The sequence below is a fragment of the Volvox carteri genome, assembly GCF_000143455.1.
Source record: "Volvox carteri f. nagariensis unplaced genomic scaffold VOLCAscaffold_70, whole genome shotgun sequence".
Taxonomy (NCBI): domain Eukaryota; kingdom Viridiplantae; phylum Chlorophyta; class Chlorophyceae; order Chlamydomonadales; family Volvocaceae; genus Volvox; species Volvox carteri.
In genome coordinates this window covers 385566-436181 of record NW_003307613.1, presented here as the reverse complement: position 1 = coordinate 436181, position 50616 = coordinate 385566, and the positions used below count along the sequence as shown (strand labels likewise).

The window sequence follows — 50616 nt, the reverse complement described above, 5'->3', positions numbered from 1 at the left end:
CCGAACCTCCACCACCTTCCCCACCACCACCGTTCCCCACCACCACCTTCGCCCCCACCACCTTCGCCACCCCCACCACCCTTACGTCCTTTACCACTGCCTCCAGTACCGCCTCCGCCGCCGCCACCATCAGCTCCCTCACCACCCTTACCTCCACCGCCGCGCCTCTCCCCACCTCCATATTCCCCTCCGCCTCGACCTTCATTGCCGGCTCCGCGCCCGCCTCCGTCGCCCCTTCCATCGCCGCCGCCACCCGTCCCGCCACCCGCTTCCCCGGACTCGCCGTCGCCGCGTCCGCCGCGTCCGCCACGCCGCCGGCCAGACCTGCCGCCGCCACCGTCCCCTCGCCCAACTCGCCGGCCCCGCCTACCTCCTGGACAACCACCTTCCCCGGCGCCGTTGCTGCCCCTAATACCCGCAACGCCGCGTACCCCACGGTCGCCGCCGCCGCCGCCACCGCCGCGGCAACGCCCCGCACGGCCGCCGTCATTCGCAACCCCGCTGTCGCCGCCGCCGCCGCCGCCTCTGCCGCCGCCGCCGCGAGCAGAGCCCTTCATCCGTCCTAATCTGCCGTACATGCCGCCGCGGCCGGCCGGCAGCAGGAACCCCTTCCCCTTCGGCGCTTGCCGTTCGGATTGGCCGGCAATCGGCCGCGCCTTCCAGCTCAACTATGCAAATGCCAGCAGAGCGCCTGGCGGCGGCGACTGGTCGTACTGTTTCCGCGTGTCGTACTTTCAGTGCCGCCAGGCACTGTGCTGCGACATCCCGTTGGACGTTATCCAGTTCCTTATCAGTGGGTCTTTCTCGGGCGGGGAGTTGGGGGACGAGGGAAGGTCTGGGGCTTTCAAACCTGTACGGCACAGGGTTATTGAGGTTTTTGGGGCCGGGGCGGGCAGAGCCGTTGAATGCGGTCAACGAAAGTGTGTGGGAGGGTGTGGGTTTGGGAGCTGCTTGGTGCCGTACAGCCACACATGTTGATGATGTGATACACCACTTACAGATATAAGGCCCTCTCAATAAACTGTGCCCTGGTCGGGGCAGCATTCATCGTACCGTATACGGCAGTCCGGTGGTTCGATCGACTATAGGATGTTCGGCATTAGCAACCCGTGCTAATGCTGGCGGTGTACGATTCATGCCTCACGTGACGTCCTGCTGCACGCAGAGGACGAATGCTACGGTGCGGTATACGACTTGAAAATCAACGGCAACGCGCGCAGCCCGACGTATAAGGTGTACGACTACAACGGCTGGACGTACACCGTCATGAAGCTCTCCGCACTGGGCCTGTCGTACAGAGAAGCCCAGGTATGACCGTACGGCGACCCCTTGCCGATACACACACCGACACCCACCCACCCACCCACTTATCCGTCCCTCTTAACCCATGCCGCCATGCAGGGCGCCAGCGTGTGCTTCACCCTCAGCTCTCTGGTGTGCCCCTCCCTCAGCGCCCTCTGCGACTCGCCCCTATGTCAACTGGCTATGGGCAACCAGCCGAGTCCAGGGAGGGAGACCTGCTGCCCCACACAGCGTTACCTTGTGGTGGAACCCGGGCAGGAGCTGGTTTGACACGGTTATGTCTGTCTGTCTGTCTGTCTGTCTGACTGACTGTCTGTCTGACTGTAAGTGTTGCGTAAACCGCTGCTGCGTGCAAAAGCAAAACCAAACGTGCAGGGTAGGGAATCCTTCCTGGGGATGGGCGTGGGAATGGGACGACATGGTGGGGATTGCGACTTTTACCCTTAGTCGGTCGGTCGGTCGGTCGGTCGGTCGGCAGGAGCGGAGGGTAAAATGATGTGCGAGACGGCGAGACGGGTTTTCCCGCTTGGGATGTGGTTTCGGAGCCGCTACCCCGCGGTGGGACTGCTGCTAGGGGCCGCTGTGTATGAAAGCCGCTACCTCCTGTGGAGACACCTGCCCGGGGTTTTCAGCTGCCCTGAGGGGGGCAGGTGGGGCTGGGGATGTGGCTGACGGGGGGTAGGGAGAGGGAAGAGGAGGAACAGGTTCGGGGGGAAAAGACAAACCACGACAGGTTCGGGGGGGGACTGGGGTTGTGAAGCAGAAGGGTGGCCGGGTGGCGACGCGCACTCTGCTGGGGAGCTGTCCATGTTTGTGAGGGCGGCGAAGAAGTGCGGAGGAGGAGGAGTGGTTGGTTGGTTGGTTGGTTGGTGCGAATTGATGTGTGCAAGCTGCTGCAAGGGGATGATATTCGCCATTGCGGCTGCCGCATTGAAGCACAACTAGGAGCAGTTCATTGACAGCAGCCTCCTCAGCCTCGGTCTCCTCCCACGGCGGTGCGTTTCCTGTTCCTGGTGGTCTGCTAGGGTTCGATCCGGTGACTCGGCTACCTACCTGAGCCATACAGGTGCGCCTCTTCCCCTCAATTCAATGCGCTCAGAACTATACACCTTACGGGGTACACCTCCCTACGGGTTGGGGTCTTGTATCCGGTCCTCGGGGAGGGGGGCTATCCCGTGCCGAGGTCCCGTCGAAACGTGAAAGCGGAAGGCTGGGAAATGGGAAGCTTCCCCGAGCGCACTTCCGAGATCGGAATGTGGTGGTGGCGCTGTTCCCCTTTAGGAGAAGAACTTTAGTCCTCCTATGTGGTGGTGGTGGTGGTGGTGGTGGTGGTGATGTTGATGGTGGTAGCAGGATGATGTTGCGTTTGCAGTAGCAAACAAGGTTTTAAATGATGCGCCGCGGGTTTGGAGACTAAGGCCGTTGGGCGGCTACCGGCAGAGCCACTTTTTAAAACCGTCCCTTGGGACCCCCACCCTACCGACCGGTTGGGCCCTCTTACCGGTTGGTGGCCGGTCGAATGTATGCCCCAGGGAAGAAGAAAAAATAAAATTAAGTACGCAAAAGTAACTTCCTTGACCTGCAGGTGGGTTAGCCTGGGTAAGAGTCCTGCCAGCAAGCTTGTTATGACACGCGCAACAGTTTCTGGCCGTATGCCTTTGGGGTCGACGGCAAACGCTCCATGGTGATTTGTTATTCTGTTTAAAGAGGAAGCGATGTTTGCCGTACTACTTTGTCGGCTAGTAGAAAGTGGCAGTAAAATCAGGGCGCCTCGGAAGACGAACTCCTCCTGCAGATTACCATGGAACACAAACGGAGGCTGCACGCCAGGATGAGACGAGGCTGTTCTGCTGAAATGACAACGAAGCGAGGCCCAGTGGAAGCGGAGGAGCCCGCATTGACCCAGCTCCCTAAACAAAGCACGATTCGATTGTCGTGGTGCCATCTCTCGAAGTAGCAGGAAAGCCCACGCGCGTCAGGTGGTCGTTCAGGTTTTATAGGTATGGGGTCACGCACCCCCAACCATGTAACACACACACACAGATGGTCGTTCAGCGTGGATTGAGGACGACGAAGGCGATACCGTGCAGAAGTTTGTTGTTGGGTAACGACGACGCTTGGTGTGGAAACTCGGAGACATGTAACTGCCAGGATACATTGGTGCTTCACAGTAATAATTGATGGGAGGTCACCAATCTTGCGCCGGTGGAAAAAGCCCTTAGGCATGTTTTGTTATGTAGTTAGTTGACGACACGTGTGTGACCATGTCGTAATTTCGGAGCTAACACCAGATTGCTAGCATAGCACCAAAACTTTGCTGTACACCGTCGACACGCGGCAAATCAAGGCCAGCCAGCCCGCTACCGCGACCTCTTGAGGGGCTCATATAGCACGTACTGTTTTACAAATGTGGGGCCTAAGATATGACGGCGTTTATGATGCTCTTCTACGTCGGTGCTCCGCTAAAGATTGGTAGAATTTGGGGAACATTCGCCTTCACATCCATAGACGTCGAAACGCGTTGAACTCGATGCCCCCATCCCAAATGCCTATGCGCTCTGCCGTACAACATGTCCATTCAAGGAAACGGGCTAAAGACCGCATATACATCGCATAGGCTGCCGAACGGCCGAAGAGGGTACCAAGGGGAGCACCGAAACCCAGACGAGGACAGGACACCGAAGGACCTGGACCTGGTTCGCCGTCCTCGCCGCCTCCTGTCCAACACTTCAAAGGCGAGACCCTAAGCAACCCGACGGTCAGTGCAGGGGGGCAGAAGAACAAATGCCGCCGGGGGGGGGGAGAGTTAGGCAAGCAAATCCCCACAGCGCCCGCGAAGCATTGCAAAAACAATGCACTAAGCGCACGCGCTCTCCCTCCCCCTGCCAGCTCGACTGCCTCCCTGCCGCGTCTGCCTGCCCAGCACATCCGCCCGCTTCGTGTCAGCGCCCGATGCCTAGGGCTGCCCGATTCCCGCTAGATACGTAGGCGCCGCATAACGACCCTCCCTCCACAGGACGGTCTCCGTCGCCTTGGAAACCGAATGCAACAAACAACGGCCAGCGGTCAACAAACAACGGCCTCCAAGGTCCTGATAACTACTCCCTCCTCCTTTCGGTGGCATGCGGCAATGGAAGTCATTACATGTTGGCCTTCTTAACTTCTGTCCATCGATCCATCCATCCATCCATCCATCCATCCATCCATCCATCCATCCATCCATCCATCCATCCATCCATCCATCCGTCCGTCCGTCCGTCCGTCCGTCCGTCCGTCCGTCCGTCCGTCCGTCCGTCCGTCCGTCCGTCCGTCCGTCCGTCCGTCCGTCCGTCCGTCCGTCCGTCCGTCCGTCCGTCCGTCCGTCCGGTCCGGTCCATCCATCCGGTCCGGTCCGGTCCGGTCCATCCATCCATCCATCCATCCATCCATCCGTCTAGTGAGAAAGCAGCCTGCCAGGCATCTGGATTATGACGCGTGCAACTGCTACATCAGGCTGCCGCTACGGCCGCTACTGCCGACACTAATCAAGTGTTGGAGCTGCACGCGCGAGGACAGCCGCTGCAGCCGCAGCTCCCCTTGAATCCCACAGGGCGCGGCCTCACAGCCCACTTGTCCAGGCGGAATTGTCGTTCAGGTCGGCCGTACCTCGGATTCTGTCGAACTCAGAGATCAAATCAGCATCTGATACACCGCCGATAATAGGCATCTTGCGCTCCTGCGGGGGGTGTTTCTTAGGGTTTTAGATCTTCTGCTAACTGATAGCTTTCTACGCGAAGCGTCGAGAATACTATAAGGTTTCCTGTGAATTCGGAGTGCCGCTGTACGATTTGTACGGACTTGCGTGCGTGGTTGTGCTGGTTACTTCGGGTGTTGGGGTACACCCTGCTCTGCCCTGAAGCGGTTGGTGTGCAGGCCTAGTTGTCGCTTCGGGGGAGTGCACCCACACCCGGCCCTACCCTATCACGAAAACTGTTTTCATTTCTTGCCAGTTATTTTTCTTTTTGTAATGGAACATTCTCACGAAAACTGGGATAAGTATGGTTTTATTAAAGGGCGAGGGGCGCGGGCCACGCGCTGAAGGACGGGCAGGAACGAAAGCTGCGGGACGAGCGCCGCGTGATGGACGTTGGGGAGCTCTCGCACCTGCAGCTTACGGATCTGCACCGCAGACACACACACCCCGCAGACCGCACCTTGACAAACACGGACGGTTCGGGGGGCTGCACCACGTCGGGACGTCCAACACCGGGCTCGATGTTGGGCCAGGTGCCTGCGACCAGTGGGTTTCCGCCAGGGTTGGGTGGGCTGTGCGCGGGGCCGCGAGAGGAGGGGGCTCGTGCGTGAGATGGTAAGGGGAGGGGCAACGGGGTGTAGGTTTTGGAGCATCCTGGTGTTCGGATCTGTGCATTTGGACAGGAGAAGAGATTACCCTTGCTGTAGTTTGGTATCTGAGGTTGGTTTCATTTCCAGGGCCGCTCCGGGCTCCGGGCATGGATTTTGTGACCCGTGGGTCATTTCATTAGCTAAGCATGCCCCTCCTTCACAAAGCGTCTGCAGTGGATGTTTTCCGTTTGCGAGCCGCTCCGAAAGTTTCTTAAACTGTATGAATTGGATGGTAGGAAGTGTGATACGTTATTTTGATTGCTTCGTTACGCACCTAGCTTGGGTTGGGCTGTGTCCCAGGCGCTCGCGGTGCTGTGCTCGGAGGTCATGTATTGCATTTCGTGTTCGCGTCTCTCCTCAGGCCCGCTATTGCCGCTATTGCCACCAGCCGCCGCTGCCCGTAAGGCCGTTGACGTAGAAAGCTGCCGACACTGCTGGCGTTGATTGCCAGAGGAAGCCAGCGCACTACGTAGGCCGCGACGCAGTTGGCCGCCGCAGTCCCGGCGCAGCTGGCTGCCGATTACCGCGATCATTTCCTTTCGCAGGTTTTTCCCAGAAAACCAAGCCTTTGGCAGCAATTTGGAAGGGTCGGCTTAAAAGTTACAGCTGGGATGAAACGGTCAGCCAGGGTGCAGGCTTTGTGGCTTTGTCGTCCAACGACGATTTTCCGTTCGGAACGCTTTCATAATCGTGAATCTGTCTGTCATTACCCCTTATGTACTGAATATTTCTGGGTTTTGAACCCTCGCCCATGCCATGAATCCATGGAAACAAGCACATTGACTGGTTCACAAGGACGGAAAAGGGCACCGAAAGAAGACAGAACCCATAATTTGCTTTCCCCTAACTAGTTTCATTATGTGGTTCGCAGCACAATTACCGAGGCACAAGCATCAATATTATCCTACAGCAGCTGTGAGAAAGAGAAAGGCCGCCTTGTCCCACAACTTCTGAGCCTTGAACTGTCGGCTTGTTACGAAATGAAAACAGTCCATTAATTGAGCTCAGAAGACACTAATGAAAACATGGAATGACGTCGGAATGGTTGTTAAAAGGCTCACACCGCAAACACATACATACCCACACATACACTTCTGGACAGCATGGAAATGTATCAACAAACGCGTAAACGCACAGAGACATATCAGGCATTTCATATTCCATGCGCTTTCAATCGCCAATAGCGTCGTCCTGCACTGCCGCTTGGCTCAGGGATCCGGGACGAGCGGAGCGCGTCTGCGCTGCCGTCGCGTTAGCTAGCGCCTGCTGTAGTTCGATCTCCCGTATTCGGTTGTTGATGTAGCGCTGGCCGTAGCAGTTGACCGGTAGGCCCGAAGTGCGATACGTATACAGCTCATAGCACGTCTCAGACGGCATGATGGCGTTGTAGTACATGAACTTCCCTGCAGTACGAATACGACAACATGCAGGTAGGAAGGTCGGTAGTCGGCTCCGGGACGCTATTCGACCCCTAGGAAAAAATGCCCTTAGCCACCATGAAATCTCATCACGCATAACGTCTTTGGCTACGGCTGTAGCGCTCACCTGCGCATTGCTTGAGGTCGCAGCGTGTCGTCGTATCGTTGGCGCAAGGTGAGCGAGTGACCCGTGGGTCGCAGCGGTCCAGGGAACACGTGGCCGCTGCGTTTCCGGAGCACTGGCTGTTGATCTGCGGCACAGCACGGTTCATGGTCGCGCGGCAGGGTAAGAAACGGGGAGGTGAGGCCCGGGGACACACAGCCGACTGGCTGCAAGAAGAAAGAGGAGTCCGCGGTCCCCCGAAGCTTTGTAAGGAGAAACGAAAAACGCGCTGACGTGGAGCTGACGTGGAGCTGACGTGGAGCCGACGTGGAGCCGACGTGGAGCTGACAAGGGGATCGTCATTTCAGTGCGGAGCACGCGGTCCTGGACACCACAACGTCACCTACCTGGCACCCCACTACCACCAGCAGCCTGCACCACGCCACCGCACCAAGAACCGCACCCTTCCGTGCGCCGAGATTTATTCCCATCCCCCTCACGTGCGCCGAGGTTTAATACCGGTCCCTCTAATCGTTCACAGCTACCTTCATGATCCTACTGTAACCTGCCGTACCCAGCCATATACGGCCTTACACGGGTGACCATGTCGCTCGCTTCGGGAAAATCTGGGTAGAAGGTGCAGCCGGTGCCCCCAAGCGGCCTCCGAATACTGTGGTAGGCACGCTGGAACATGGCGTAGTAGTAACCGTCGCAGGGTCCCGGTTGGGCCTGAGGTGGGGGGGGGAAACCCGGGAAGGAGGTCGCGGGGGGTAACGCGGGGAAAAGTGACAAGCTGGCAGTCAGATGCTGGAATTGGGGGGGGGGAGGAAAGGAGGAAGGGCGGGAGGAGGCAGGGCGGATGGAGACTAAGGGACATGGCTATCTGAACGGGGTCGGGGGTCCGTTTTCTTCTGACGGGCAGAAAAATAAAACGCAGCCTGATGTGCGGCCTGAACGCGCAAAAAAACAAATTTCCACTTTTTCGCCAATCCAGCCCAGACCGCCTGGCCTAGATGCAGCCCAGCCACGCTGCTGCACAGCGGACCGCTGCCTCCCTCACGACGATCCTCACGACGTCCCTCACGTCCCTCACGACGACCCTCACCTGCAAGAAGAACATGTACCTCTGGCCGCCTGTCAGGGCGCAGGGCGCCGAGTCCGGCAGTACGGGTGCCTCCACCAGCAGTAAACAGTCCCCCAGATCGTCGGTGTTGTTGCGGCAGCGCACCAGGCCCTTGTGCACACACTGCAGCCCCACCAGGATGAAGCTGCTGTTGCTGTTACCGGCGGGCCCTCCGGGTGCGGATGGGTTGTCGGGCAGGGGTGTGAGGGTGCCGTTGGGGTAGCAGTTGCCGGCGCCTGCACCCGCTGCGAGGACTACACCTGCGGGGATGGGGATGGGGATGGGGATGGTGGTGGGGATGGGACGGGGATGGTAGCGTGTGGTGATGAGAGTTGGAGGGGTTGGTTGGATAGTAGGCGAGGGAGTAAGAGAGGTTGGGAAGGGATGCGGCAGAAAGGAAATGGGAGCGGGAGAGGGGAGGGGAGCGGGGGGAAGGGGAGGATTAGAGAGAACAACAAATATATGGGTCCGCTTTCCGTGATCAGACCACCACGATGCAGCAGCGACAGCATCATGGAAACATTCCATGTGCTTTTAGGGAGCGGGCAAGTGGCTGGAAGTGCCATCGGCCTCTCAACTCAGCACAAGTAGAACATATACACGTGGTCATCATCGCAGCTGACGGCCTTGCATTCGCCCACCAACTGCCCGGCAACCGCCCACCACTCACACTACTCACCAGTGACTATCAGCTCGGCCATGTTCGCCAGCCCCAGCTGGGAGGTGCTGATGGGGATGTCAGCGCACTCCTCGCGGAGCACCACCTGTGCTACCTGCCGCTGAGGGCGGGGTTGTACCTGCGGCTGCTGCTGCAGGGCATCTGTCCCGGCCGCCCTGACCGAGACTGCTTGCTGCTGTCCCTGCTGCTGCTGGGGCTGTAGCAGCTGTTGGGCATTCTGTTGTTGTTGTTGATACTGTTGCGGCAGCTGCCCCGGTTGGGCTTGTTGTTGGTCGATACCTGGCTGTGGCTGTAGCTGCTGGGGTTGTACTCCGAGCACATTGGATGCAGTCGCACCCAGCTGCGGGGCTGCAACTGCAGCTCCAACCCCACCCGCATCCGTACCTGCACCATCCATCACAACCGCATTGGCTGTGTCCTGAGCACTCGTGGGTATGGCCATCAGCCATGCTGCACATAGGAGCAGCAGCCACGGGAAGAGCAGAGGACGTGGGAGAGGGAGGTGCTGGCCGCCCTGTGAGCCGACGGCGGCGACTGCACCGCCGGGCGGCTGGTGGCGGCGGCTGCCGGCGGGCGGCAGTTGCCGGCGGGCGGCCGCGAGTGTTGCGGCTGACCCACTGGCCATAGCTAGGGCGGTTTATCGATGCAAGCGTAGGTTGTTCACTTGCTCGAATGGGGAGATCCCCAAGCTGGCGGCGCTGCGCTACTCTGTTTTTGCTGGGAGCGGGAACGCTGGGTGCGGTCTGGCGGCACCGGCGGCGGCGGCGTCTGGCGGCACAAGCTCTCGACTGAGCTGTGCAGGTCGGCGACCGGGTTTGTGGGTGGGTTTACCCTCGGTGTCCGGAATTCCGTGCAAGGCCCAACAGAGGTCTGCTAGGGTTCACTAGCCTAAAGCTGGTTTGTACAAATCCACTAATCAAGGACCAGGGAGGAGGATCACCGGGCCGTGCTCGCTAGGAGGGATGAACTTTTCAGTCAGGACGGGTACTCTGTACGCTAGTGCATTGTGAAGCAATTAGAGTTTCTGATACCTTTTCCGGGACGGAGGTTGATGAAGAGTGGATGTGAGGGAAAGCGCGGGAAGAAGCTCTTCGTCGTAGTCGCTTCCCAGGAAGACGGGAAGAAGCTTGGCGCGTCGGTTTCTTCCGAGAAACAGTGCGAGTTGCGTCCGGGGCGCAACGCGGCCGTGGACGTTGCGAGAAGCAGGGTTGCGGTTCAAACGGTGCACGGGGTTGAAATTTGATGTGCGAGTATTTGACAGATGACGCGTGTGTGATGTGACGTGGGAGCAGCCGACAGATTGCGGATCTCTCTGAACGCGTGTAGTCGGTGCAATGCGGAAGACAGGTCCCAATCATCTTACTGTGCCAGAAGTTCGCATCACTTTTCAGATTTCAGCTTGGATTGAGATGTAAAGTTGTTTTGGCCATAATGAGGCCTTGAGGGCTGTGGAATTTTGTTTTGGCTCTGATACGTGGCTCAGTCGCATGACAGCGCTGTCATGTCTGCAGATATAGCGGATGAGGACAGTTTGCTGCAAAGCCCTGCCTGCTGCCACTCTTGCCTGATTGCTTCCAAGCTGCCGTGCACAATCTGACCGATCGAACGCGGAGCTGATGCTGCAGCCAACTTCGGCAACCTTCAACCGGATCTTAAGTCGTGTTCGCATTTGAAGGAATTTCGCTGATTCCTTAGCTATTTGATGTTATGTCGCGTATTATGCAGTTTGGATCTAAGCTGACAGATTGGGTTTGCAGATGAAAAACCATCTTCAGGGCGTCATACTTCCGGCTCCCTGCAAGCAACTATCCATTGAAAGTTGAGCACCTTCCCGAAAACCCTGAAGCTGAGTATATGGTACTGTCGCCGGTATTCGGCCGATATTCGGGCGTCGAGGAGACGTCCTTGGCACTCAGCTACCTGCGTGACGCCTCCTGGGACGAGTGCTCCGAGCCTGAGTAGCCGTCTAGCTTGCGGCACAGAGCAGCTCACAAGTTTACAACAACACCTCCATCCGCAAATTTGAGAAAGGCATCGCCAAACGAATGTAGAAAGCGACAGCGCAAAACCGTTGCAATATTAAAATTGTAGCCAAGATGTTGCAATTTCAATTTTCCTGATGTTATGTTATGGCTTGTTGTACGCGGTACCGTTCACAGTTTATTATAGATGTCAGTCACGTCAGGCTCTTAAAGAGCGGGGCTGAGCGCAACTGGCGCGTATTACTAACGGTGGTTAAGTTTTGTAATCTTGGGTCGTACGTAATAATTTAGCCGTCAACCACTGACATACCATATGATAGCAAATATGTAATTGTGAGCGTAGTGCCGCGACGGCCCAGGACAAGGCACGCGCTAGGATGTCGATTTCCGTCAGAATACCGCTGGACGCGTAAAGCGGAGTAAGTTAGACCGCGAGTAAGAAGGAGACCCTAAACTCGTGCACTAAATCACAAATATATAAGAATATCAGGATAACGCAGCAAGATTTGTGGGGAGTTGCGAGGTACGCTAAGCAGATTTCGTTGCCCGTCGGTTGCACATGTTCCTTAGGCACATAAAGCCTTTTTACTTCATGACTAGGTAAAACAATAAGGATCCATGGTATATGAGGTCCACGACGTGCTAAGGAAAGCTTAGGTACGAAAGTTGTCGATGAACTACCTGATAATTAGAGGCCCTAGGCGCTACACCTTACAATCTATCATCGTGCATGTAATTAACCTACTGGCATTTTGCGTAATTTACTCACCTGTGGTGGGCAGATATCGAAGCCTATTTTAGTCAAGCATAAGGATAGCGGGTTGACAACCATTTCCTGATATTACACAATTGAACGACGCACTGCGATTTTAGTCCATTTACATAGAATGACACACCAAAAGCACACTTTGCTCGTGCCAAGCGAGTGGCTTCGGAGCTGGCCACACGCCAAGCACACGCCCCTTCAGCAAGCTTGCTTGCGGCACGTGGCTCTTGGACATAGAGCAGGAATGCATGTGCTGATGGCGACTTCGGCAACAATATCGTGCAGCGACGTCGTAAGCCCACGGCTGAATAAGGCCGTCGTCCGTCCCCCTCTAACATCGCCGTATTGGACAGCATACTTATGTTTAATTACAAAAATTAAACAATGATTGTAGCATACGGAGCTTGTGCAGCTTAACGGTGTTGTTGGCGGCTGCTTGCACGGGTTGCGAGCCTCCAGTTTGCTGCAACGTAGCTGTTAAATTTCGTTAAAAGAAGAACTCTCCTGAGAGAAAAGTCTATTGATATCCTTGTGGAAAAATGGCGTCCGTCGACACGTATTTTTCGGTCTTGTCTCTGTTCATCCTTTTCAGAGAGACCATTGAGGCGTCCATCATTTGCAGTATTCTGTTACAGTTCTTGAATCGCTCAAAGCCAGGATTGAAGAAAGCAGGTATGTAAGAGAGTGCTTAGTTCCCCGTCATGACCTAATTGCGACGACCAACTGCCAGCCGGCGCGGAAGCCCGATCGCATGATAGTTAGCCGTGCACCACCACCTCGGAATGCCTGACCTTCTCATGCCTGAATGCGCCGCTCAGTTAACTCTTCCGTTCTTCCTGCGCAGTTTGGTATGGGGTCGCCGCCGGCGTCGGTGTCAGCATAGTATTTGGCGTGATCTTCATCGCCATATATTACACGGCCCGAGATAACCTCTTTTCTGGGAAAAAACGTGCTATGTTTAAAGGTGTTATCTCGTGGATCGCCGCCTTTCTCATTACCATCTTGGGCTTTGCCATGCTCCGGTTCCTGGGCTGGGAGGCTAAGTGGAAACGGAAGCTGGAAGCAGCCATGGCAGCGAAGGTACGCGTCCAAAGCAAAGCTTCTAGGGACTCCCATGACCATTAGTATTTTGCACGCAGCAGTCGAGAGCGCGGGGAGGGGAAACGGGGATGACGGGAACGTCGGGACGGATGGGGGCCCGTTGCTGGTCAACGAGGCGCCGTACATTAATGACATCGTACTCTGCATGCGTGCTCCCCGGCATATGGGTATGCGATGGAAAGCCGAAAATAATTGGTAGCAGCTATTTTTGCTGCCGTGACTAGACGCGTCCGGCACGTCCGCAACACCTGTCGCATGACATGACATTTCTGTCGTTTGGGCTCATTCCTGATGTCTTCTGTTTGTGCCTAAAGAACCTGCACCTGTGTTTTTCCCTCAATCGCTCGCCAGGTGCCGGACGTTGTCGCCGAGCCCACGGATGGCGCTGCCGCTGCCACCAATGACACCAACTGCGTCACCTCTTCTGCCGCTGGTGCCGTACAGCTGCCCGTACGCAAATCCTCCTCGCCAGTGTTGTCGGCCTCACCCACGCTCGCCACGACCTCCTCCAGCTCCGCCTCCGCCACCACCTCCGATGTCAAACAAGTCGCTAAGGAGCCGGGCAACGCCGTCATCAGCGCCGATGACGTCGAGGCCGCGGTGCCGGGTGTCGTCGCTGTCTCTAAGCTGTCTTCCTCAGGCGTTTCGACACCGAACGCCCCAGGTGGAGATGAAGTGGCAGCAGCACCGCTTGATAACGTAGACCGCTCCCCGCCGACGCGCAAGGAAATCTTGAACATTTTTGTTTTGGTCTTCACGACCGTCGTTCGGGAGGGTATCGAGTCTGTTGTCTTCCTTGGCGGGTTGGCCAACGTCAAGGTGACGGCAATTCCGTTGCCTGCCTTCGTCGGGATTGCGTGCGGGTGCCTGGTAGGCATTTTTCTGTACTACTCAGGCCGCCAAGTCAAGGACATCAAGTGGCTCGTCATTATTATGGCCATCATCATTTTCTTCATCGCCGCCGGGCAGGTTAACTTGGGAACTGACGCGCTTATGAACGCCGACGCGTTCGGTTACTGCTCGCCCTGGCTTGACGAGCGGCCATGGTATATGGTGCCCATTTACAACTGGTCCAAGTGTTGCTCCGATATCGACCCAAAGGGCACCGAGCCCGTGGACCAACAAAACCGGCAGCGGTTCTTTGCTCTGGTGCGGGCGATCTTCGGTTACCAGGATAAGGGCACGCCGTTGGAGATCATCTCGTACTGCTGCTACTGGGGCCTTGTGCTGATCTTGATGGCATGGAAGGCTTGGAGAGGCACGCTGCTGGATGCGGATTACAAGTACAAGAGGCAGCAGCGGAAGTTGGCCAAGGAGGAGGCGGCGCGGGCGGCGGCGGAGGCTGAGAGTGCCGACGCGCTGGAGGGGGGTGCTGCCGCGGGCACAGGCGCGGTGCATGCTGGCGCAGGAGGCGAAGTGACAGCCGCACGCAGATGGTTACGATCGTGCAGTCAGTGCACCTGGACACCGGCTTGCTTTAGGCGGGACCAAAGGTGATAGAGCTCGAGGGGGGCGAGGGGTTTCTGGTAGGTGATTCACCATGGCGCTGAGGGGCAAGGACGGGACTCTTTGACCTTTGACAGGAGGGTGCAGGAGAGCAGGGGAGAAAGGGGAGATGTCGGGCTTTGGCCATTCGTAGTAATGCTGATCCTTCGGCGTTGGCCCTGCAGCGTCATTATTATTGTGCGTGTGCACGGCTGGATATGCTACGGAGGGTGCATGCGACGAGGAACAAATGGCTTAAGAGGGTCCCGAGTGAAGAGCTGGCTTGACGGTGGTGACGCGGGGCAATGGCAGGCAAATTGCAACGAGTGTGATTTATTTTTTCATCGTATTACAATGTACGCGCTATCTGTGTGGCAACGGTGTGGATAGGGTCTCTCCATGCTTCGGGTATCCTCGGTATCTGACTCATCATACAGAAAGTCTCCGCAAGCGTTCCCTACCCGGCAATGAACGATATGCATAAGTGCCAGAACGCACTCGGCATGTTGCAGGAATAGCTTGGTCAGCAAATGTATCATGGAAACGGAAGAGGGGACGCAAGGGGAGCACATGCAGAGATTTTACATAATTTGTGGCTGAAACGCACTTTGGCAATTTTGGTGAAAGCGCACCTCGCAAAGATTTGCGCGATGCGCTGTGATTATGTCGTCAGTCGATGTTTAAGTGGTGTTAGACGTGTATTCACGTGCTGGTCAGGTGATGATGTTATCCAGGCGACGTTAGCGAAAGAATGTGGTGGGCAATCCACTATCGCATTAGATGGAACCTGGGCGGAACAGGGCGGGACGAAGTGATGTGTTGTAGATAGTGATGGTACATCCTCTATTGAGGATGCCCATCGGCGTTAGAGGTTGAACTATGCAGGGCTCAAGTTCGTTGTCCTCTTGGATTTTGGCGAGCAGCTCGCTCTACCAGCAGGTTTGGCTAGGGCGCAGAACTTGTTCGCGTTGGTGAGGTCAGCCTGGACATGTCCGATATACCGTTTATTACCGACAACAAACACTCCAGACTGAATTCCTAAGACTGAATCCTAAACTGGAACGGCATGCCTCTTTGTAAGTGTCATGGATATGTCGATTTTATCGCCCACGATAAGGCCCAAGAAAAGCTGTATGCGATACGACAATTACGGCACAACGAAATATCTTGGAGTCCCTTGGAACAACCCTAACGGGGTCTTTCAGCATCCATACAGCAACGCAAAATTACTGGAAATATCTGCATTCTAGGATAAACCACAAAGTCAAGCACCAAAAGAGGTACGCTTTGACTGGCCAAGTCATCTCGATAGCGCGCAGCACATCTTGCCCAAGCAAATCCTCCGGACCGCGGCGATAGTTAAGGTAAAGGGATACAAGCACACCGTGTGGACTCGACCTTCCAGCATGTTTGCTGTGCAGACTGACCGAGCTCCCGCATCGCAGATGCAGTGCGTTGCGGAGGCTGCAGCGCACACCTCGCCATCCTCTGCGGCAGTTTCTGTGGAAGGTACGCCTTACTGCTCACTTCCCAGCAGCGGAAGTGGTGCAAATTCAAGCCTTTAAGTGGCTGGCCACGTCAGCATGTTCGGCCTGTCAAGAAAATAGAGCCTTATCGTCTGTCTACTGGAACTGCTAGCGCCGAAAGCCCAGGCTGCCAGGCGCTTCTTGCTCCTGAGCCGATGTGCCTAAACTGAGAATCTACCGGAATCTTTTGCGTGCATGCTTTTGTGCGGGCCTCCAAATGCCTGGTCAGCAAGTATGGCGGTCCCGCTGCTATGTTTTTCCTGCTGTATCAGGCTTTCAGATCAACGACCCGTGGGTCTCTGACGCCGCGCGGCAGCTGCCGACATTCTTAAGGGGTGATGGCGCGGAGAAATTTACATTGGAGGACGTCAGATCGAGCACAGCGGACGTAGGCGGCTTTGCCCAAGCAGGGGCAGGTGCGACACATGGCCGGAAGCTTAGGCTTCCGATATGATCTCGGTTTGCAGGTCGCGCCAGCTTTGCCGGCCACCCCGCTAGGGCAATTTTCATTGAAATCCGACCAATGGATGCAAGATTTATTCTGTAATTGTCCCTTTGGAATTATGCTGTTGGAGAGTCTCCAGGGCTTCTTTTTGGAAGTGACAGAATAATCGTTTACCAGCCGGAAGCACACAATTTTCGTTTCGCGACACCTCCGGGGCGTTAGCACAGGAAACCGAACATTAGAACACGTAAACGCGTCATGCAGTCTTGCATTTACCTCTTATGAACTTTTAATGCGAACAAGAGCAACACGAGCTGTGGTGTTCAGGAGTACACAAGGACATGAAGGAGGAGGAAAAGAAGTTTTATCTCACAGCTTTCTTTGTCGTGCAGTTCTTCACTAAGTGAGGTGCCTTTTTCGGCAGAAGGCAGCAATGGGAAGCCCGTTGCACCAATTAGGGCGAGGGTAGGCATCATGTGCTCATCTCGGCAAGGGAAGTCTTAGTGCTGGCCGTAGCAGTAGCAGTAGCAGTAGCAGTAGCAGTAGCAGTAGGTCTTAGCAGCACTATGCGGCAATGCCGATCTGGGTCGGCATGGATGGGTCTGAGGGGGTGTCCAAAGACGGAGTGAGGGGCTGTTCCCACTCATGTCCTGATCTATGGCACGGCAAGGCATAGTGCGCACGTACAAAAGCGGTACACACACAGACCGCTGAATTCTCTCGATACCGCCATGCACTTGCCTCGTAGGTGCAGATGATGCCAGATCTTCCGGACAGGTTCCGACAGAGCGGCCCGACGCTGACGGAGGCGGAATAACGGCGGCAGCAGCGCTGACGCCGCCGCCGCCGCCGCCGCCCCCGGTGATACAGCAGCCGGTCGAGACGGCGCTGGGTCCCGCGACGGAAGTGGACATGTTGTACGGCATGCACGATGCAGCGGCCGCGGCCGCGGCCGCCGCTGGTGCGCTAGTGCACGCGCTGGGTGAGAGCGTCCCGCGGGCCGCCAACATCGCCGAGGCGGCGCTGGACCCCCGCGGTGCGTGTGTTGGCACTGTCCATGGTCGAAACGTGTTTCCGAAGCGGGCATGCCGGGCGGCGGGCGCAGCCGTGTTATGCTGCTGGGTAGCGGAGCCGCGGGCCTACCTTGGCCGGGCTATCTGAAGGGGCCGCCGTTGGCTTGGGGACCTAGGACCGTCTAGGCTTCCGTCTAGGCTACCGTATGGTAACTTGCGATCCCTTAACTCCATATTTCTTATCGGCATTTGCGCTTTGTTCTTCCTATTTATTAGGACCAGTAGGACCTGTAGTATATGGCTTTATATAAGAAAATTGGAAGAAAGCTTACCGTTAATTATTAGTACATTGCTAATGTCTTAATGTATTGGTACACGTTAAGTAGTAAATGCAACAATGGAGTATCTCCTCCCGTGTTGTTGTAAACACATCAGCACAGCACGCACGCGACGACACAACCGTACGGCAGTGTGATTGTTCCTGCAATCGATCCTGATGTTTAATAATATCGTACACTCCGGCTTGTTGGGTCAGCCATGAGCTTTAAGGATTTGCGATTTGTCAACCAACCACCTTTCTCGACTTACAAAGGAACCGCGACGACAGGCACCGTCGATTTCGACTCGACTCGCTGCGGCATTGGCAGCGGTGGCGTTCACCCCGAGACTGTACGGCAGCGGCGGCACATCGGCTCCCCAGCCGCCGCTATGGCCGCTGGTACGGCTGCGGTCGCAACCCCCGGTGCCGGTGTTGCTGCTCCACCCCCCCTGGAGCTGTCTGAGGCTGCAGCAGGTTTGACGGCGCCCGCGGAGCTGCTACTGCCGCCACCCGCTTCGGCGGCGGATGTCGGGGCCGCTGCGGTGCCATCATCTGCCGCTGGGGGAGTCGGCGGCGGCGGCGGCGGCGGCGGCGATGGTGGCACGTGGGGTCCAATCATCGAGGACCTTCAGCGGCGCCGCAGCTACCCGCATCCAGGTCAGGAGGGTGCGGAGGGGGTGTCTGGTCGTCTGGTCGTCTGTTCGTTGGGATGTTGGGATGTTTTAGGGTATTTGCACACAGGTGAGGTTGAAAGGATGTGGAAAGATGTATCAGATCTGCGGTCCCCGATTTCCTTCCTTCGCCGCCACCTTCCCTCTTACCCTTTTTCCCGGCCCTTTCTCTCTACCCCCCCTCCTTCCAACGATAAAGTATCCGAGTCCGCCATGTCTCTGGCGGCTTCCTCCCTGGAGGTGGACCGCGCCTCGGACTTCGGAACACCCGCTCAGGCAGCAGCATTGGCTGGTGGCGGCGGCAGGGAGGTGGTGGCCAGGGTCGGGGGCGCCGGACCCACCATCGAACCCACCATCGAGCAGCAGCAGCAGCAGCAGCAGTACCAGTCTGTTGCCACGACCACAGGCACCACAAGCAATGGCACAGACACAGTCTCAGGTCCGCCCACACTGCCGGTGAAGGAGGAGTTGGTGATGGGCGGAGAGAAGGAGGCGCGCCGTCGCATGGTGACCCATGGGTCACCATGGGCTCAGCAGGCGGGGACGCGAGGTGCCGCGATGATGGCGGTGGCAGCGGATGCTGCTTGGCATTCACGTGAAGGTGGTGCAGGCAGTGGATCTGAGCCGGAGGGGGTTGAGCGCGGTGGCTGTGTGAGAGGTGGTGGTGGTGGTGGTGGTGGTGGTGGTGGTGGTCATCGTCATGATGGCGGCGAGGAGCTAGCTGCTCTGAGGGGTCAAGTACTGCCCAGGGCGCTGGTGGCAGCACAACATCAGGTGGGATGGGGGTTTCGGTGGTTACTACATCCTCCCCCCGGCCCTTTCCTCCCACCTCTTTCCTTTGCTTCTTGCTCCGCCGTATGATTTCGCCTTGGACTTGCAGTTCGTGTGGCGTAGTACAGTGTGGTAATGGGGGATGGTGACTGTATGGTGTGATAAATTGTAGATATGATCATTGAAATCTGATCAATGGGCCCAGAAGCTTCCCACTCTGTAAGAACAACAACAACAAAGCAACACAATATGGTTTTCCCTCAGGCTGAGGTTCACGCGGAGGCAGCTCGCGCCGCGGCGGTGGCCGGGGCGCTGGTGCACTGCGGGGAGGGGGTGGGGCGGGCGGCGGAGCTGGCCAGGGTGGTGGTACATCCCGGTAGGTGCGTGGGAGGGAGGGGGGGGGGGAGGGGGGGAGGGGTCCACGGTTGGGCTTTCGAGGGGCTCGCACGGGCAGGTAGGGCCATGCTAGTGCGTGTGGCACCGTTGCCCTAGCTCCCCTTCCAGCTTTTCCCCGTGGCCCCCCCCCTCGCCTACTGGTCAGTTCTGCTTCTTGTACACACTTTCCTTTGCAGCAGCTTCAGTCGTTCACGTGGGTTGTCTGTCCCCCCCCCCCTTGTCCACCCCCCACTGTCATGAAGGTCATATTCTCCAGTCTGTAGCCTGAAACAACGGGCAGTTGTGTAGTGGATTCGAATGTAGGCAATTGATCTGTAGCACTGCGCGCACAATCAACCCAGCTGTGCCAATCCTCCTCCTTCGTTACCCCTCTCGTGCCTCTCCCCCCCACACACAATACACACACACGCTCAACACACTCTCCGTGTTGTTCCACAGACGTTGCAGTGGACCGGGATTCTGCTCTGCGGGGTTTGGCTCCGGAGCGCAGCGGAGCGCCGCTCCTGGAGCCGGATGACGGAGCCCCCTCCCTGGAGGTCCTGGCGGGGGAGCAGGCGGAGGAGGTGGCGGCGGAGGCGGGGGCCGAGGCGGCGGCGCAACTCCTGGCGGCAGAGGGCGGTGAGTCTGTGGGAGGACAGGCAGTGTGGGCTCTGTACGGGTGAGGGCCTTGCTGACCTGGTGGGGGTGGGGGTGGGGTGGGGTGGGGGGAGGGCTGAAGGGGGTGGGGGTAGGGTTGAAGGGGGTGGGGGTAGGGTTGACAACGTACCCGGGGGAGGGGGGAAAGGCGGGAGGGGGACGGGTGGATGAGAGGTAACCTTCAGGGGTATGGTTTGTGTGGAAAGTCGCCCGCGAGCTTTGCGAGGGCGACGAACGGGTGTGTGGTGAAGAGGTCGTCTGTCGGTTCCCATGATCTAAACTGCTGCTCCCCCTGACCCCGCCGTACCGGTAGCCCCTGCGTACCCTGGCGTACGGGCGCCCGCAGCACCAGTAAGATTGCAAAGAATGCAAATAGCTCTCGTCCTATTACAGCAGCTGGCTCGCCTAAACGTTTCCCCCACACTGCGGCGGCGTACCTCACGGCCCCTGTGCATCCAGGTGGTGTGGGCGATGGTAGCGACCCCCTGGTACGGCATGACCGAGCGGCTGCGGCGGCCGCGGCTGCAGGTGCGGGTGACGGAAAGGCGCCGGTATCCAAAACTGTTAGCTACTGGCTCCTTGCTTCTTTAGGCAATATGTCGAATAGTTTTGGCTCTTGATAGTACCTCCACGCCACGCCACGCCACGTCTCGTCTCGTCTCGCCGTCTCGCGTGGTGTGGTGCGGTGCGGTGCGGCGTGGGGGGTACTTTGTAACGGCATTAGGAACGTGACGTGACGCGAGGAGGGAGCTCCCCTATTTGCATCGTTGTATAGGACGTCGCTCAGCATTTCTTGAGTAGCCCGCCTATCGTTTGACTACCTGTGGTAGTGGAAGCGCCGGAATCCGTCGGAAGTCGGAGCCCGTTAACCTACCAGCCGGATACACCATTCGGAGCTCTGGGGGGGGGAGGGAACGGAACTGTTGACGCGGTGCTGAACTTGTTTGTGTACACGTCTGTACCATGTATGTACCATGTATGTATGTGTGCAATGGTGAAGAAAGGGAAGGACAGCTATCTCATTGAGGGGATTGGGGGGAAAAGCAACCAGGACCAGTAACCCACTTGGCCAACACCGCGGCGGCGGCGGCATCCTTTGTTTGCTCCTTCAGAATTTCTCCCCCTTCCCCTCCCCGCTTTTCGCTTTTTGTTTCCCTCTTGCCGCGTGAAGCGGCTGCTGTAAACTGTCCTCACCGTAAGTTACTCAACCTCCCCAGATCGGATCCACCGTCACCCATCAGCAAAATTAAACTTTGTGGCATCCGTTACCTTCTCCTCGCTCGCAGCGGGCTTACTGGCGGCAGGCCTGAACGGCGGCAGCTTCGACACCGCCGCCATCGCGGGCGCTCACGTGCGGCGTGCGGCGCTGCTGGCGGAGGTTGCTCTGGAGTCCGCGGCCGCTGTGGATAGCAGCTCCGCCCACCGCCCCGCCGACCTGCTGCTACAGCCTGAGGTGGCGGAGGTGTGGGACCTGCCGCCACATCGCGCTAGCGGCGCCGCGGCTGCGTCGACGCCGTGGAGTGCCGCGGCGGGGGCACCCAGCGGCCCCGGCGGCTATACCGGAGCCGCACGTACGGCGGCATCGGCGGTGATTGCGGCAGCGGTAGGCATGGAAGGTACACTGCAGTCGGTGGCGCTGGCGACGGGGTTGCCGCCGCCGCCAACTTACGATGTGCTGCCGCTGGTCGCTCTGTCGCCACATCCCGAGCAGCCGCAGCAGCCAGAGCTGAGCGCAAAGATGGCGGTAGCGGGTCCCGTCGTCACTGACGCGGCGGCAGCGACAATGCTGGCCGTACTACCGCCGCCGGTGGCCCACAGTGTGGTGGAGGCGATGGTGGCGGAGCAGGCTGCGGCGGAGCGCATCGTGACACACGCGGCCGCTGCCACCGGCGTGTCGCTGCCCGTCACAGCAGCCACGGCGGCGCTGCCGTTGGCGGCGCCGCCGACGGGCCTCACCCGCGCCACCGCCGCTGCCCACGAGGAGTTGGCCACCACGGCCGCCGCCGCTGGCGGCCTGCACTACGCCGGATTGAGCATCCCGGAGGCGGCGCGTACGGCAGAGAGTGTATGGCACGCGGCAGAGCGCGTTGAGGCGCATTCCGTCGCCGGCGACGCCGCCACTGCCGCCGGCAGATACAGTCAGTCCGTTACGTCAAGCCCCTGCCCCATCGGCAGACGGACGTCGTGTATGCGACGAGCGACGTCTCTTACCACGGAGGGGTCTCAAAGCCTGGGCGGCAGGTCGGTCCGTTGGGCGGACCAGGAAGCATCGTTACCGGCGTCACCAGGCGGCGGCATCGCCGCCGCCTCTGCCGGGGGCCTGCAGATGCCGCCGCTGCAGATAGACCCGGCAGCGGCAGCGGACCGTCAGGAGCGCAGGGAGGCGCTGCAAGTGCCACAGCTTCAGCGGACCGCCATTGAGGACGCTGAAGGCCAAGCTCTGGGCTCAGTTACGACGGACCTCAGCAATGCTGCCGCTGCCGTTCTGGAAGGCAGGCGCCCACCGCCACAGCTGGCGGCAACAGCGCAGCAGCATGATGGCAACGCGGAGGGCGGATGTGACAGTGGAGGTTCGAGTTTCGCCGCGGCCGCAGCGGATACGGCATCAGCCTTCGGTGGCAACAGCGGCGACCAGCAATCGCCACGTGCCGCTGGTGCCGCAGCGCCGAGAGGGTGGGAGCTGCCTACCTTTCCCAGCCTGTCTGATATGGTGGCGGCGGCGATGCCCCCGGCGGGAGCACTGTACGACAGGTCTGGCCGTGCGGGTCCTACGCCGGTGGCGGAGGAGCCGCCGCCACCGCAGTCGGAGCCAGCGGTGATTGGCGGCAGTAGCAGCGCGAGAGATGCAAGTGTGAACAGCCTGGGTGGTGACGCCATCGGCGGCAGGGCCGGAGGCGGCGGCGGTAGCAGTTCTGGCGGCTCCAGCGCTGCGAGCCCGGGACGCGTACACTCTCATCCGCTAGAAATGGAAGATAACATGTTCGAGGAAGACGGCGGCGGCAATGATGTTGGCAATGGCGTCGACGCCAGGGACGGCGGCGATACGGAGCGCGGTGCCGCGGAGGCGGAGGGCCGCCGCAGCGCGGGTGTGCAGGGCCTCGGTGCCGACGGTGACAACGATGATGACGCCGACGACGGGGCGGAGTTCCACACGCCGCCAGACGTGACGGAGGATGAATGTACGATCAGCGTCGGCGACCCTGGGATATCGCCGCAGGCATCTTTTCACAGCCACGATGATACGATGCCGGAGCTGGATACAGCGGCGGCTACAGCACCGCTGCTGCCGGCGGCTACCGGCGAGAAGCCGGCGCCGGCGCGGGCGCCAGCGCCGCCGTCGTCGTCGGAGCGTGAGCTGGAGGGTGCCGTGTCGGACGAGTCGGAGGCGCGGTCGAGGAACCAGGAGGACGTCAGAGGCGAGCTTGCGCGGGAGAGTGGCGGGTACGAGAGCGACGACGATACGGAAGAATGGGGCCCATCTTTGGTTGAGCAGCCGGAAGAAGAGAACAAGCGTACAGCAGTAACGGAAGCTGCGCCGACTTCGTCGCAGCAGCCGCAGCCACCGCCGCTGCTGCAGCTGCAGCAGCAGCCATCCGGGGGCGGGATCGAGGCTCCGCCAGTAGGTGGCGCCGAAGGCGGCAGGGGCGACGAGCGGGGGGGGGATGTCAGGCTGCAGTGGCCGTCCGACGGATCATCAGGCGTGTTCAAAGATGTACTGCTGTACGACGACGGCGACGGCGGGGTGGTTGCAACGGAAGGGGTCCGAGAGCAGCCGGTAGCGGCGCTGGCAACGGAGGCAAGGATGGAGGGCGTGTTCGCCGCCGCGGCGGCGCCGGAGGCTCCGGCCACAGCGCCCCCGCTGTCGCCGACGGATTCGGCCGCCCCCGCTGCAGTTGCAGCGCCTGGGGATGATCTCTCATGGAGTCCGTTCTCCGGACGCGGACTCATGCGGGCGGCGCTGGAGGCGGGAAGAGCAGCGCCGCCGCCGCCGCCGCCGCCGCCGCCACCTCCTGAAACAGCGGCGCCCCGGGCCATTCCGGAAAGCCATCCCAGTCGGCGAGTGACGGTTCCGAGCACTCGCAGCTACGGCGGCCAAGCAGTGGTCAGTCGCCGCCGTACTGACGGCGCCGCCAGCTTTGCACCGTCATCGGCGCCGCTGCAGGTGCACGCGGCGTGGGGCTACAGTTTGAGCTCTACGGCCTCCGCCTCGTCAGTGCCGCGAGGTATGTACCGCCGTTTGTCCAGCTCGATGTCCAGCGGCGCGGGCTCCGGAACCGGCAAGCATGTTCGCATCGCGGTTCCGGAGCGGGGTGAGGTAGTGGACCCGGGTGTCAGCAGCGGCACCGGCAGTGATGCGGAGGATGAACGTCACGGAGGCGGACTCAGCGTCGGCGCCGCCAATTCCGTGTTATTCCCGGATCTGGATCTGGATCTGACGTCTATGGGCGCAGGACTGGCGGCGGGTCTGGCCGCCCTTGGAAGCCGGGGATCGTACGGCAGTAGCGGCCGCGGCACGCCGTCACGGCATCGCGCGTCTTCGGTAACGGAGCGAGGTGCTGATTCCGAGGGAACACCTCGCGTAAGCGATAGCGGCGCCAGCAGCAGCGGCGGCGGCGGCGCCGCAGCGGCGGCCGGTGCGATCAACCCCGATGACTTTCCAATCGGAATGTACGACGAGGGGAACGACGAGATAAGCATGCCGGCTGCCATTCATGGCGGTACGGCGACGGGGCCACCCAACGGCGACGGCGCCGTCACCACAAGCGCCGGCACCGACATCGTCAGCACCGCCAGCACTTGGGGTGGCAGTACAATATCCGGCCTCCTTCGGGATGAAACCGGCAATAGCTGGCCGGCCGACAACACAACGTCGCCGCCGGCCCCACTTGGCAGCGGCGTCAGCAGTGTACGGGACTTTCTGCGCCATCCCAGCTTCGGCGCCGCCAGCAGCGTCAGCGGCCGTAGCGGCTACGCCACGCCTCAGGGGCCCGGCGGCGGCGGCGGCGGCGGCGGCAGCGGCAGCGGCAGTGGCCGTAGTCGCCGTGGCAGTAGTGGCGTGCAGCGAGCGGTTCCCAGCAGCCCGGCTCGACAGCAACTGCTGCATCTGGACAGCCTGCTTCACGGTGAGTTGTTTGAACTCGGAATGGAATAAGGATAACCATTGGGTTGGGCGTCAAGGAGTTGGATTGGGGGAACCTTCGTTATGTCTTGCCGTACGGACTTGACGGGTCCATTGCCGGCGGGTGTGGGGCTGAGGCGGTGGCTGCGGTCGGCGGCTGTCAGCAAACAAACGGGGTATCCGGTATTTCCCCCTCGGGCATCATCTAGCTAAGGCTGATACAGGCAGTCGACCGGGACCCGCTTTTGGGTCTCCTCCCTTCCCCTTCGCCCTTCTGGAGGAGTTTGGAAAGCTCCTTTCCAGAGATTAACGCCGCAGTCATGATGCTGCCTGCAATTTCACTAGGTTGTTTGTCTTCTTGGCGCAAATCGCTCTTCCCCACCTGAAGATCCAGTTGTCCACTGCGCTGTAAATTATCCCCTCTATCGCACGGAACCCACACACCCACACACACCCACACACACCCACACACACCCACACCCACACACCCACACCCACACCCACACCCACCCACACACACACACACACATCCCACCGCCGCTGTGAAACACCTCCTCAGGTGGCGTGAGTGAGCACACGGTGGACCCCACCCCGCCCGTGATGCCCATGGGGGTCCCGGCTGAGCTGATGGCGGCTCACGACCGGGCGGCTGCTGAGGTGGCGACTGCAGCCAGTTTGGTGGCACTGGGGGAGCCGGTGGCGGAGGCGGTGGAGCAGGTGCGATGTGCGCGGGTGTGGGACTGCATGCGGTGTGGAGTAAGGCAGATGTTCAGGAACGAGGTTCAGGAGGGAGCAAGGAAAGGATATGGCCAACGGAGTTTAGGCAGCAAGAAGTGCTGCTGCTACTGTTGAGGTTGTTACTGTTCGTGTGACTGTTGTTCCGCTGGGCCGCCTGCAGTCGGCACTCCTCGCCCTCCCCTCCCCCCCCCCACCCTAATGGTGGGTCGGACGAGTTTGCCTCCCGCTACAGACTGGTTCGCAGGCAACACACAGGAGGTGTCCGTCTTCTTGTGCGTTTTGGTGGCAAGAGAGAGCCGCTACACCTGAAGGGCTCGTAAGATACCAGTCCCACATCGTGACCGTTCACCCACCTCCGCCATCGCCACCTGCAGGGGTTTTACCAGCTGCCCTTAGTGTCCGCCATTAACCTGCAAATCGCTGTATGTATGTCCGCCAGGTTGAGGCGATGGCAGCCCGTGTGGAGTCCCAGCAGGGGGTGGAGCCGGAGACCGTCATGCCGGCGCTGCTGACACCGGCGGTAGCTGCGGCCGTAGCGGCAGGCAGCGATGTCTCCGTCGTGAGGCCGCCCAGCCTGGGCCCTGGCGGCCCAGCCGAGGCGCACATCGCGACGGAGCTAGCGGCGGTGGCGGCGGCGGCGGCGGTGGCGCGGCCGTTGCCAACGCCGGAGGTGGCGGCGCCGTCGGCGATGGAGATTGCGGTGGAGAGCGCGCTGCTGGCGGAGGCGCGGGACCTGGGGGCGGAAGCGATGCTGGCGGCGCCGGAGGCGGCGGAGGCGTCGTTGCAGCTTGTTCGGCAGTCTCAGGCGTCCGCAGTGGCCGACTCGGGGGCTCCCTTCCACACGGCCTTTGCCATGGCCGCCCTGTCTGGGGCGCCTCCGCCGTCGCCCGCCCTCCCTGCGTCACCGCACCCCTCCGCCAGAGCCCGTCGGCTAAGTCACACGCTGCTGGGTAAGAGTCTGGGCAGCCAGCTGCCGACGCTGGCGGAGGGCCTGGAGTTGACGCCGGAGGCGACGGAGCAGGGTGGAGGCGGTGGCCGCCGCCGCCGCCGCAGCGGTAGTGACGTCAGTGGCGATGTGTCAGTTCCGCTGCCGCCACCGCTACTGAATGAGGCGGCAGTGGTGGTTAGCAAGGTCGCAAACCTCGGTTCGGTATGGTGTGAAGTGGGGCGGCGGGCGGCAGAGGCGGCAGCGCTCGTGGCGCTTGGGGAACCAGTGGAGGCGGCGATAGGTGTCGTGGAGGAGAGCGGTACCGGCGGCGGCGGTGGTCAGGGGCCGGGGGCCGAGCAGGTAGCACAGGATGAAGAGAGGTGATTGCAGGAGGGGGGTTAAGACTCTGTGGGCGAAGGTAGGCATGTGACGTGTGACGATTTGAAGCGAGGGAGTAGAGGAGGGCGGTTGATTGCTGGTTTTAGCGATGATGCGTCAGATGGAGGCTGCTTGAGCAAGGGTTGGGCGTAGGTGGGGTCTGGAGGGGATGGCAAGCAGTTGCGCAGCGCACTTCTCTGCTCCGTGTTTTTGTGGTATGTATTGAGCTGTATTGGCGGCCATTGTAGCACTTCCGAGTTTGGTTGGATTGGAGTTTTCCGGGTGAATTTGTGTAGGCGGAGTCGGAGGATCGAGAGGAGGAGAGTCCGCCTCCCGACTGTGCGAGAAAACTTTCCGAAAACATTGTTCTGCACTCTGCCAGCGGAGCTATCTTCTCTTTCCTATCTCAATATGTGCAGCTCGCTTTCTGGTGCCTTGGGGTAAGGTATTAGCAGTTCAATTTGATAAGCGAGGCTGGTAAAGCAGATAGACCGTCGAAACTTCGATCCCCAGTTGCGCAGCGTGCCGTTGCTCCCTGAAAGCCAAGCATAGCGTTGTTCGGCCATGGATGGTTTCGGAGATCCCAAGAACGGGTTCCATTTTAGAGAGAACTATGGAGAAGATTGTGCGTGTGTGGTGTCCTTTTTTGCTGAATTGCCGGTGTTGGCCCGAGGTCGACCCGCGCCCTACTTTGGTCTTGTTTTCATTTCTTCGTCTTGGCAGCCTGCCGGTTGGTGCCATCGTGTGCCACCCACCTACCCGGGCTTGCTGCTGTGGGACTTTTGCCGACAGTCGCAAATTGAGAAGAGTATTTAGGCACCGCCAATAAAGCAGGTTCTTGCGAAGCGGTCAATAGGGAGAGATGCGCCGCTCCCACACTATCTGGCCAGTACGAAGTAACGTTGCAATGATGTTGCTGCGGCGACGAGTCCTATCGTATGGACAGGCGACACCAGGCGACGTACTGTTGCCTCGCGGCCACCGTTGATGTGTCAGTACATTGGGTCTGGCTGGTGGCTTGTTTTCCAAGTCTTTGTTGTGGCCCATGTTCGGACCCTCGCATTTGGCGCCCCGCTCGGCGCTGCACGAGAGAGTTGGTGGTAGAAGAGTTGACTCGTTTAATCCACTGTCAGGGTGCGCGTGAATGAAGGAATGCGCGCGTGCATGGCAGAACCATGCTGCGCTAATTGCTTAATACCTAAATTGATGGTTATGTTGCAAGGTTTTGCCTGCTGAAGAACGTTGCCAATGGCTGAGTGCTATGGCGACATGTTTCCGCGCGGTGGGGTTTCCGCGCGGTGGGGTAGTAGTGGATTTGGTATCGAAGCGTGGTACAATGCACATGCGTGTGCACACACATAGCTAGACTGCACCGTCTCGTTGCACACATAAATACGGTGCATTGCAGACACATGCATTCATGTAAAATGCTCAAATCATCTTCACGAACCTTGAAGGAAAAGAATTATATGTACCACCGTCCTCAGGTCCTGTCCAGTTGTTATGTGGCATGGCCGCTCTGGGGGCCGCCAATTGGAGAATTGTCTCGGTGAACTGTCCCAGGCACCCTAAACCGAGCCACGGCCTTGCGAGCGGAAAACAACGAACTTGCCAGACTACCGGCCGTGGCTGTATATACCTCCCCGTTGCAGTACCGCTTTCGCCGAACTTTGCTCCATCACTTAATATCAGCGACCTTGCCAAGAAGTTACCAAGCCATTCCCGTATAGAGCAAGCGGTACAGCAGCGGGTACAGCAACGGGCTACAATACTGGAATCCGTTCGCACACCTCCAGCAACATGCAAACACCGCAACGCAACTCAGCAAACCTGTAAATATCAATATGATATTTATGCACTCCACAATTACACTTGCCGCAGGGAGCGCGGCCACCACGGGAGCACCCACGAGCACACCGTAACTGAGTGTGTGCTTCCACGACTTGCCTGACGCAACTGGGAACAGCCACAATGGCCCTGGGAACACATCCCAATACAACATCCCACAGGCTGGCGGCCCACCGCTTGGCGGTCCACTGCATGGGGGCCCACTGCTTTGCATGCAGCATCCCACTGCTTGGCGGCCTGGCGCAGTGGATAACGCATCAGACATCAGATCTGAGGGTTGCGGATTCGAGTCCCATCGCCTTCATTTTTTTGGATGACGAGTCGCAAGCGTAATAATATGAGATTGCGATGCGTAGTAATATACCTTAACGTAGTAAGATAAACTTGGATGTATGTAATACAGTCATTCGCAGGCATATACAACCACAAGCTGTCACTGCTTGGCGGCCCACTACTTGGCGGCCCGCTGCCTCCCTGCCTGCCTACCCGCCCGTTTCCCCTCCCCCCCCTTCAGGGACAGGACCGCCCACCTCAGTCCCGCAGCGCCTCCGGGGTGACCAGCGTGTGCTGCGTGGCGGGGTCCTTGGTGACGCGCCACAACGTGTCCACGTGCTCTCGGGTGCCGATTAGCTGCGCGAAGTTCTCGTCGTGTGTAATGACAATAAGTTGGAAGTTCTCCTGACCGGACCGTGACTCCATCAGGGACTTCAGCGCGCGAGCTAAACTGGCGCTGTTCTCTGTCGTTGCAGAAAAAAGGGTTTGGGCAAGGAAAGGGTCAAAGGAAAGTGAGGAACAAGACCAGGGAGCGTCACGACAGGCCTTTACTGTGTTCGTAAACCCGGACCCCTCCACCTAACATCGCCCACGTCCGCAACACCAGCCCGTGCCCCCTTCCTTTCCTCGCCTTAAATTACTTGCATCCATTACTGGTTCTCTGCCTTTTTCCTCGCCTTTCACCATTCCGCAGCAACTCATATCTAAACCCTTCCTCTGGGGTCCCCACACACGCCCTCAGGCAGTGTGTCGACTTCCCAGCCCCCTCTCCCCACACCGCACCCGCGTCCAGGTTGGTGGTGGGCTCATCCAGCGCCAGGATGCCACAGTTGAGGCAGAACGTCTCCGCCAGCGCCAGTCGGATGATGAGGCAGGCCAGCACCTTCTGACCCGCACTGCACCGACCCCGCATCTCCAGCTCGGCGGAGCCGCTGTACATCACCACTCTAGGGTGTGCGGGTTCAGGATTAGGGAGTAATACAGCAGGTGGGCTGGAGTCGTTCAAATAAATGGACAGCGGATTCAAAAATACAAAGGGAAACTGTGTGCGTGCCCATAGCGATTGTTTTCTGGGGGCCCGAAGGAAAGGAATGTTGTTCTTGCTGTTAAACGGGAACAACACTGGCGATAAATGGTATGGAGGAGCTCTCCTCGGGCAGGACCGTACATACGCCGGGCGCCTTCTTCCCTGCAATCTGCGCCTTCCCGCACGGATTTTTGCATACACACAAGAAGAGGCCTAAAAGCGGAGTGTACGACTGTAGGACCCGATACGACGCCGTGCGGCATTTGCATTACCTGTAGTTGTAGGACCTCGCCCCAGCGCCCTCCGTGTCGGCCTTGATCTGTATGTAGTCGATGTCCTGGCCGCGGTAGGTCTTCTGCCACAGCTCCTTGATGATTTTGTTGATGTCGGCCATCTTGGTGGTGTGGAACACGAGCAGCGCCTTCTCCAGGGCCTTGGGGTGTGTGACCCGAGGCCAGGGTGGTCAAGGAGGGTGATGGAGAAATGTGGTGTGGATGGACCAATTGATTGGCGAAGGGCGATGATGGGGCAGGACGTGTCTTTTTACTGCTGTGTTTCAGGTCCAGAGGCTATTGGATTGAGGTGACCTCCTCCTGCGCGCGTGTTGCGGTGGTGGCCTCCGCCACGCGCCCCTCGATGTTTCCAACACAACGGAGTAGTCATGGTGCCGAACAGGTGCCGGACCGCCAGCCTCCTATTACAAAGATCCCCAGGCCACACACCATACCCTGGCCCCCATCAACCCACCTTGTAGTACTTATCAAGGTCCGACATGGCCATCTCGGTGGTCTTGACGGTCACCTGTTGAGAATAGAAGCGCTGCTGGATGTCCCGGTACCTGCGGGGCACATGGAGCAGAGGGGCAGGGACACAGGGAGACGGGTACAGCGGTCTAGGAAGTGAAAGCACCCATGTAGACATAGACTGGCAGACGCGCAGGAGGACAGACTGATAAGACTGATAAGACTGATAGACGGAGGAAAATGCCAACCAGGCAGATGGGGAGCAATGTCGTGACCCACTTTGGGTCGTTCAGCTCCGCCTGCGCCCGGGCAGCCGCCTGCTGCGCAGCGGCGATGTGGCCCCGCAGTACGTCCTGTTGCGACCTCAGCGCATCACGCTGCTCAGCCAGGGAGGTGGCCTGGCGGTGAAGGGAGCCCGGGTCGCCAACCTGGCAGGTGGTGGACAGGGTTGGGCCGCGTGCGGGGTTCGAGGGGGGGGAGGGGTCGAAACGGGTTTGGGAAGATAGCCTGCAATTGGGTGCGGCGGTGTGAAATGAAAGGCCTGCCGCCAGATCGCGTCCAAAGCGGGGTGTAAAGATACCACGAGGGAATGGGTGCTAAAACACCCATGAAATGTTCACCATGCGCCAGGTTCTACGCAGCCCGCCTATGCGCAACGCTTACTCCTCCCATGCACACATGCGCGTAAGCAGACGCACGTAAACATGAACATACAGTACATATACGCATATACGCACACACACACACCCCTGCCCGTGGCTCAGGTCAGATTCCAAACACACCTGTGCTACGCGGGCCTCCATGGCCGCCAACTCAGTCGCGAGATCCTCCTCAGCCTTCCGACTCGACCGCATGTCCAACACGTCCACCACGTCCCGCCGGAGGGCTGCATCCGCAACCAGCTCCTGGCGCCTGCAGGAGCGTAGACCGGGGGGAAGCGAGGGAAGGCCGGGCAGCGGGGCCGAAGTCGAGGGAGAGGGACATGAGGAATACAGTGAAAACCCCAATCCGCATGAGTTGCGTTGGCCTGGATTGAATTGACAGTTTCAATGGCACAGTTTAACTAGCTAAGCGGCGGCTCGCAGGTCACATGGCAATTAGGGTTACGTGGCGGACGGCAGTACGCGCCAGCAGCTGCAGCCGCATCTCCCAACTTCCCTCCTGCCCTTCACCCTACCAGATCACCGGCACCAAATTACTCCCCTACCCAACCCACCTTCCGGCATCCTTGCATCCATTTGGGGTCGAGTATTACGCCCTCAACACACACACACACACACACACAGTTCACCCAGCTTTGCGCCAACCCCTACCCGCAGCCCCAACCCCTTACAGCGCCGTGAGCTCCTCCTCCTTGGCTGCTAGCACCCGGCCCTGCTCCTCGATACGACCCTGAGCTGCCTCCAGCTCCGAACCCATGCGAGCCAGCTCGGCACCCCTGCCTCGGGCTTCGTACTCCGAGACCACCCGGGCCTTATCCAGCAGCTGGGACAGGTGCAACTGAGCGCCGCGGAGCTGGCGCAAGCAAATTAATCAAGCAGAAGCAGGACGGGGACAGCAAGAATGATATGAGTCATATGCTGGATTAGGATGCACTAGTTGTAGCTGCTGGGCGGCCTGCCCGCCTGTAAGAGGCGGGGAGAGACAAGAGCGCCGGGTGGTGCAGAATAACATTCCAACAGCCAGCCCACCATCACCTCTCCCTGGACGTCTCGTTCTGCTCGCTTTTCTGAGCTCGGATCCCTTCCGGCCCCAGGCCCATCCCTCGTGCCCGCACCTGCTCCTCCGCCTCCGTCACCTCCCGCTGCGCCCGCTGCCTGGCCTCGTCCCGCTGACGCAACAGGCTGTCCCGCTCCGTCTCCAGGGGGCCCAGGTTGCCGGCGGCCGCCCGCAGCTCCTGCTCCAGAACCGTATTGGCGGCCTCCAGCTCTTGAATCTGATAACACAGGGGTAGGCGAAAACAGCAGCAGCAGCAGCAGCGATATCGAGATGTGCTTTCTCAACGGGGTCTGCAGTGGCAACCACCAGTCGGTGCTGGTCTCTGTCTTGCCTCAACGGTTGCGCAGTGTACGGGGCAGGAACACTCGCCCCACGCCTTCCTTTTCCACTGCCTTTCTCGCACTCACAAATACATGCGCGATGTCAAAAATACACACGTGCTCCGCGTATATAGTTCGGCAAGCGCGGCAGGTGAGGAGCTTCTTCCAGCACACACACACATACACACACGCGCGCGCGCACACATATCTACACGAACGCGCAGGAGTGCACTCACCTTGCTCTGCAACTCATTGACCCGGTTGACCGCCGCCGCCGCCTCCAGCGCACGCTGCTGGGCCGTCATGGTGCACCGCTGGGCCGTCAGCACCTCATCACGATACCGGTTCACACGCGCCATCGCCCCATCGCGCGCCAGCTCCGCGCGCTGCCGGGCCGCCTCCACCGCCTCCAGCTCGGTGTCGATCTCGCTCACGCTGCAGCCGGCTGGGGCAGTCGCAGCCGCCGGGTCCAGGACAGCAATCTGGAGATGCAGAGGAGGTTGTCCCAGGAGGTTGGTTGGCGACCAGAGAGGAAGGAGTGGTCGGGACTACGGTGTGTTTGGAACTTGGGGTTATCGTAACACGCACATCGGTAACTAGGCCATGCAGGGGACACGTAACTAGGGCATGTTGAATTCGTATTGGTACCTTAGGCTGGTGCAAACTCAACCTCGCACAGCACCTCCCAGCCGAGCCCTCCTCCGACCACACTCAGCTCCCCTCCACGGATTCCGCACGCACCTCCTTCCTCAGCACCTCAGCCTCCCCCGCCAGCCTGTCTACATGCCACACCACCTCGCTGTTGATGCGAGTCAGCTCCTTCACCCGCTCATGTACCTCCGCGTAGTCCATCTGGGCCGCCATGGCCTTTTCAGGGTGCGAAAGGGAGCGGGGTCGTGGTTGCGGTTAGGGTGGTCAGGGTGGTGGCGGGATAATGAAGGGGGCCTTGCAAGGTAAGCAAAGGGGGAAGGCGCCGGAGGCTAGTGTGCGATAGTCCCTTCAGACCACAGTCCCGACAAGGTGTAGAGGTATTCCGATACTGGATCCACCTGATCCGGTCCCAATTGTTTCCCGTGTTGAAGCCGGCGCTGCAGTCCCCGTGCATACTGAAATCCTGCCCAAGGTGTCGTGGGTCCGAGGACCAAGGAGCAGAGAAGTGCGTGGTGATGAGAGGTGCGAGGACTACGCCAGGAAGGTTGGGCTGTAAATAATTTGTTGAATATCAAACGAGTTGCGCGCGTGCGCAACACCAACAACCACCCTCACACTCCTGCCAATTTATCCTTATCTCCCACTTCCGCCCCCCTTGTCCTTGCCAGCTTCCTATGTACTCACAACCCCTGATACCACTTCGCCTGCCGCCTTCGTACCTTCTCCGAGAGCTCCTCCACCTGCTCTTGCAGCTGCTGCTCCGCCTGCTGCAGCTGCGGCAGCTTAGCGCGCAGGTCATTGTAACGTACCCAGGCGGGCTGGAGCGCCCGCAGTGCCTCTAGCTGCCGCTGCAGCTGCTGCAGGGCGAATTGACAATCTTCGATGCTCTTGGGCAGGATCTGGGGACACAGAAGCAGATTTGGACAGCGCAGCACGAGGACGACGTGACGGCGCAAATAGACAAGAAGAGGGAGAGGGATGGAGATTACCAGCCGGATGGATAAATCTATCGCTAAATGACGGATGGATAAGGCGCACACATGAGTCGCGTCAGGGCAAGTGCTACCTCCTGGCCTCCGTGACACATGCGAATATCTGCCAGCCCGCTCACCCACCCACGCCGCAACCCACCTTCATCTCCTCGTCGATATGCCGTAGACACACCCGGCGCTCCGGTTCGGAAAAGCCCCGGCAGCACAGCGGGCAGTCCCCCCCATTGTTCACCGTCTCCCGGTACTCCTTGAACAACGTCTCCATGGCGCTGCACTTGCCCAGCCGGTTGCGCCGCCTGTCCTCAACCTGCAGGAGGCAAAATCATGCAGGCAGGAGGGGAAGGGGGCGTAGGGAAAAGGGTGCGCGGTGGTGATTGAGTGACTTCGTGTGTGTCTAAGTGTGTGATTGTCAAGACCACTAAGTACCACACGGGGACTGAGAGCCCCAGGCAAGGCAACGAATGGATGTAGAGGGAATGTTTCCAAGGGAGGGATAAAGAGAGTTGGAGTGGGGGTTAGAGAGAGAGAGGGGAGTGGGGGATAGAGAGAGAGAGAGGGAGTGGGGGATAGAGAGAGAGAGGGAGTGGGGGATAGAGAGAGAGGGAGTGGGGGATAGAGAGAGAGAGAGGGAGTGGGGGATAGAGAGAGAGAGGGGGAGTGGGGGATAGAGAGAGAGAGGGGGAGTGGGGGATAGAGAGAGAGAGAGGGAGTGGGGGATAGAGAGAGAGAGGAAATCCCTGTGTTCCGTGTATGTGTGATCTTTGGGCATTTCCTCATCCAGCCGACCAGCCGCAGTCAGCCAGTCCGAGACTACCTGTTGCATCGTCACAATCTTGTTGTTGTACTCCTCCTCGCTGACCCCGACTTCCCCCACGGCGGCGGCCATCCCGTGCCGCAGCTCCCCCCGCAGCCGCTCCATGTCCGCCTGGCAGCGGGACACCTCGCCGCGCCGGGCTGTCAGGGCGCTCTGGGAAGGGAGGGAAAAAAAGGGAGTGAGGTATATGTGTCTGTGTGTGTGTGTCTCTACATGTCTGGGCGCCCCCTAGAAGTAGGTAAATGGCAAGCGTCACTATCACTATGCAACCGTGCAAGACGTTGCAAACACACACCACACGTATACGCACAGAGGCCTCGTGAGAGATTTCATGCACACCTCAACCACACGCACACACACATACATACACATACATACACATACATACACATACATACACATACATACACATACATATACATACATACACCAAAAGCATCATACCTTGGTCAGACACAATTCTTAAAAGCACGCACACACACACACACACCAAGCGCACGCGCACATACATGCACACACAATTTACTTCCACGTCGCTGGACAAGGTGCTTGCTTCGGTATCGCTACCCACGTGCCAACCTCGCTGGTTCCTGACCGCATGTCAGGTCATGAAAACACGCACCTTGGCAGTCTCCGCCGCCCGGTGTGCCTCTTGTGAGGCCCTTAGGTGGTCCGCCTCCTCCCCCCGCAGCCGACCGAGAACTCCCTCAGCACGAGCCCGCAACGCCCCAGGCGCAGGAAGCGCCTCCCCGGCTGGCAGCGCCAGGGCCTTCGTCAGATCCAGGCGCCGGGCGGCAACCACCTTGGACAACTGCGCGTTGGAAAAAGGGCGGGGTGAGTGATCACGAGGTTGACTGGATCGGAACAATTTATCGACATGTATCGGACGAACCCCCCCCCTCCAGATGTCCAGTGGCTGGTAGCTCCAAGGTAAAGGAGCTGCAGCAGCAGCAGCAGCTGGAGGACATCGAAGCCTTGTGAACCTTGGTAAATGGACATGTAAGGTCAGTGAATGGTTAAGGTTGGGTGGATGGAAAGGGGACAACTTTGCAGCGAAAAAGCATCCCCCAGCTCCCTCTTAGAGAATCCTGTATTCCAGCAATTAAACTGCAATTAAACTGCATCAGCAATTAAACTGCAAAAAATCATCGCCAAGTACTACTATTGAGATCTTAATTCCTGATTTCTTAATCCCAGGTGGCGGTGCTCCTCCCTCCCAACTCCCACCCGCTGGCCATGTGATGTCATTAGATTCTTTCTACAGTTGAAGTGGTGTACGTTCTGTTTCCTTACCCCCCCACACACACACTAACACACCTGCTCCTCCTTGGACTCTAGGTCGGTGCGCTTGAGACGCAGCCTGGCGGAGCCCTCCGCTGCCGCCGCCGCGCGCTGTCGCTCCGCCCGCAGCTCCGACATGCGGCGAGTGGCGGCCTCCACCTCCTGGCGGGCCGCCTCCACCTGGCGAGCTGCATCGCTGGAGGACTCCTCCATCTGGTGCGATAGGGACGGGAGAAGTAGAGGAAGGGGGTGGGAGGGTTGCGAAGGAGACGGGGATGGGCAAGATGGCGGAGCGGAACGAGGGGGCCAACGGGGCCCGGAGCATATGGGATGGCATGCATGCATATGGGTGTCTTATTACATTGTATGTGGGTCGCCGTTGTGAGTGGAAGAGCGTGCGTGGGTTCGTGCATATAAAGGATAACTAACAAGGGATAACAAGGATATGGGGCTTGTGGAGTGACGAGGCGCAGGGACAACGTAAAGGGAAATGCGGGCCAAGGGGGGGAAAGACGAACGGATCTAGGGGGAAGGGAGGAGGAGGAGGAGGAGAAGCAATGTGAGCCGGGACTGCGCAAGAAGCAGGAGGCGGGAATGGAGCTAGAGTTTTCATGAGAACCAAACAGGCTGGCACACAAATACCTTACCGCAGCCCTGGCCACGCACCTGCTTCCGGCGATACAGCTCCTCGGCCCGCTCCGCGTCCTCCCGGAGCGCCCGGGCGCTGACCTCCGTGAACTGGCTGCCTTGAATCTGCGGGGATGGATGGGTGGGTGGAGCAGTGGGGGCAGGGTGAGTGGATTGGGGGTTAGTTGAGAAACAGAACACAACATAACACCGAAGGAGCAGATGTGGGCGGGATGTATGGTATACACCTACATATGTACAAAAGGAAAAACGTGAGTGGCTAACCAAAGGCCATTTTCCCGACTGCGACGTGTAATTGCCAGGACGGCTGACGAGTTGTCTCGTCGGAGCCGCAACATGGTCAATACCGATACTGCCTTGTTGAGCCTGCAACGGTGACGAAGCCGACAACCCTAGCCGCCTCCCTAGCCAGGCCGTTCGCACTCCATTGGTTGCCGGATGTCGCTTGCTTTCCCAAACTCATCCCCAACCCCTACCCATTGGCCATCCCCGACCAAGGCACATATACGAAAGCACATGCATCGCCGCATACACATATGGACTAACACGCCGTTAGTCCATATTCCCATGACCCCACACCTGCGCGCCGCAGTTGCTGATGGCGTTGCGGTTGTCCTCCAGCTGCACCCGCTTCAGCCGCAGGCCCTCCTGCGCCCGAGCCAGCTGCGCCGTGGCGGCATCCACTGCAGAGCTCAGCCGGCCCTCGTTGGTCCTGAGGGTATGCGGGTAGACGGTTACAAAAGCCAACAAGCACATGTCGAAGTGGGCGTACGAGAGGGCTAGGTGGCAAGGAGGCACTGCAGGCGAAAAACAAGTGGTGGTAATAATGGTGGTTATGACGGCGGTGGCGGCGAGTTAAGGCCGCCACGCGCCCTCCCTCTCCCAGAGTGTGACTAGGGCGCTGGACAGCGTCACGGGGGCCCTCCACACTCCGTTTGCACCCCCTCCACACCCACCTGGCGTCCGCCCTCAGCGCCCGCACTCGACCCTCCAGCTCCTGCACCCTGGTCGCCACCTCCCTGCAAAAGCCCTCCGCGGCGGCAGAGGAAAAGCTTCCGTCCGCCGTCTGCTCCCCTTGCATCGGCAGCGGCAGAGCCAGTGCCACCGCAGTCGCCCGTATGGCCCTATCCCGCTCCGCCACGTTGGACGCATGGTTGGCGGCCTCACCCGCCAGCTGGCCGTGACGGAGACAGTCCTGAAGGGAGAGAGGGTTGCGTTGCGATGGGCTGATGGGTGATAGATGATGGTTGGCTGATGGCGAGGTGTCTGGGCAAGACGGGTATGATATCGGAAGAGATATCGGAACAGTACCCAACGTGACCCAAAGGTAGCAGGGAGATAGAGAGGGTGCGTGGAAGGAGTGAAGCACGTTAAGGAACGTGGAATGCGTACATATCGGGAAAAGGAAACGCCTTGGCACTATTGTATCTGTTATATCATGATCCGCCCAGCCACGACCACATTCCTCTTCCCTACTCCTTTCCATGTCCCGCGCTCTGCCCGCAGCCCCGCCCTCGGTCCCCAGTCTCTAACTGACCCGCTGGTGCTGTGCCGCCATGGCCTCCTTCCTGCTCCTGGCCGCCTCCACCTCCCGTTCCAGTGCGGTGCACCGCTGCTGCTTCCCTGCCGCCACCCGGTCGCTGTCCACCAGATGCGCTTGCAGCTCCTCACTGCTCTCCTCGAAATCCTCGCGCCCCTCGTTCTGCAGAGCCAGGAGGAGGGTGAGGGTAAAGATAAGGTTCGTTTCTATTGAATGGGAAAACCCCAAGTTACATGTAATAGGACACAAGCTGCTAGAATGGCTTTATAACAACCAACAGTGGGAAAAAGGTGTCCATGGGATCGGGACACGGGATGGGCGGGGAATGCGCGCAACTTGGGTGGGATGAAGGCGTGGGTTAGGTGTAACACGCCTTCCTCCCTCCCTCGCAGCACTCAGCTTCATTACTACGATCTTACCCTGAACCTGTCCTCCCGCTCCCGGTTGGTGGCCCTCAGCTGCTCTAGCTGCCCCCGGCGGCTGCTCATGTCGCGGGCCAATGAGTCGATCTCCCCAAGCTTGGAGGCCAGGGCTGAGCGCTGCTGCTCCAGATCCTGGGCATGCGGGAGGAGGTAGGGACCTTATGCAAGAAGCAAAGCGGGAGACCGTGAGCGCGCGCGAAATGGCACGGGGTTGGGGTGAAGGTAGACAGGCGGAGGTGCTCGTCCCGGCAGCATACATGCACCTAACTTCATCTTCATCTCCTAACACCGTCCCATAACCATTTTCATTCTCGCGCTCCGCACCCGTATCTTAGTTTCGAAGCTGGCCATCTGCGCCTGGCAGTCCGCTACCCGGGACTTTGCCTCCTCCCGCTGACCCATGTGGTGGGTAGCCATGTCCTTGACCTGGAAAGGGGAGTAGGTTAGATGGAGAGGATTCACTGGGCCTGGTTAGGAAAGAGAAGATCAGATCAAAGAGCCTCGGCCATGAACAATAGCTACAATTGGTGCGGGCCGGAGAAAACCCTCTTCCGAGGCCAAGCCCTGCAGAGGCTGGCTAGGATGACAACCAGCTCGAAGGTATTGGTCCGCCACGTCATGTTGCAATACTCAAGGCGGCCATCAGAAGAGGAGTGCGGTGGGAGGACACGGACACTAGTCCAGACATTACCAATAGCACCACACAAACAAGCGGCCCCATCGAGCCAGTGAGCAGTAAACGTGCACCGCTGATTCCTATTCCAGCTTCCAGCTCTCTGTCCAGCACCCACCCTCCCACTCCCACTGCACGCACCTGTTTGAGCGTCTCCATGCTCAACCTGTATTCCTTAAGCGACTGGGCTTTCTCAGTACGCAGCTTGCGAAGCGCCTCCAAAGCCTAGAGGGAACAGGGGTGGCGAGTTTCGTTCGGACTCAGAACTGTTTTCCTTTTGTCCCGCGCTCTCCACCCGCTTCCGCTTCCGCTCACCATCAGCAGCTACGACTGGCGCCCTCCGTCCTCCACACTGCCTTCCATTTTCAACTTCTGGTCCCTCCCCCCTCTGGTCCCTTCTCTCCCTCACGTCCCTCAAGCCCCGGAAGTTCTCCAATCGCTTGCCGCCCCTTCCGTCCACTGCCACCTTCGCCCATCCGCTCGCCTGTTACGCCCTCGTTTGCCCGTCCCCATGCCATTCCCACCGACCTTGGTATACTTGGTGGCTGCGAAGATGTCGTCAAACTTCTCCTTGAGCACCTTGCCCTCCGCCAGCGGCCAGTTGGATTCCTCCTGGTGCACGAAAATGACGTTCTCCAGCACCGCCTGTGGAGGCCGGGCCCGCCGGGAACGGGTTGACGAAGCTGGACTCAAAATCACTTGAGGAAACAACATGGGAACAACGGAGCCGGCCACGAGCACAGTAAGTAGGCTTCATCGCGCCCTACTTCATCGCCCTCGCACCTCGCCCTTCCTAGCAATTTACAGCCCCTCCCTTTCCCAATCCCCACTACGTCTGTGTCATTTCGATTCCTCGCCTTGCTTACCGTACTGACCCACCAGCACGAGGGCAAAGCAGTGGTAAGAGACTCCACTCCCAAAAGACTGCACCCCCACCTGCAGATCACACAGCAGCCTAATCCACGCGCCTCACCCCACCTCATCCCAAAGACCGCACCCAACCCATACGCAACACCACGTGCCCCCCTCCCCACACCTTGGATACGCCCATGAGCGTGGGCACCATCCGGTCCAGGTCGGCACAGCGGTACGTGACCGACTCACGCTGACCAGTGTTGCGATTGCGGCAGGACAGCACCGCATCCAGGCTCTTGAACTGCAGAGCCGTCTTCTTCTGGGTCAACTGCGGAGCCAGGGCAGGGGGTACACGAGGAGAAAGAGGCCGCGAAGGCAACCAGCTGGGAATCGGGAGCACGAGGCCGTAGGAAGGCCAGCATGCGGGCGGAAAGGTGCAGGAATACCGCCCTTACTGTTCGTCCCTGTCTTGATAGCTCCGCGCCGTCAGGTCATGAACCCGCATACTGAAAGGGTAAAAAAATCACCCTCCTACTTTTCATTCCGCCAGACTATAGCTCCCTAAAGGTCTCTTTCTTTCCCCTTGCTCCGGTGACCTGTGACATGGCGGCCAGCTGAAATGCAAGCTGCTCACGGCTGCGGTGCGGTACCTGCACTGGTTTTTGCTTCACCTCGTGCGTGACTGCCGTCCCAGCCTCTATCGCCCTCCCCGCTTCACATCCGTTACTTTCAGCCCCTTTCCCCCTCTTCGGCCATGCCTCCCCTGCACGCAATCCGTTCTACTCCACTCCGCCCCACCTGGAAGGACCTGGTGACGTAAATGGGCTGCCCAGTGGCGGTCTTAAAGGACAGCTTGATCTGTGCCTTGACCTCCGTCTCACCCGCCACCTGGCAGCACCAACAACACCGCCACCGTCATCAAGGCAATTGGGAGGTTAGTGACGTGATGCTGCGGCAAATCATCGAGCAGATGGAGGAACGGACGAGAAATCTAAAAGCGATACACCGGTATCGGAAGGAAGCGCCACAAAGGCAAGGGAGCGGTTAGTGAGTAGGCGGGAGGGGTAATGGGTGCAGCGCGCAACGGGGACTCAATGAAAACGTGTGTGAGTCAGTGGGTGAGGGAAATCGGCAAGACGCCATTGGCCGTGGCGGAGATTCCGCCAAATATAAGAAGGCAAGTCATTACAGTATGGGACCAAGACAAAAGGTAAATTTAATCATGGGCCTTTAAAAGGAAAATAAAAAAACACAAGGAAGTGTCGGTCTGGGTGTATTCATCTCCATCCATGTGCACCTGTATTGCCTGTACTTCCCATGACGTCCCTAAGCATGCATGCCCCCAAGCAAGCATGCCCCTATCTCTTCTCCTGGTGCAGGACCAAGTACACGCACAGGTACACGCGCCCAGATGTCGCGGCGATCTCTGCAAGGTGAGAATTTTTTGCTTATCCTTCTTAACACACCTTTGGATCGTGCACGAAGCCCTGCCCCTGCCGAGTGTTAGGCGGCAGCTCGCCGGTGGTGGCATTGCGGAGGCACTCGATGATGGTCTGCCAGCCGTGACCAGATGGGATTTCACAAAGGATGAAATGGCGAAAGGCGAAAATGGGGTCGGAGGGGTTAAAAGGCCTGAGGCAGGCGTTTGTGGCGCAGCCATCGAGGGGTCGGGGAGACGAATGAGGCTACGCTATCACCGTGCAATAGTGTTTATTGATTGATTGGAAGTAGGGGCAAAGGGAGGTTATGTGGTTGAAAGCATAGGAAAGCACAATTATGCGCAATTATGGCGACGCCACAACCCTGAGGAGAGGGAATCGGATAGTGACATATCTGATCAGGCAGCCATACATAAGCATGGAGGTCTGAGTATGGAGGATATTCGGTGAACCCTGGAATATACAGGGCGTGATGCAGCTGACAGGTCCTGGAGGCACCTGGCAAGCTAAACCCCGACATACACCCCCATGACCCCGCACCGTCTTCCCCGCTCCATTCGAACCGACGACGATGGTCAGAGGCTTGTAGAACTCGATGATATATTCATTATCTGGGCTAAAACTCCGGATGCCCTTAATGAGAATCTGCATGGCGGACAGCTAAGTGTTTCCCTAGGCTTTATGGAATACTAAAAATTCGGCCAAAACGACAGTTGACGCAATTTATGGAAGCAGCGAGCAGCGTGCAAAGGCATTCGAAAAGACTTCGTCAGTCGCAAAGCTTTCGCGCGAGAAGGGTGCCAACTCCTTCGCTGGCTGCCTTCTACTGGCGAGGTTCTCACCTTTTCTATCGTGCACATCCTTCCAAATCACGCAAGCTCATCGATCAGCAAGTCTGTTATTCAGGCAAAAGTGCATCCCGCTCCATCAACGGAAGTCCGTCCTCTGATTAAACAGCACGTTTCAAATGTATACAATTTGCTAAAGTAATAATGGAGTCACGTCAGAACCTATGAAAGTGCTTTGCTCTACGCTGCAGCCTTGTACATGCTGTGCATGCTGTGCATGGTTTGGGGCTTAGCGGAGGGGAACGTGCTCAAAAGGCACATTACTACTGCCAGTTACGCGTTATAGCGCTAAATTAGGAAAAGAACTATTGCCAGTGCCAACTGCAGGCGCTTACACGTCCAATCCTAACGGAAATTTGCAACGGGAACATGGCAAAGGGGAAGTGGCATTTATGGAGACTAGTACATCACATTTACGGAGCGTGGAGCTGTATGGTGGCCTTCTCGCTACAACACTTGTCGTTGGATTAGGAAACTGGGAACTGGTGTGACTGCGCACGCATCCTTAAAAGTGGTGCCAACCACAATAGGTTTGCTGCATGAGACCGACCATAGCTTCCGACATGACTCCCTTTCCAGTGTACTTTACACTGCGAGAGCGTAGCACGCCACGACTCCTGCCTCTCTTTTGCCCCTCCTCCACACCCACTGTAATTCATCCCCGCGGTAGGTACTACGCTTAAATGTTCCCGAGTTACACGGATGACGCATTTTCGAAACGACCAAGCAACCAACGTAGACGTCCCCGATCACATTACCGACGACGTCACTGGCGCCGATACCGCAGCCTTCGGCTTCCACGCCAGCCGGAAAGATTTTACTGCCGACACATTCAATCCTTCCAACCGCAACAGGTGCCCTGCCAGATCCAACCGCACCCCATCCTCCAGCCGTACTGGAGCCAACCCTTCCACCTCAACCTCAACCTCCAACCCAACACTACCCGGCGGTAGCGCCACACCCACCACTACCACACCCCACACACGCAGCTGCCGTACGTCGACGTCAGCGCCAGCGGGCCCCTCCGCCGCCGCTAACATCTCATCGCCAGTGCTGCCAAACCCATCCACAGCCCCAAGACCATGACGCGGCTTCGGAACACGCCACGGTTGTGGCGGAGTTGTTGCTGCCTCGACATGAAACTCCATCCAGCCCGACCCCGCCGCCAGGCTGGCACCCGCCGCCATCCGCACTCTTAAAGACCCGGACCCGCCCACATCCGGGGCCGTGCCATTGTCCGCGTATAGAAATCCGTTCGCCACCAGGTCGTCCCTGATATCCCGCCGCTCCGCCGCCGCCACATCCATGGATCCAGATCCAAATCCTGATCTTGTGGCGGGCGGATGCCCCTGTGCGCTTGACCCGGCGGCAGAGAGCAGTACGAGGAGTGTGAGGGGCGAGGCGGCGACGCTGGAGGTCGTGATGGCGGTGGGGGCGGTGGGGCTGGCGAGCGGCTGTGTGGGTACGATAGACCCTGCTCGGAGGAAGAGGGGCGGCGCGGCGCCCAGTGGAGATTTGACTTGGCGCCAAGAAGGACCTGGACGCGGGGGAGGGGGGAATGGTACATACGTGCATGCGACAGTCAAGGTACTTTATAAGGAGGGAGATGAGTTAGCAGGTTGGCGGGAAACGGGGGGGGGGAGGGAAAGAAGGGGCTTAGGAGAGGAGAAGCTGCGGGGGATGATGGGTTCCGGTGTTCGGGACCAGGCGGCGCCAGGGGCCTGGCGGGTGTGGGGTTGGCGGGTACCAGGTGGGAGCCTGGAAGGGGGAAAAGACGAATGACGAGCGAGTGAAGCTGCAGCCACGGAAAGAGTGCTGCGGCGGATGTACAGGACGGTAGCAGAACTGACCAGTCGACGGTTGTGAAGAAGCAGTCCTCGGGATGATGTGGTGACGACGACAGCGGAAAACTACCTACCTAGCCGCCAAAACTAAAACAAGAGCGGAAAAGGAGCAGTAGAGCCAAGCCGTAAAATATTAAAGGTAGGTGTAGAGGCGGCGAAGAAGTAATAGAAACTGGAAAGGGGGGGAAAGACGGCCCCTCACGAAGGCCCGACGGCAAAACGAATGCGGCACCATGAAGCCAGGAGGGTAGGTGCGCTTAGAGTGCAGAGCAGCGCCGACATCGGGCCCAGAAGGTAACGCAGACCGCGCAAAGCCGGGAGTACCGGCGTGGCGCGTGGGAGGTAGAGTGCGTTCAAGGAGATATGTCAAGACAGACCACACCATGTCGAGACAGGAAAAACCGTTTGTTACAGATCTGTGCGCTTCCCTCCCCCCACACACTCACACACAAAGACACGCACGCACGTCGTCCCCTCTCTTCAATGCGGCACACAGGTACGAGAAAGACGAGAAATTACCCCTTCACCCCCCCCCGGCCCTCCCAACCCCCAACCCCCCCCCCGGGCCTACCCGTGTAGCAGTCGCTCAAGTCGCTGTAGCGACACCACGTTCCACTGCTGATACTGCTGCCGCCTACGCCGCTGCTGCTAGTGCCGCTCCAAATGCTGCTGCTGCTACTGCTGTTAAATGCCTTGCTGCGGCCTCCGCTGCTCCCGGGGGTGCCGTGGTCGGGGTACTCAGAGGAGAGGTCGGCGGGGCCGGGGCCGGAGAAATACACATTCACCGTGTCCATGTCGGGCGCCAGGACGGGCGCCACCATCAACGCATCCCCCAGTAGCCACTGGCTGGACAGATCAGTGACCCGTGGGTCACCTGGGACCGCCCAGACCAGCGGCCGTGCTACCGTGCCGCCGCGGGTGTGCGCCAGGTAAAAGGCAGTGTACAGGTACGGCAACAGAGAGTACCTGTAAGACCAGTACGACGTTTTCGAGACACGGCGAGCCGGGCCAACTCTTTAGCAACAAAAGAGGTCTTCCTCGCGTGCTGGTCAGCAGAGGGCCGCGCACGTCACAAACAGGGAAAGGTCCGCACATGCACGTGACAGCACACATGTTGCGCACATGCGGCACAACGCGCCTACCTAGCGCCCAGCGCATTACGCGCCGCCTCCGCCACCAGCGGCCAGCGGTAGGGCTCCTGAGGGGGTGAGCCTCGGTCGCTGTGGTCGCGAGCGAAGGTGTAGAAGGCGCCCGCTGCCAACCACCTGCCAGGTCGAGATCGAGGTCGAGCGAGTGGGAAGGGGGAGGGGTGAGAGGCGGGGAAAGACGAACCACGAACGAGTGACGCTGATGCCAAGGATAGGCTCATACGCCAGGAGTATGTAAGAGGGGAGGGGGGGGAAAGCTACACTCCCGGGCTGGTTATTAAGGAACGCAAAAGCGACAGCGAACACAAAACATTCGTAGGTTGTATGATGAGGACACGCTCGCTATACTCGGGTTCCTCTCCATGGCCCCCCGTACGGTACGAGCCCCTAGAGAAAAAATCCCAACCTTCAGGAAACCCAACCCGGATTTCTCCCCCCCACACACCACCCGGCCTCCCGCCCCCCATGTTTGCCCCCTCTACATTCCGAGTATCAACCCCCATTTCCTCTACCCTCCTCCCAACACACATACATACACACATACACGCAATTCCGTACCTCCCTCACCTGGCACACAGCTGCTCATTGGTGGCCCCCATGAAGCCGCAAACATCCGCCCCCGCAAGGGCCATACCCGCCAGAGATGCCGCCATAAGGCCCCCCGGAGACCTCCGCAAGTCATCCCAGCTGGCGGTGTTGTCCCCAGTCCAGTGAGCCGAGTAGCGACCCTGACCAGCCCAGGAAGACCTGCAAGGTGTATTTGCGGGGGGGTGTTATGTATGTATGTATGGTGATCAAAAAATAAAAGAAACAGCTGCCCACAACGTGATGCTTTTCCAAAGGACCAATGTTTGTGAGGGGAGAGGTTGGGGGATGGGGGAGGCTTCACAGGATGCGTAGGATGGGGGTGGGACTCGTTTATCATTAGCCAGATCGAGGATAAGGTTTGGGAAAAGACTTAGTGCTGAGTTGACTTTACTAATGTTCTAGCCATCTCTCCATCAGGAATTTTTAAAATTCCAGTACATGTCGTACAGACCGTGCAACGCCGTACAAGCAGTCTGTCCACCTGGTGAGGATGAAGGGCCTTGCGCCGGGGTTGACCGACCGCAGCGCTGCGTGAGTCACACGGCTCTCCGCCAGCGCGTACAGGTTATGCGCGTCGTACTGCCGTACACCACCGTACCCCACGGCCGTCATCGGCAGGGTGTTGCCGTACAAGGGCGCATGGCGGTTACCGTTATTGACGCGGTACGGCGGGTTGGACAGCGCGTCGTCTGGACTGCGGAATGGGAGGAGAGGGTGCCCAGGGGGGCCGGGGGGAGGAAACAGAACATACGATGATGATGAATGGGCGCAATGCAGGGAAAAAACAACTACTGCCGACTTTTTCATTAAGTGTAAACCCGGTGTGTGGGGAACCTCGGACAGAAGAGGTACGTTGTCCTCAAAACCCCAAGTTAAACTCTAGGTGGTGAGGAAGCGATCAAGTACTCCTCCCAAGTAAACCTACCCTTGCCGGAGGCCGTCCCCCTCGGTACCCTGTCACGTCCGGCAGCGCCCTTTGGTCTTCTTCTTCTTCTTGCTCATCTTCTAAATTGTCTCTATCTTGTTATTGTATACTGTGGACCGTCAAAACGGACAACACACCCACCCGGGCTGTCTGCACTGCAGTACACAAGCGATGCCCAAGGGCCCCGCCGGACGGCCAGAAGCAGCGGCGGCGGCGGCGACGGCAGCGGCGGCGCCAACCTCTGTCGCTGCCGCCGCCGCCGCTGCAGACGGTGACCGCCGCGCCGGCAGCTCACACTCGCCCGTGCAAAAGTTCGACGGCTCGTTCATATCCAGCCAGATGCCGTCATACGGCAGTTTGTCGTACATCTCCGCCATGAGGCTCGTCCAGTACGGCGTGGCGTTGGGGTGCATGAAATCCGGCCAATGGGTAGGCCCTGACCATACCTGGGCAGCGAAACACGACCCGCGAGTCACCCTGGAGCGCAGAAACACCCCCCGGGGGCTTCAGCGTCCCTTTTCTCATTTCCTCTACCACCCATACATACATTTAAAGACGCACATCCATACAGACGCACAGACACGCAGCTATGAACTGACTAATACACACACACACGCACCAGCTTCCGCACCCACCTGTCCCACCAGCGGTTGCCCACCGCTGTCCTTGATAAAGACATCGTACGACAAGCCCCTCTCGTACGGCTCGTACCCAGCTCCAGGCAGCGCCGTGATGCCGCAGTCCAGTATAGGCACCCAGCGCCGCCCACTGGCATGTAGGCTGAGTGGGAATTCAGAGAGGTTTGAGAAAAGGGGATTTCAGGGCCTGGATGGATTCTGGAAGCGCTAGTGTGTATGCATGTATGTGTGTGTATGTGTGTATGCTGAAGACAGGGCCAAAAACAGGGCCAAGCTAGCACATGGGAGGTCCGTTGGTACGGAGAACGTTTTTGTGTATTTGTGTGCGCCCATGTGCGCATGTGTGCGCGGACGTCTCTCTGTGCGTCTGTCTGTCGCGCATCCGGATCAACCCCCGGCCAGCTCCGCCCTCAACACCCGGCATGGCAGATTCCCGATTTCCGATTCCAAACGGAGCGCCTCCGAAACCCCCCCCCGAGTAGCATAAAGAGAACCTCCCCCCCCTCGCAGGACGCGCGACGACGAACCTGTCCACTAAAGCCCTCAGTCGCTGTTGGGGGTAGTGCTCGGGGTCCACTGTGAACATCCGCGCTCGGTCCGTGTAGTCAATGTCGCTCCAGACCACGTCAAGCGGGATGCGTGCCTGGTTGTACGACGCAACTACGTCCTCCAGCTCGTCCACACTGCCGTACCCGTACCTGTGCGCGCTTGAGGCGGCGTGCGTGGTTATGGACAGGCGGGTTTCAGCGCTTCACACCACCACCCTCAGCTCACAGCACATATGTGTCCGTATGTCCGTATGTATGTATGTACTTATGCTGCACGGAAGAAAGATGTATGCTTTGTGCGCGTGCGACGCTGCACATACCCGCCATGTCGTCATGTCACACATCTGTCACTGCCTATCCCGTCTCCTCGCCGTTAATCGGCCGTAACGGCTGTCAAGTGGCTGCCACGAACACAATCATGCAAACACACACGCACACAACACATACATACATACACACATAGGCAGGCGGCTGGCAGAGGTTAAGGCCTGACTTCTGCTCCCGGCCGACCCGGTTCAAATCCGCCTGCCGACTCCTCGGGTGTTTGAGGAGTGTTGAAATGGGAGGTGGCCCCCCATCATATGGACGATGTAGGACGTGATAAAATCAACTTGCAAACTAACCAGTAACTAAGTTGTTGCGCCGTTGATCCGCTAGATTTGGATGGATGCTGGTGGTGAGTTGCCGAACCCAACGAATACACTCTGAAGTCGGATGGGGTGACGGATTAGGGTGCCCCTCTAGCAGGGGAGAGCAGGGACTGCCCCGGGAAAGGGGGCCGCTGGCGAAGTTAACCACCCTGTAACAACATACATACATACACACGGACACACGCACACATACATACACGCACATAACACACACATAGATACACACACACGCACGCGCACCTGGACTGGTGGAATCCCAGCGCCCAACGCGGCGGCATGGCGGGCCGTCCCACCACCTCCTGGTACTGCGCCGTCACCTGCTCCGGACCGGGGCCACAAAACACCCACAGCTCCAGAATCCCGCCCACCATTCGGAAGGTCACGTCCCCACCGGCCCCCGCAGCGAAATCCATCGCGTTGCTGTTGGCAAGAAACCAACCAAAGCTAGTGCCTCCGGGCGCGATGCCGTATAGTACGGGATGAGAGCCGTACAGGTTGACGCCGACGGCAGAGGCGGGTGTGTCGCTGTTCCATAGGGCCCGATAGGAGCCGTCGCGGGGGAGCTTTAGGCCGCCAGCTTGCGTCGTCTCGCCTGGTCAGGTGACGTAGAGGATGACGGTAGGAGGCTGATTACGATGATGAAGTGGGTGGTCACTTTGGGCGCCTGACGGGGGGATCACCCCGTGGCGTGGCGCGCAGGGTATTGGAGGCGCCTCGCAACTCGCAACCATTGATTGCCGCACATACACATTTGCCAACGGGCGACGGTGACTGCGAAGGCCACATGCCGCATCATGCGGGATGAGGAGGTGCATTTTTAATGCATACGTCCTTTCCGTACCCAGCCGGCGTCAACAACCCTCAACGCTACCTAGGTGCCGCCACATAGGTACATACGCA

General features: G+C 58.9%; 7 protein-coding genes across 7 annotated transcripts in view; 2 read left to right on the top strand and 5 right to left on the bottom strand.

Moving 5' to 3' along the window:
- The window catches only part of VOLCADRAFT_98305 (uncharacterized protein), a gene marked incomplete at both ends in the record, with an annotated part of 4597 nt that extends 3025 nt beyond the window's left edge, over positions 1-1572 (top strand). Inside the window, 3 exons of the mRNA XM_002957206.1 lie at positions 107-793; positions 1166-1308; positions 1402-1572. Coding sequence (XP_002957252.1) covers positions 107-793; positions 1166-1308; positions 1402-1572 — 1001 coding nt within the window. The remainder of the gene's footprint in view (positions 1-106; positions 794-1165; positions 1309-1401) is intronic.
- Positions 1573-5319: 3747 nt separating this feature from the next.
- On the bottom strand, positions 5320-6218 carry VOLCADRAFT_98304 (uncharacterized protein; the record flags this gene model as incomplete). The annotated part of the gene is made up of 4 exons (XM_002957164.1): positions 5320-5400; positions 5446-5460; positions 5496-5572; positions 5960-6218. The coding sequence occupies 4 exons, from the start codon at positions 6216-6218 to the stop codon at positions 5320-5322; spliced, it is 432 nt and encodes a 143-aa protein (XP_002957210.1).
- A 637-nt stretch (positions 6219-6855) lies between these two features.
- Positions 6856-9633, bottom strand: VOLCADRAFT_119636 (uncharacterized protein; the record flags this gene model as incomplete). Its single annotated transcript, XM_002957163.1, has 6 exons — positions 6856-7088; positions 7231-7354; positions 7801-7935; positions 8312-8452; positions 8588-8589; positions 9009-9633. 6 exons carry the CDS (start codon positions 9631-9633, stop codon positions 6856-6858), a joined length of 1260 nt encoding a protein of 419 aa, XP_002957209.1.
- A 2662-nt stretch (positions 9634-12295) lies between these two features.
- Positions 12296-15434, top strand: VOLCADRAFT_77510 (uncharacterized protein; the record flags this gene model as incomplete). Its single annotated transcript, XM_002957205.1, has 3 exons — positions 12296-12428; positions 12601-12836; positions 13209-15434. 3 exons carry the CDS (start codon positions 12296-12298, stop codon positions 14352-14354), a joined length of 1515 nt encoding a protein of 504 aa, XP_002957251.1. The 3' UTR covers positions 14355-15434.
- A 14227-nt stretch (positions 15435-29661) lies between these two features.
- VOLCADRAFT_119635 (uncharacterized protein) lies at positions 29662-40878 on the bottom strand (the record flags this gene model as incomplete). The annotated part of the gene is made up of 24 exons (XM_002957162.1): positions 29662-29867; positions 30187-30350; positions 30703-30863; positions 31178-31268; positions 31453-31601; positions 31956-32085; positions 32507-32688; positions 32951-33109; positions 33449-33502; positions 33542-33694; positions 33954-34079; positions 34583-34762; positions 34995-35162; positions 35670-35822; positions 36292-36480; positions 36987-37163; positions 37617-37703; positions 38178-38310; positions 38555-38793; positions 39136-39300; positions 39558-39692; positions 39885-39986; positions 40375-40458; positions 40762-40878. Coding segments are annotated over 24 exons (3504 nt in total), but the record flags the coding sequence as incomplete, so codon positions are not given.
- Positions 40768-43166, bottom strand: VOLCADRAFT_32846 (uncharacterized protein; the record flags this gene model as incomplete). Its single annotated transcript, XM_002957161.1, has 5 exons — positions 40768-40878; positions 41270-41416; positions 41887-41976; positions 42555-42641; positions 43068-43166. Coding segments are annotated over 5 exons (534 nt in total), but the record flags the coding sequence as incomplete, so codon positions are not given.
- Positions 43167-45977: 2811 nt separating this feature from the next.
- VOLCADRAFT_30523 (uncharacterized protein) lies at positions 45978-50162 on the bottom strand (the record flags this gene model as incomplete). Its single annotated transcript, XM_002957160.1, has 8 exons — positions 45978-46185; positions 46362-46484; positions 46935-47114; positions 47437-47644; positions 48014-48326; positions 48516-48660; positions 49046-49216; positions 49957-50162. Coding segments are annotated over 8 exons (1554 nt in total), but the record flags the coding sequence as incomplete, so codon positions are not given.
- Between the last annotated feature and the right edge of the window lie 454 nt (positions 50163-50616).